The 72,089-nt window shown below is 49.1% G+C and overlaps 1 protein-coding gene across 1 annotated transcript; it reads left to right on the top strand.

The window, feature by feature from the left end:
• Positions 1-21,964: 21,964 nt before the first annotated feature.
• Positions 21,965-25,180, top strand: LOC123155845 (uncharacterized). The gene has a single exon (XM_044573990.1). The coding sequence runs from the start codon at positions 22,144-22,146 to the stop codon at positions 24,910-24,912; it is 2,769 nt and encodes a 922-aa protein (XP_044429925.1). The 5' UTR covers positions 21,965-22,143; the 3' UTR covers positions 24,913-25,180.
• The last annotated feature ends 46,909 nt before the right edge of the window (positions 25,181-72,089 follow it).

The raw sequence follows: 72,089 nt of genomic DNA, 5'->3' as shown, positions 1-72,089 counted from the left end.
TTAAACGCAATTCTAAAGATTGGGGTTCCGACGATGGTAAGGAGTCAGGTATGACACCTAAGTTTGATTGTGTTAAATCTTTTATGGATACCGATGCTTTCCGTGGATTTAGCTCTAAGTATGGACTTGACTCTGAGATAGTAGCTACTTTTTGTGAAACTTTTGCTACTCACGTTGATCTCCCTAAAGAGAAGTGGTTTAAATATAATCCTCTTGTTGAAGTTAAAGTATTTGCACCCATTACAGTTGAAGAAAAGACTATTACATATAGTGATCCCATTATTCCTACTGCTTATGTTGAAAAACCTCCTTTTCCTGTTAGGATAAAAGATCATGTTAAAGCTTCGACTGTTGTTCGTAGGAGTAATACTAGGACCTATACACCTCCTGAGAAAATTAATGTTAAACCCGGTATTGCTATGATTAAAGATCTTTTGGATGAGGACTTAGATGGGCATGTTATCTCTTTCTTAGGTGAAACTGCTAATATTGCTAGACCCGATACTAAGACACGTAGACCAGTTGTAGGCACGCCTGTTATTTCTGTTAAAATAGGAGATCATTGTTACCATGGTTTATGTGATATGGGTGCTAGTGCTAATGCGATACCTTATGATCTTTATAAAGAAATTATGCACGATATTGCACCTCTTGAATTAGAAGACATTGATGTTACTGTTAAGCTTACTAATAGGGACACCATTAAACCTATTGGGATTGTTAGAGATGTTGAAGTCTTGTGTGGGAAGATTAAATACCCTGCTGATTTTCTTGTTCTTGGTTCCCCACAAGATGATTTTTGTCCCATTATTTTTGGTAGACCCTTCTTGAATACTGCTAGTGCTAAGATTAATTGTGAAAGGAATATTGTCGGTATTGGCATAGATGGTATGTCTCATGAGTTTAATTTTGCTAAGTTTAGTAGACAACCTTGTGAAAGGGAACCACCTAGTAAGGATGAAATTATTGGTCTTGCTTCCATTGCTGTTCCTCCAACTGATCCGTTAGAACAATATTTGTTAGACCATGAAAACGATATGTTTATGAAGGAAAGGGAAGAAATAGATGAAGTGTTCCTTAAACAAGAACCTATGCTGAAACATAACCTTCCCGTTGAAATTCTTGGGGACCCCCCTCCACCCAAGGGTGATCCCGTGTTTGAACTCAAACCATTACCTGATAATCTTAAGTATGCTTATCTTGATGAAAAAGAAATATATCCTATTATTATTAGTGCTAACCTTTCAGAGAAAGAAGAAGAAAGATTATTGAAAAACTCTAAAGAAGCACCGAGCTGCTATTGGATATACTCTGGATGATCTTAAGGGCATTAGTCCCACATTATGTCAACACAAAATCTCAGTGGAGAAAGATGCCAAACCAGTTAGAGATCCTCAAAGACGATTAAATCCCAAAATGAAGGAAGTGGTAAGAAAGGAGATACTAAAGCTCCTTGAGGCAGGTATTATTTATCCCGTTGCTGATAGTGAATGGGTAAGTCCTGTCCATTGTGTCCCCAAAAAGGGAGGTATTACCGTTGTTCCTAATGATAAAGATGAATTGATCCCGCAAAGAATTATTACAGGCTATAGGATGGTAATTGATTTTTGTAAGTTGAATAAAGCTACTAAGAAAGATCATCACCCTTTACCTTTTATTGATCAAATGCTAGAGAGGCTATCCAAACACACACATTTTTGCTTTCTAGATGGTTATTCTGGCTTCTCTCAGATACCTGTATCAGCGGGGGATCAATCTAAAACTACTCTTACTTGCCATTTTGGTACTTTTGCTTATAGACGTATGCCTTTTGGTTTATGTAATGCACCTGCTACCTTTCAAAGATGCATGATGGCTATATTTTCTGATTTTTCTGAAAAGATTTATGACGTATTCATGGATGACTTCTCTATCTATGGATCCTCTTTTGATGATTGTTTGAGCAACCTTGATCGAGTTTTGCAGAGCTGCGAAGACACTAGTCTCGTCCTGAATTGGGAAAAGTGTCACTTTATGGCTAATGAAGGCATTGTCTTGGGGCACAAGATCACCGAGAGAGGTATTGAAGTTGATAAAGCCAAAGTTGATGCTATTAAAAATATGCCATGTCCCAAGGATGTAAAAGGTATAAGAAGTTTCCTTGGTCATTCCGGCTTTTATAGGAGGTTCATTAAGGACTTTTCTAAAATCTCTAGGCCTCTGACTAATTTATTGCAAAAAGATATTCCTTTTGTCTTTGATGATGATTGTGTAGAAGCATTTGAAACACTTAAGAAAGCTTTGATCACTGCACCTATTGTTCAGCCACCTGATTGGAATTTACCTTTTGAAATTATGTGTGATGCTAGTGATTATGTTGTAGGTGTTGTTTTAGGGCAAAGAGTCGATAAGAAATTGAATGTTATCCAGTATGCTAGTAAGACTCTTGATACTGCCCAGAGAAATTATGCTACCACTGAAAAAGAGTTCTAAGCAGTTGTGTTTGCATGCGATAAGTTTAGACCTTATATTGTTGATTCCAAAGTTACTATTCACACTGATCATGCTGCTATTAAATATCTTATGGAAAAGAAAGATGCTAAGCCTAGACTCATTAGATGGGTTCTCTTACTCCAAGAATTTGACTTGCATATTATTGATAGAAAAGTAGCTGAGAACCCCGTTGCAGACAACTTGTCTAGGTTAGAGAATGTTCTTGATGACCCACTGCCTATTAATGATAGTTTTCCTGATGAACAATTAGCGGTCGTCAATGCTTCTCGTACTGCTCCTTGGTATGCTGATTATGCTAATTACATTGTTGCTAAATATATACCGCATAGTTTCGCATACCAGCAAAAGAAAAAATTCTTTTATGATTTAAGACATTACTTCTGGGATCATCCACACCTGTATAAAGAAGGAGTAGATGGTATTATTAGACGTTGTGTGCCTGAGCATGAACAGGAACAAATCCTACGCAAGTGTCACTCTGAATCCTACGGAGGACACCACGTTGGAGGTAGAACTGCACACAAGGTACTACAATCTGGTTTTTATTGGCCTACTCTTTTCAAAGATGCTCGTAAGTTTGTCTTATCTTGTGATGAATGTCAAAGAATAGGTAACATAAGTAGACATCAAGAAATGCCTATGAATTATTCTCTTGTTATTGAACCGTTTGATGTTTGGGGCTTTGATTATATGGGACCTTTTCCTGCCTCCAATGGTTATACACATATTTCAGTTGTTGTTGATTACGTTACTAAGTGGGTAGAAGCTATTCCAACTAGTAGTGCTGATCATAATACTTCTATTAAAATGCTTAAAGAAGTTATTTTTCTGAGGTTTGGAGTCCCTAGATATCTTATGACTGATGGTGGTTCACACTTTATTCATGGTGCTTTCTGTAAGATGCTCGCTAAGTATGACGTCAATCATAGAATCGCATCTCCTTATCACCCGGAGTCTAGTGGTCAAGTAGAGTTGAGCAATAGAGAGCTCAAATTAATTTTGCAAAAGACTGTGAATAGATCTAGAAAGAATTGGTCCAAAAAACTTGATGATGCCTTATGGGCCTATAGAACTGCATACAAAAATCCTATGGGTATGTCTCCATATAAGATGATTTATGGAAAAGCGTGTCATTTACCTCTTGAACTTGAACATAAAGCATATTGGGCTATTAAAGAGCTCAATTATGACTTTAAACTTGCCGGTCAGAAGAGGTTGTTTGATATTAGCTCACTTGATGAATGGAGAACCCAAGCATATGAGAATGCCAAGCTTTTCAAAGAAAAAGTCAAACGCTGGCATGATAAGAGGATACAGAAGCGTGAGTTTAACGTAGGAGATTATGTGTTATTGTTCAACTCTCGTTTAAGATTTTTTGCAGGAAAACTTCTCTCAAAATGGGGAGGTCCCTATGTTATCGAGGAGGTCTATCGTTCTGGCGCTATAAAAATCAACAACTTCGAAGGCACAAATCCGAGGGTGGTAAACGGTCAAAGAATTAAACATTATATTTCAGGTAATCCTATCAATGTTGAAACTAATATTATTGAAACCATAACCCCTGAGGAATACATAAGAGACACTTTCCAGAATGTTCCAGACTCCAAAAAGGCATAGGTACGTGGTACGGTAAGTAAACCGACTCCAAAACAACTATAATGGCAATTTTTATCAGTTTTGGATTATTTAAAGATATTAGGAAGAAAGAAGTAGTCCGAAAGGGGCACGAGGCTCCCACGAGAGAGGAGGGCGCCCCCCCTATAGGGCGCGCCCCCTGTCTCGTGGGCACCTCGTGTGCCTCCCGGACTCCGTTTTCTTGTATGTTACGTATTTTGGTTGGTAAAAATTCAATATATATACTCCTGAAGGTTTTGACCACCGTATCACGCAAATATCCTCTGTTTTCGTTTCGAGCTGTTTCTGTTTCAGATCTAGAGCATCATGTCGTCTCCAAGCGCTCCCAAGGACAAGTTTTTCGAGAGGGTTATCAACCCCTATCTTGCGGAGGTGCTGCATCACCCTCAAACCATTAAGATGCGTAAGGGGGTGTTGCACATCCGCGATGTGGAGGGACCAAGGCATACCGGGAGCGTGGAGACAAAGCTCGAAGCCATGGAGAAAGAAGTTTTCAAGTGTCAAGGGATGGTGGAGTGTGGACTCAACGCCAACCAGATGATAATCACGGAGTTCGCCAACAACCACAAGCTGGATGCCAAAGTCATTGTGGAGACCATCTTCAAGCTTCAAGAGAAAATCGAGCACCTCCAAGCCCAGATTTATGACCTGCAAAACCAGAACTGTGAGTATGAATATAGATTCAAGCGAATGAGTTTGGCTGCAGATTTAAGGATCCCGGAGACTCGATCATCCTTTTATGATGGAGAGCCTCTGCCTTGGAAGATGTACGACAAGCCTACATCATCAACAACTCCTACTTCACAACCTCCAAAGAAATAATCACATGGGTATGGGCACTCCCTTTGGCAACTGCCAAGCTTGGGGGAGGTGCCCCGGTATCGTATCACCATCACACTCCTATTTTTACTGCTTTATTTAGTTCGATCCTTTTAGTAGTATCTTGATCTATTAGTTCGAAGTTTTGATATCAAGTAGTTTTGAGTTTTTCATTGTGATCTCTTTATGTAATCGAGTCTGTGTGCTATCTATAATAAAGATTAGTGTTGAGTCAAGGGCTTTGCTATGTTGCTATGATCTTGAGAAAGTAGAAAGAACAAAAGAGTTCATATTGATCTTATGGATAGTGATAACTTCACACATAGAAAGTATGAGGCATAAAAATTGTTGAGAGTTGATGAACATAGCCTTGGTCATCGTTGCAATTAATAGGAAGTGATAAGGAAAGAGGGGTTCACATATAAATATATTATCTTGGACATCTTTTATGATTATGAAGCACTCATTAAGTATGACATGCTAAAAGAGTTGACGTTGGACAAGGAAGACAACATAATGGTTTATGTTTTCCGACATCTCAGTTAAAGTATATTGTCATTGACCTTCCAAATATGTTGAGCTTGCCTTTCCCCCTCATGCTAGCCAAATTCCTTGCACCAAGTAGAGATACTACTTGTGCTTCCAAATATCCTTAAACCCAGTTTTGCCATGAGAGTCCACCATACCTACCTATGGATTGAGTAAGATCCTTCAAGTAAGTTGTCATCGGTGCAAGCAATAAAAATTGCTCTCTAAATATGTATGACTTATTAGTGCAGAGAAAATAAACTTTGTACGAACTTGTTTTGGAAGTAATAAAGGCGACGGATTGCATAATAAAGGTCCACATACAAGGGGCAATATAAAGTGACGTTTTTTTGCATTAAGATTTTGTGCATCAACCCTAAACGCACATAACAACCTATGCTTCCCTCTGCGAAGGGCCTACCTTTTACTTTATGTTTTACTTTATGCTTGAGTCAAGGTGATTCTCACCTTTCCCTTTTTTATTTTTATCCTTTGGCAAGCTCCTCGTGTTTGAAAGATCACGATTCATATATCCAATTGGATGTAAGTTGGCATAGGCTATTATTGTTGACATCACCTAAAGGTGAATATGTTGGGAGGCAACACAATAAGCCCATATCTTTCTCCGGCTAAAACTCTATAACCACAAGTATTGCATGAGTGTTAACAATTATAGGAGACTACGAGATAGTTGAGTATGTGAGCTCGCTGAAAAGCACTATTATTGACTCTTTCTGATGTTACGATAAATTGCAATTGCTTCAATGACTGGGATTATAGTTTGTTAGTTCCCAATGAAGTTTTTGAACCATACTTGACACTGTGAATTGTTTATTACTTGAACATAGGAAATCATATGACAAAATCCATATATGTTGCTGTTATTAGAATGATCATGATGCCCTCATGTATGTATTTTATTTTTATCGACACCTCTATCTCTAAACATGTGGACATATTTTTCGATTTCGGCTTCCGCTTGAGGACAAGCGAGGTCTAAGCTTGGGGGAGTTGATACGTCCATTTTGCATCATGCTTTTATATCAATATTTATTGCATTATGGGTTGTTATTACACATTATATCTCAATACTTATGGCTATTCCCTCTTATTTTACAAGGTTTACCATGAAGAGGGGGGATGCCGGCAGCTGGAATTCTGGCTGGAAAAGGAGCAAATGTTGGAAACCTATTCTGCACAACTCCAAAAGACCTGAGACTCCACGAAACAACTTTTTGGATTTAATAAGAATTTTTGGGAAAAAGAAATAGGCCAGGGGCCCACACCCTGTCCACGAGACAGGGGGCACGCCCCCTCCCCTAGGGCGCGCCCCCTATCTCCTGGGTCCCCTGGTGGGCCTCCGGCGTCCATCTTCTGCTGTATCATCACTTTTCCTCTGGAAAAAATCATGGGCAAGCTTACGGGACGAAACTCCGCCGCCACGAGGCGGAACCTTGGCGGAATCAATCTAGGGCTCTGGCGGAGTTGTTCTGCCGGGGGCACTTCCCTCCGGGAGGGGGAAATCATCACCAACGTCATCACCAACGATCCTCTCATCGAGAGGGGGTCAATCTCCATCAACATCTTCACAGCACCATCTCCTCTCAAAACCCTAGTTCATCTCTTGTATCCAATCTTGTATCAAAACCACAAATTGGTACCTATGGGTTGCTAGTAGTGTTGATTACTCCTTGTAGTTGATGCTATTTGGTTTACTTGGTGGAAGATCATATGTTCAGATCCTTTATGCATATTATTACCCCTCTGATTATGAACATGAATATGCTTTGTGAGTAGTTACGTTTTTTCCTGAGGACATGGGTGAAGTCTTGCTATTAGTAGTCATGTGAATTTGGTATTCGTTCGACATTTTGATGAGATGTATGTTGTCTTTCCTCTAGTGCTGTTATGTGAACGTCGACTACATGACACTTCACCATTATCTGGGCCTAGAGGAAGGCATAGGGAAGTAATAAGTAGATGATGGGTTGCTAGAGTGACAGAAGCTTAAACCCTAGTTTATGCGTTGCTTCGTTAGGGGTTGATATGGACCCATATGTTTAATGTTGTGGTTAGGCTTACCTTAATACTCCTTTTTGTAGTTGCGGATGCTTGCAATAGGGGTTAATCATAAGTGGGATGCTTGTCCATGTTAGGGCAGTACCCAAGTGCCGGTCCACCCACATATCAAATTATCAAAGTACTGAACGCGAATCTTACGAACATGATGAAAACTAGCTTGCCGATAATTCCCAATGTGTCCTCGGGAGCTCCTTCTTCATTATTAGATATTGTCCAGGCTTATCCTTTACTACATAAAGGATTGGGCCACCTTGCTGCACTTTATTTACTTTATTTACTTTTTGCTCGTTACTATTTATCTTATCACAAAACTATCTATCACCTACTATTTCAGTGCTTGCAGAGAAAACCTTACTGAAAACCGCTTATCATTTCCTTCTGCTCCTCGTTGGGTTCGACACTCTTACTTATCGAAAGGACTACGATAGATCCCCTATACTTGTGGGTCATCAGGCACCTTGCCGCTAACCACCCGGATCATCTTCTGCCTGCTCAAGCTCCACCATTGTCTGCTCCATTTGCTAGCCGTTTGCCTGACGGCCCGGTGCAAGAAAAGGTGTATGTCACCCCCATCTTTGGAGGTGGTCCAGGAGAGCACTCCCCCGTTTCATGGGAGACAAGACGACCAATAGAGGCCTGATGAGGAGCTCAGCGATGCTCAAAGCAGGGCCACAATGCCAAACCTGCCAGACCTGCAGTTTCAGCTCGACAACCCACAGTCACCCGTGTTACCCCCTCAGGATCTTGCTGCCCGTGCATTGATGCACTCCTCCTTCATTGAAGATGGCATGTTGGATGGCACCACGGAGGCCTCTTGTGATCTCTTGCCACTGTACGCGCCTCATAGTCTGCAGCGCCTGCTCCCATGGGACAGTGGGGTGCCCTGTCGTCTCGGCTGCTGAGTCAGCCAGCTTTCTGGATCAGAGCAGCAACTGCCACTACTGCTATGATCTGCCTCCGTTGCCGCCTGCTTTGTGCCACTGGGACCTGCCTATCTTGCAAGCGCCTCTGCCTCCTCTAGGATCAGTTCGGACGACTACTTTCTGGGATCCGGCCCCGGCACCGATGCCATCACCGCTGCCTTAGCTGGGAGCAACGCAGTTAGCAACTTTCTGGGATCTGGCCCCTTTGTTCGGGCCGTGTTGGCTTCCCAACTGGACGGAGGCCCATGCTGGTCTGCCAGATTTAGAGCCCACTTGGGCGTTTGGGCCTGAGGTTGTATTTGGGCCGGGTGCTGCTGGATCTGTTGGCCATCTCATGTCCAAGCCCTCTCCCAGGCCTGCTGCTTGTTGGGGCCAGATTAGGGCAGGTCAGGATGTTGTGGAGGACCAGCAGTCGATCGAAGAGAGACGGGCCAGGAGGGATCTCGTTGATGCCAACCTCTCTGGTCCGGGCTTGATTTCTGCAATCACTGAGAAGGTCACGGGGCTGCACATCGACGAACAACGGCAATTCATCAGCAAGATTGCTGCACTCCTATCCTCTTCCATCCTGGGTGCCCCTCCTGCTGCTGTTTCGCCATCACCCCGCAAGCTCAAGCAGCGTCTACTCTGGGCCGTCAAGGCATCCCGCCAGAGCTCTAGGCTGCAGTTTCTCGGCTCCAACCTGTCTTCCTCCAGGCGCTCGCAAGCGGTGATCAGCGCAAGGCTTGGCTTCATCAAGTGTCCGGAGGACTTCAATGACGACACCCTACTCGCATACCTGCAGTTCTTCCGCGCACCGATGCCTCCTGAGAATGTGGCCAAGCTGGTGGAGATCGCGGGCCTTTCCTCCCCTGCCCAGCTGTCGCTCCCTGATGCCGAGCTGCAAGCCATCTTGGATGAGCTTGCTGGGCGCTCCGCTTGAACTGCGCTGCCCTGTTCCAGTTCCCTCTGCAGTTTCTATGTTTCCAATGAATTGCACCTATTCGAACTTTCTGTTGTGTTATATTGTGCGTCATTTGGCTGCATGGAGAGCTCTGTTGCTCTTAATGTACCGAACCTGCCCGGGCTTGTCTTGCCTAGACCTATTTATGTGGTTCCCCTTGTTTAACCATGATTAGCGCCTTATCACTTGTTAGCTGGAATGTGCACGGGTTGTACAACCCAGCACGACAGGCCGCGATTCACGCCATGATCGAACGGCTCTCCTGCTCGATCATTTGTTTGCAGGAGTCCAAGCTTGTATTAGTTCTTGGTACTGATGTTCAAGAGATCGCAGGGAGTTCCTTTGATTGTCACTCGTTTCTTCCTGCCAATGGCATTTGCGGTGGAATTCTGCTCTGCTGGCGCTCGATCGCCTTCTCTGCCGCTGCGGTCGATGTGCGGGCCTTCTCTATCACGGTAAGGCTCTCACTGGTGGGACTTGACACAACTTGGTCACTCACCACGGTGTATGGTCCGCACGACTATGAGCGCAAGCAGTCCTTCCTGAATGAACTTGCGGACATTCACAACTCCATGATTGGGCCATGGATGGTGATTGGGTATTTCAACCTAATCACAGACCCTAGGGACAAAAACAATGACCGTATCTGTCGCCGCTGGATGAAAAAGTTTCATCGAACCTTGAACAATTCAAACGTGCATGAGTTACCTCTGATCGGTAGGAAATACACTTGGAGCAACGAGCAAGACTCGCCGACCCTGGTGCGGCTAGACCGTGCTTTTTGCAATGTAGACTGGGAGCTGATGTTTCCGGCGGCCAAGCTTCTTCCTCAAGCATCGTCAATCTCCGACCATTGTCCGCTGCTCCTTCGCAATGACACAATTCTGAAAACCAACAGACGGTTCATATTTGAATCTTATTGGCTGTTCATTGATGGATTTAAAGAGATAGTAGAGCAATCCTGGGCTGCGCCTACCGGCAGTAGATGCCCAATCGCCTATCTGAATTCGAGGTTATGGCAGTTAAGCAAGGCGCAGCGGGCGTGGAGCAAAGCCGCCGTTGGTGACATTAGGATGCAGATGCTGGTGGCAAATGAGATCACTTTGCAACTCAACGCAGCGCAAGATCATAGGCCTCTATCAGCGGCCGAGAGGAGTTTACGCACTGCGCTTAAATCAAGATCTCTTGGGATGGCTGTGCTCTTAAAGATCAAGCTCCGGCAGAGGAGTCGTGTGCTCTGGCTAAGGGCAGGTGATGCCAACATGCGCTTCTTCCAGCGGAAGGCGAACACCAGACATAATAGGAACACTATTCACATCCTTCATGGGCCGAACGGCGCCTTCTCCAACTGCTCTGCGATGGCGGATCTCGCCCATCAGCACTTCCTGAACCTTTTTGGCAATACACAGAGAATTACTTCTAGGCTCGACTAGGATGAATTGGACCTCAACCAAACTGATTTGTCGGACATTGAGGGTGAATTCACCTTAGAGGAGATCAAGGAGGCCATTGACGACATGCCGGCAGAAAAGGCGCCCGGCCCGGATGGGTTCTCGGGGGGCTTCTATAAGCACTGCTAGGAAATCATTAAGCTAGACGTGCTAGCGGCCCTCAACCAGCTGCACCGCATGGATAGCAGAGGGCTAGCCCAGGTCAACAAGGCTTTCATTATCCTAATCCCCAAAAGGCACGGTGTGGACAATCTCTCAGATTTCAGACCGATCTCGCTAGTCCACAGCCTCGTGAAAATCTTCACGAAATTGCTTGCTCGTCGCCTCGCTCCAAAGCTACCAGACCTGGTGGACATCTGCCAGAGTGCCTTCATTAAGAATCGAAGCATACAAGAGAACTTCCTCTATGTTCAAAACACTGTCAGATATCTACACAAGACTAAAAAGCCAGCCGTCCTTCTCAAGTTAGACATTGCTAAGGCTTTCGATTCCGTTTCTTGGGAGTACATTCTGGACACGCTTCAGGCCCAAGGCTTCGGGACGAGATGGCGAAGCTAGATTGCCATGCTGTTGCATACCTCTTCATCTCGTGTTCTCATCAATGGCCACCAATCTGAGGATGTGATCCACCGCAAGGGCCTAAGGCAAGGGGATCCCATATCCCCATTCCTGTTTATCCTAGCTATGGATCCGCTTCAACGAATGATGTGCATGGCGACAGAGGAAGGGATGCTCTCCAAACTGCCAGGCCGACGACGTCTCATGCGCTGCTCCTTCTATGCTGATGATGTGGCCCTTTTTATGAACCCAACTGTGCACGATGCTCACATGGTCAACTTGTTGCTTGATTGCTTTGCGTGCACTTCGGGCGTGCGCACCAACACCAGTAAGAGCCTGGCCTTGCCCATTCGGTGTGCTGCTCTGGACCTTCATGCAATTTTAGCACCGCTTGGGATCTCTATTAAGCACTTCCCAACCAACTATTTGGGGATGCCGCTATCCTTAAGATGCCTGACGAAAGTGGACCTTGAGCCTTTATATTGAAATTTGGCAACCGAATGTCTTTCTGGAAGGGTGGCATGATGGACAAGAGTGGCCGCCTTGTGCTTATAAAATCAAATCTGGTTGCCCTTGCAGTATACATGATGACTGTGCATAAAATCAAATCTGGTTGCCCTTGTAGTATTCAACTATGTCATGCATGGCTTTGGAACAGAGAAAGCACATGCAATGGTGGCCACTGCCGAGTGGCCTGGAGCTTGGTTTGCCGTCCCAAACACCTTGGGGGGCTAGGAGTCATGGATTTTGCAAGGTTTGGTCTAGCCTTGAGATTGAGGTGGATGTGGCTTGCTTGGCAAGACCCAGCGAGACCGTGGGCGCATGGGCCGCTACCCTGCAACTCAAAGGAGAAAGAGCTCTTCTCAATAGCGACGTGCATTACTCTGGGCAACGGTGCACGGGCTGACTTCTGGCACGACAGATGGCTGCATGGGCAGTGCCCAAGAGTCATCGCCCCAACACTGTACAATATATCTATTCGCAAGAGCAGAACGGTCCAGGAAGCGATGGCAATGAGAGGTGGCTGGCTGACCTTGCTTTGGGTCTCACGGAGCAGATGACCGACGAGCTTGCCATTTTGGCGGAGATGTTGCAGGAGGTTGAGCTTAGACAAGATGAGCCCGACAAAATCACTTGGAGGCTCACACATGATGGCAATTACTCGGCCCGCTCTGCCTACCTGATTCAGTTTGAGGGATCGATTCCCCTTGATGGTTACCAGCTAATCTGGTTGGCATGGGCACCCAGGAAGTGCCGCTTCTTCATCTGGACGACTATCTTGGGCAAGATACTAATGGCGGACGCCCTGCTGCGACGGGGCTGGGAAAACAACTACTTCTGCCCATTATGCGAGCGCAATTTGGAAACACGTTCCACCTCCTCGTGGACTACCCGTGGTCTGGGGACATCTGGAAGGCTATCGCCACCACTGGGAGCTTCCCGTCGCTCAGCCCTGCAACTTGGAACGGCGCCTCGGACATCAAGGATTGGATGAACCGATGCTATATTTTGGCTCCGGCGGACAGCAGGAAAAGCACCATCTCGCTTATTGTAACACCCACGATGCGGCTATATCTCCCACGTGTCGAAGCACGACTTAGAGGCATAACCGCATGGTGGTTTTGTCGCAAGAAGGGTCATCTTCACACAATCCCATGTAATGAACAAGAATGGGATAAAGAGAGTTGGCTTACAATCGCCACTTCACACAATACATAATTTAAGTTCATACATCATTCAAAGTACACTCATAGACCGACTACGGTCAAGTTCAAAAGAAAAGAAGACAACCCCAAATGCTAGATCCCCGATTGTCCTGACTGGGCACCTCTACTGATCATCTGGAAACGATACATAGTAACGACCAAGGGCCTCATCAAATTCCCACTTCAGCTCAGTTGCGCCATCTGCGCTGGTATCCTCGGCACCTACATCTGTTTTGGTAGAATCTGTGAGTCACGAGGACTCAGCAATCTCACACCCGCGAGATCAAGACTATTTAAGCTCATAGGTAGGCAAAGGGGTAATATGGTGGAGCTGCAGTGAGCACTAAGCATATATGGTGGCTAACATACGCAAGTGAGAGCGAGAAGAGAAGCAACGCGTCGGTCGAGAAGCTAAAAGTGATCAAGAAGTGATCCTGAAACTACTTACGTCAAGCATAACTCAAACCATGTTCACTTCCCGGACTCCGCCGAGAAGAGACCATCACGGCTACACACACGGTTGATGCATTTTAAAGAGGTCAAGTGTCAAGTTATCTACAACCGGACATTAACAAATTCCCATCTGCCTCATAACCGCGGGCACTACTTTCGAAAGATTATATATCCTGCAGGGGTGTCCCAACTCAGCCCATCACAAGCTCTCACGGTCAACGAAGGAATATACCTTCTCCTGGGAAGACCCGATCAGTCTCGGAATCCCGGTTCGCAAAACATTTCGACAATGGTAAAACAAGACCAGCAAAGCCGCCCGATGCGCCGACAAATCCCGATAGGAGCTGCACATATCTCGTTCTCAGGGCACACCGGATGAACACTACGTACAACTAGAACCAGCCCTGAAGTTTCCCCGAGGTGGCGCTGCAAGTGGCTCTAGTTCGGACCAACACTCAGAGGAGCACTGGCCCCGGGGGGGGGGGTAATAAAGATGACCCTTGGGCTCACGAAAACCCAAGGGAAAGGGCTTAGGTGGCAAATGGTAAAACCAAGGTTGGGCCTTGCTGGAGGAGTTTTATTCAAAGCGAACTGTTAAGGGGGTCCCATAAATCACCCAACCGTGTAAGGAACACAAAATCAAGGAACATAACACCGGTATGACGGAAACTAGGGCGGCAAGAGTGGCACAAGTCACCAGGCATAAGGCCGAGCCTTCCACCCTTTACCAAGTATATAAGATGCATTAATTTAAACAGGAGATATTGTGATATCCCAAAATATCCGTGTTCCGACCAGGAACAAACTTCATCTTCACCTGCAACTAACAACGCTATAAGAGGGGCTGAGCAAAAGCGGTGACATAGCCAAACAACGGTTGCTAGGACAGGTTGGTTAGAGGGTTGACATGGCAACAGGTAGGCATGGTAAACAAAGGCAGGTAGAGCTAACATAGCGATAGAGCGAGTACTAGCAAGCAAAGATAGAAGTGATATCGAAGGTATGGTCATCTTGCCTGCAAGGTTCTCAGGGTTGTCGAAGGCTGGATCCTCGTAAGCATACTCAACAGGTTCCTCGTGCACGTACTCGTCTCCCGGCTCTACCCAAAGCAAGAACACAAGCAAGGAACCACAATAAATCACGGTGCAATGCACAAACAACATGATGCAATACATGTCATGATATGCGAGATGTGATATGCAATGCATATGCGTGCTTCGGAAGAAAATATGATGAATAAGGCATCAACTTGGCAAACCAAGTATGCCGCTGGAAAGATGAGATGATTTCGGTTGAAATCGATATAAAGATCGCCGGATTCGGATGCACGGTTTGCAAATGGCAAGCAAGACAAGTATGGCACAAAGCTGCGATTAACAGCACGACGCTACTTAGCATGCAACAATAAACTATGCTACAGCACCCCAACATAAAAACAAAGCATATGGCAATGATCTACAGGAGATGCTTTACAAAATAGGAACACTGAGCTACGGCTAAATCACATCATAACAGGTTCAAACAAGCATGGAGAAAGTGCAAAAAAAATATCAGGTTGGACATGACATAAACAACATCATGAAGCAATGTTCAGAGCAGGTTATCATCATGCTACAGGAACTTATAATAGCAAAATAAGGCATGGCATGAATCTACTCAAGGCATAGATCAAATGTCCCTTACTGACCATAAGCCAAAAAGGACCAGAAAATATGATGGCACCCACGTAAACATAGCAAGTTTCGTTAACAGATTCAGCAAACAACGCATGGCATTGACATAATTACGAAGGCACCTTCGTGAGCTCGATGCACTCACTACAGAGCATCCCATGATAAACTAAGCATACATCCATCAAGAAGACATGTCATAAAAGCTATACATGGCAAGAAACAACATCATAGCATATCCGGACCAACTACAACAACCTTGGCCAAATTGAATAACATGTAAACAATCTGCCAGGAAACATTTTGAAGCAAAAGTAGAGCACGAAAATGACATGCTAGACTACTCCATAATTGCAACCAGGACCATGGATGGATAGAGCATAACCATGTTTACAAAACACCCTTACTGAAGTATCTCAAATTATGCATGTATCTCTCTGTAGCAACATGTTTACATGGCATCAAAATTACAGCAGAACAGGAACTAAAATCTGCATTATCACGAAGCCTAGTTTGCATGCTTATGCTAGTCACCACATTTATCACAAAAATACATGGTAAGCACCTCTGTAAAGAAGACATAGCCTAGTTCAAAACACATTTAGGGACCAAGTCCATAGGATGCACACATCAATCATGGCAAAAATGACAAAAGAGCTCGTGCTGATAAGATTCTGAAACTAACATTATGAAGCCCTCTTCCAACAGCATTTCGGGCATCAAGATGAGCTCAAATGTAAATGATGCAATGGAATGAAATGATTTACTCTTCGAGACGAACAATTTGACATATTACACGCACGAAACGGAGCTACGGATGCGAAGATGTGATGCGATGAAGATGCAGAAAAGGACTTGGTGAAAAAAATAGGGGGAGAGAAAGTCAACTGCGGGCTTTCAGATCGGATCTGGCCGGATCGAGGTCGAGGTCGATGCCGGAGCTTGCGGCGACGGCGGCCGGAGGAGGGAGATGGCCGGGGCGGCGACTGCCGGAGGCGGAGGGGGACGACGGCGCGGGAGCTCGCCGGCTCCGGGACGGCGGCGACGACGGACGTTGAGGCGGGCCGGGGGACCGGGCGGCGGAGGCCGGCGCGGCGACCGGGCGGTGGCCCGCGGTGGAGGCGGTCGCGCGGGGAGGCGGCGGAGTCCGGGCGGAGCGGACGGGCTTCGGGGGCCGGGGACGAGCCTGCGGGCCTGGCGCGGCCGGCGGCGATGTGGGCGCGGGCCCGCCACGTGGCGGAACCTGATTCGCCGGGGGCACGGCGGCGGACGCGTCCGGTCCGATCCGGACGTGTCCGGCGGCGCGGAGAGGGATTCGTCTAGGGTTTGCCCGTGAATTTCGGGGGAGTGCACATATTTATAGGTAGAGGGAGCTAGGAGACTCCAAATGAGGTGCGGTTTTCGCCCACACGATCGTGATCCGACGACGGAGAGCATGGAAGTGACTTAGATGGGTTATTGGGCTGTTTTGGAGGGGTGTTGGGCTGCAACTCAAAAGAGGCCTTTGCGGATATGCGGTTAACCGTTGGAGTACCAAACGAGCTCCAAGTGACCCGAAACTTGACAGGTGGTCTACCGGTGCTATACCAGGGCCACTTGTCAAGGCTCGGTCCATTCCGCACATGAAAGGAGACAAGAGGGGTGCGCCGGTGCATGTGGGAGTGTCGGATTGCGAAACGGACAACGTGGAAAATGCTCGGATGCATGAGACAAACACATATGCAAAATGAAATGCACATGATGACATGATATGATATGCATGACATGAATAAAATGAAAAACAAAAGACAAAACCCAACCACGAAGGGAATAACATATCACATGGTCAAAAATGGCAAGAGTTGGAGATACAAAGATGAAAAGTTACATCCGGGGTGTTACACTTATCCAACTAACCGCCTGGGAAATTTGGCGGGAGCGGAATAGACGCCTTTTTCAGAAGGAATTCTTGAGCAAGGCAGCGCTCATTCACCGAATTAGGGATGAAATTAGGATGTGGAACATGGCTGGTGCTGGCATTCCTTTTGATCCTGGCTGAGCTGTTGTAGCCTCTCTCTTTATTTCTTTCTTTTTCTGCTCTTTGCACCTCTTCTCAAGGTGCTTGCCCGCTTGGGCCTGTTCTTTGTACCCTTTCCTCTGAGCAATGAATTTGGCAGATCAACCATCAACATTCAAAAAAGAAAGAAAAAACACAGGTAAAAAATTGGGAGGTGGCAGTGGCCATCCCTAAGAAAAAGGTGGCAGTGGCTAGTGGGTCCCAGCATGCAGGCCAGGGGCCCATGAGGGTGCATGCGTCCAGCTGCTCGACCAAGTCAACACGGCCGACCACAGTACCTCCCGTGCCGGGCCTGTTCTGATCTCCTTCAACTTCACAAAACTCCACAAAACCAGCTTCCCTAGCCAACTTCTTGCTCCATCTGGCGATTCCCGAGCGTTCGGCGTTGTGTGTAGCTTCTTCGAGCCCTGCAGCCCAGCTGGAAGGTTGTGGGCCTATTTGGCGACAGTTTGGGCTGGTTGGAGGCAGCCCAGATTGGGTTAGACATGGAGGGAAGGCCCCCTGTAGCGATTCGATGGAGGGAGCGAGGCGTGATATGTTTCCTGCGAACGTACCGGTTCGATGGCTTGACTTGGCGGTGACACTTCAGCTGTAATATTGGCTAACTCCTACTTCTCCTATCGGTGGAGCTGGGCCGAGGCTCCTCCGCGATTTTGCACTGCCACCGCTCGTAGCTTCGAGAATCCAGCTTCTCGCAGCAAAACCGTTCGGCACAAATTCGTCTATGGAGTTGGCGAAGCGTGGAGTTGGAGGACTTCAGAACAGGCCCTTAGGCGAGTTCAGAGCTCGGCGACAGGGGAGGCAAAGTGGCAAGGGACACAGGTCCATCCAGGGGTGCAGGCGGAGCGTGCCGGGCGCCAAACATCAGGGAGGAAACTGGCATCTCAAAGCCTCGGTCCAAGCATGAGCCGCTGCAACTGGCACCACAGCAGGCGGCACAGCGGGCAGCCGCAGGAATCGGTGTAGCGATCACCGTGGCCGGGACCAGATGTTCAGCAGCACGGCCCTGGAGCGGGGTCGCTGGTGTAGCCGACAGCAACACGCCATCCATCAACGGCAGCCCGACGTCCATGCTAACGGAAGGAGGCGTGGGCTGCGCCCACTCAGCCGTTCCGTATTCGCCGGCAGTGACGCCGTTAGGTCTGACGGAGGGCCCCGATGGCTCCGAAAGCACCACCGTGCCGAGCGTCGGATCCACGTCCCGGAAGCGCCGGCTGCTGCGGCTGTCACAAGCGGCGCGGCGGTGCTCGAGCAGAGTGTCCGGATCGGCGTCGCGCTGGCGCCTCCAACCATCGTCGGCGAACGGCGATCCCACGCGTCCAGGGGCATGGGAGCTCCTCGTCAGGCCGTCCGTCAAGGTCGTCGTCGTCGTTGCCACCCGGCACCCGGTGGCCCAAGCCACCGTGCTTCCTCAGCCGGGCGAGGGGGGAAGTGTGTGACGGCGTCAACATGAACCAGCACCGGGTGGTGGAGCAGACGGGGGATGCGATCTGCACAGCCGCACCCCCAAGACGCCGACGTGCCCTCGGTGAAGCCCTGGGGAAGAGTGATGTGTGCCAGCGGGTTGGTGCCGCACCTCAGTAGGCACCTCGTCGGGGTCTTCCAACCACGCTTCGGTGACGAAGTAGGATAGGTCTTCCTTGTCAGCCCAAATCATGTTCTTAAGTTGCCTTGGCTCAGCGCTTATTTGCCTGATGCTGTATGCGTGCTTTGAATTTGGTAGCCCTATTACTTCGAACAACTATTTTGTTTACAGATGACATGAAACTTGGGGAATTTTTCTGCTTGTTGCCATGCTCATAAATGGCATGAATGGGTTCCCTGTGTTGAACTAATTTTGCAAATAGTTTGATCAGGGATACGTTAAAAGAAAGATACTAGGTAGAATGATACATTGAATTTTGAGCAAATTTTATAATGCAATGCCAGCTATACTACCAGATAGCATTGTTTCATGTCTGAATGTGATAACAGATTAGAATCGAATGTGAACCTGCCTGGTAAGCAACTAAGCAAGAGAAATGAGTAGCACACATATAGGGTAATGGTGTCTGAATGTGCGAACGCATACGTTTAAATAAATGAAGATTCTATTTGTATATGTAGTGGCATTATACTCCCTATGTAAAGTATTATAAGAGCGTTTGATCATGGGTAAGTCAGTTATTATTTTGAAGGTATAAAGTGGTACGTCTCCCTCCCGAGCCGCCCCCCGCGTGGGCGACCGGGAGGCCCCGGATCCCATCGCCGCCGAACCTCCCCCACTCCTCCTCCTCCCTCGCCGCCGCCCAAGGGCGCGGCCAGGCTAAGCCTAGCCGTCGCCGGCGGCGGCGGGGACTCGGGCCCTCTCGCTCGGGTGGGGCTGGCACGGGCCGGCGCCGCCGGGCCGGAGCGCGGCGGCGGGCCGGTCGCCACGGCGGGTGGTGGCGGCGCCTCGGCGACGTCGATTCCCCGCGGCAGGAGGCCTTGAGATCTGTGCGTTGCGGCCGCCAGGGACGGCGGCGGCGTGAACGGATCGGTTCGCGGCGGCGCGACCGGATTGATCGCTGGTCGGCCGTCGGCACGGTGGTGGGTGCGACTCGTCGGCAGCTGGGCAGATGAAAATCGCGCCGACTACGGTCATGGCGGACGATGGCGGCGTCTTAGATGTCGTTCCCTTGTTGAGGCATCGTCGTTGCAGTCTGCGTCATCAGGCTCGGGATGCTCCAGGGGAAACCCTAGATCTGGGTCTTCCGGATCGGACGATGATGGCGTTTTATCGCTTTCCCTCATGGGGCATCGTTTTGGAGTAAGTGCTGGCTGGGGGGATGGTGGAGCGGTGCTTCATCTCACACATCGATGGCGGAGGATATCGGCAGCATGGCGCTGTGGAGGCTCGGTGTCCGATGCACGCAGATGGACTCACGCAGGAGGAGGTTGTTGTCTGGCGTTATGGTGACGTCGATGGCAGAGTGGCCACACAAGGTAGAAGCCTCAATATGATCTGAAGACGGACATGGGGAAGATGGCGGCGACGACACACGAGTGCGTCTGACCGGATTGTGCCCCAGACCCGGTATGTGGCTCGGCTGGGGCTTCCGAATATGTTTCGGCTTCCGGCTTTTGATGTTAGGCTTAGGTGAGTGGTTTGGGTAGTGGCCCAGCTAGCACCCCTTCATCATTTTGGATAGGAGTAGCGGCATGTGTTGCCAAGATGATGGATTCAGGCACATTGTTGTAATACTTTGTAAGGTCCTCGAGAATAATCAATAAAGTGACTGTATGCATCTCCCAGATGCAGAGGCCGGAGGTCATCCTCCTTTTCTAAAAAAATTATAAGAGCGTTTAGATCACTAATTTAGTTATTTAAGCGCTCTTATAATACTTTACAGGGGGAGTACTGTTTTGCTGCTGTTGCATGAAACAAGTTGCTCAAAATAACAGTGCAGAAAACTGTGTAGTCACTAGTCAGGCTGAAGGTAAGTTCTGTGCTTGAATGAATATTTTGCTCTGTCGTAGGTGAAAACCCAGCAAAGAAGGAACTGCGGCGCACTGTGGCTTGGAGGCGAGCAGGGAGTGTCACAAGATGGAGAAATATATCGGTAGGAGTTGGCATGCTCAGTGATCATGGATGTTTGTTTTTGATTTGCTATTATTGTAGTCCCTGCAATACTGATTGCTGTATGTAATGTAACCTGAAACTGATTGTTTTTTGCTATGCTATTATCAGGAAACGAGGAAATTTAACACATTCACCCTCCATCTATGCAGGCATGATTCAAGCTACAATTCAGCTTTTATGTTGTGCACGCCTTAGAAGTTGAAAAGAAAACTCAAGACACTCATTAATTGGTGCTTTCACTTGTCGCTGCACTAGCTTACACAAATTTTGTGTCTGTTGCCAAAGAGGACAAGTCTTTCAATTATCAACGTTGCTTATCTCATAGAGATTTCTCTTGACAGTTTAAGCCAGGAGATGGGTGAATATGCTGTTCAGTTTAATTAGATGTACAGATAATGTCCTGACAAAGAAGGATGAATCTCTTCATTCTGTAACTGATTTTTTTGTCTTTGAATTATTCAATAGTTAGTTGATGTTACCTGAAATGTCTATGTGAAGTAATAACATTTACCTAAAAATAAATTGCATCCTGAAGATGTGCTTAAACTAGGACTCTCAAGATTTTACTGACAAGGGGCTAGTAGTGAAGCATCAAGGGGAAACTTTCTTACAAATCTTTAGACACTATGCCCAAAAAAACACATAAGATGAACGCACAACACCAACAGCAGATTAGCTAGGCATCCAACTAAATATGCATTATCACCACATCATGACAAGATACCAAGAACCCAAAATCAAAGTGTGCATGCTACATGCATCAAGCTAGCTAGAGCAATCGCAAGTCATCATGCCAAGATATCCTGATTACAGTTTTGCACTTTGACCGACTGCAAAATTTGCTGTTAGTTTGATCGTCTGAAGAATAAGGTGTGACAACCTCTTAAATATCATTAAACACACTTGCGCAAGCAGAAATCTAACACAGAACGGGCATGGTTAGAAGTACTCATCGTAGACAAACAAAAAAAGTCGATTGGCTGTAGACTTGTGTTCCTCTTCATATCCTTCTCCTTTCTTCATACCGGCTTGAGATAGCTGCGTGCACTACGCGTGAACGCTGAAGGTGTTGCGGACGTCACCAAAGGTGACACGTCCGAAGCCATCCTCGCAAAATCCTTCGCCACTGGAATCAAGGAACACGAGATAGAACTCGCCGTTCCTTATTCCGTACCCCACAAACAAGACCAAGAAATACTGGATCAGATGTGTGACCCTCAATAACATGTCCGCTCCCGACCCGCCCCAACACATCGCCCACTGGCCCATACCGGCGGCATCCCCTCCGGCGCCGCCGGCCACCGCCCAGTCCCAGACGCTATCCTACCTGGCCTGCCTTGCCCGTCCGTCCCAGCCGCTGCCTTGGGGTTTTTTTGGGCCGCAGCGCTCTCCGTTGCCGGCTGCGCGAGATTCCGATCCAGATCCAGCTTGGGGCTCTCCTCCGCCTCCACCTCCTGGTCGCCCTCCCGGCGTGGATTCGGAGGTGGACTGCGTCTTGGAGACGCCGCCTGAGCTCCTCGCCCGCGCGCTCCCAACCACCACCTTCAATTCTCCTGCTCCAGGCCGCTCCGCCAACCTGACGAGCATTGAAGGCGTTAATGGAGGGGACAGTTCGGGATGGCTTGCGTGCTTTCGGCCCGTCCCTGCGCAGGCCGCTGCTGAGCAATCACTCCCGCGCGGCGCGGCGGCTGCGGGGCTCGAGGAGGAAGCGACGGCGCCTTGGACCGAGGTCAGGCGTGGGCGGCCGCGCCCTCCGCCCGCTCCTGTTGCTGCCTTCACTCCTCGCGCCCCTCCTCCCGCATGGATAAAAGGTCTCTGCTTCCACTGTCTCAAGCCTCGACATCGCGTCGTGGACTGCCGCGACCCAGTCACCTGCAGACGGTGCTTCAGCTCCGGCCACATAGCGCGCGGCTGCACCCACGCTCCACGCCCGCACCTGCGCCCCGGCGCGCCCCCGCCCGCTCCGCGCAGAGCTCCTCCGCCCGCACCTCCCCGTGCCCGCCCGCCACCCACGTCCTCCCAGTTTGCCATGGCTCCCTCTGCTGCGTCTTCGGCATGGGCTGGTGACCACAGCGTCCGCCCGGAGGTGTTCGCCGTCATCCACAACACTCCGGCCATGCAAGCTGAGGCTGCGCTTCTGGAATCCAATGGGGTGGTGGCCTGGTTCGACCGTGATTGTCGCGCCTCCACCAACAAGGTTGCGGCGGCCATCGCAGACGGGATTGGCGCTCTGGTGCCGGACGTGATCGTCGTCTTCCACTTCCCCGAGCGGTTCCTGGTGCGCTTCATCCACAAGCACCACGCGGACATCGCATCATCCCGCCGCGAGCTCCCGTTCGGCGACACCAAGCTGCAGATGAGGGCATGGCGTTTGGAAGGCCATGGTGAGCACGTCGACCTCGGCCACCATGTGTGCCTCTGCCTCGAGGGGCTGCCGCTGTATGCTTGGGATGAAGAGGCGGTCGCCAAGGCCGTCGGCTCCGGCTGCTCGCTGGACTACATCGAGCCAGCTTCCAAGCTCAAGACGACGACCAAGGCTCTGGCCTTGTGGGCTTGGACGCCATGCCCAAGCAAGGTGCCAAGAGTGAGCTGGATCACCCTCCCTGCACGCAACGGTGGCGCTCCGGTGTATGGCCGCAAGGGGCTGGAGCATCGGGTCCTTGTCCACCTCGACATCCATGAAGATCCATCCTCGGGCAGAGTGGTGTCCAGGCCGCACCCCTGGATATCAAACGTCATCGACGGGGAGACCTTGGCTCGTGACAGGCGCGAGCGCATCTCTCGCCCTGTCCAGCGCGACCGCCATGACCGCCATGGCCGTGACGACGAGGAAGACCGTGGCCGCGGGCGCGACGGCCGGGGCTCGTCCAGAGGCGGGCAAGGCTGGGGCGACCGCATTCGCCGGAGCCTCTCCCGTGCGCCGCGCGACGGGCAGCGCGACAACGACAGGGAACGCCGTGATGGGCGTCACGATGGCCGTCGCCGGGAAATCCCTGACCTTCCCGTCGTCCTTGGCGCCGCTCCGGTGCTTCTTGGCTCTGGCTCCTTGAGCGCTACTACTGTGCGTGCCAGGGAGCTGGAGCCCCTCCACCCCACCACGCCTGCTACGGCTGCTGTTGGCGCGCGTGGCTGTAGTCCGGTCAGGCAGTCGCGCCCGGCCTCTGCAAGGCGCATATCCAGGGAAGCACGCACTCCACCGGCGTCGCCACCGCTGTCTCCGACAACGGTGCTCCGAACCCCGCCAGCGCCGAAACGTGACGAAGCACATGCAGCAGCAGTGGCATCCCAGGTCCTGAGCCCGGTGCTCATCGAGCTATGTTTGCCAGCCACGATGCAGCGCCCGCTCCTTGACATCTCCCCGCTGCGGCCTCCAGGCTTTGAAGCATCCCCAACCCCGCCACTCCAGTGCAACGGCAACCTGCAGCGAACCCCTACGCCACCCCGTGCTCGCCCCCATGATGCTGGGCACGACCTGCCGGCGGGCCTGGCTGAGCTCATTGTGCCCTGCCTCGAGCTTCCGGCTACGCTCTTCTGCCCAAGGCAGCCGGCGCTCCTGCCATCTGCAGCCACGCAACCTCCCCCTGAGGTGCCCTTGGCATCTCCAAGGCCAAGCCCTCCAGCGGCCCGTCGAAAGACTTTGGCGGGCATGAGAATCTCCAAGGAGGGCGGCATCTCTCTGCAACGGACCCGGCGACCTTCCAGCCGCACGCTGGCTGCTCCGGTGGCAAAGGTGGCCGAGCGCCTGGTTTGCCGCAGCCTGGGCATAACCAAAGATGGTCAAGATGTAACTGCTTCGATCCTGGAGGCGTTCACAGAGAGATTCAAGGAGCAGCTCCCTCCTGAAGTGATTGTGGCCATGAGGGACTTCTTCAAGCTTGATGACAGTTCTATTAGCGCTGCTGAGGATGCGCTGATAGACCATGGTGGTGCTGCGGCATTAGACTCTGTGGGGCTGGAGCAAGACGGCCAGGGATCGGAGCCGGCGATCGCTTGAGTGGATACTACCTGTAGTGCCTGTGTTAGAGCCTCAATGGTTGTCATGTTAGTAAACCAATCTGATGCTTACAAGGGTTCTGTTGCTGCTACTAGTTTGTATGCGTCTAGTTTGTACCTCTTCCCTACACTCCATGGGTTATGTAACTGGGGCTGTGTCCCCCACGGGTGTGTGTTTGTTTTTCAAATTTGGCCATGGGCCATGTACTGCGGTCTGGGATCCCACCTTGTTTGTGTTGATGTTTTATCCCATGGTAGTCCAAGGGCAACCCCTGTGCACCCATGACAGTACAACCTATCAATACCCTCAACTGGAACGTGAGAGGGCTTAATTGCCCGGACCGTAGAGCAACTGTCAAGGCTACCATCACTAGCACCTCTTGCCACTTGGTCTGTCTCCAGGAGACTAAATTGAGCAACGTTGACAGTTTCATTGCTGCTTCTCTTGGCGGAAATAGGCTTCAGGGTTTCGCGCAACGCCCGGCCTCCGGAACCAGAGGTGGAATTCTTCTGCTATGGGATGACAACCTTCTTGAGATTACCGACATCGCCACCTCAACCTTTTGCCTCTTTGCCATGGTGCGGATTCGTGCTTCTGACTCCTCCTTCAAAATCACGTCTGTCTATGGCCCCACTGACAACGCCTCCAAAGATGCCTTCTTTGCGGAGCTGCTTAGCCAGAAGCCACCCTTGGGCGTGGCTTGGCTCGCCACTGGCGACTTCAACCAAATTTACCGTGCCAGGGACAAAAACAAGCGCAATGTTAACCGCAGCAGAATCAACCGCTTTCGTGCCGCTTTGCAATCTTGCGAGCTCAAGGAGATCCATCTCCAGAATAGGCGCTTCACCTGGAGCAATGAGAGGACAAATCCCACCCTATGCAAGCTTGACTCATTCTTCTGCAATGCTGAGTGGGACACCACCTTCAACACCCACGTGTTGCACGCCTTGTCCTCATCCCTCTCCGACCATTGCCCCCTTTTGCTTGCTGACGACAAAGGGCCCAAAAGGCCGCGGTCTTTCAAGTTCGAGAATTTCTGGACCTCCCTTCCGGGCTTCCACGAAGTCGTTCAAAAGGCTTGGACTGAGGGCGTGCCACACACGGAGCCTTATCTCATTCTGCATCACAAGCTCAAGAAGACCGCGCTTCGTCTTACGGCATGGAGTAGAATCCTTTTCTCAGCAGCCAATATTCACTTCCATGCGGCCCTTCTCGTGATCCTGAGGCTAGACATTGCGCAGGAGGCGCGCCTCCTTTCGCCGGAGGAGCTCGACCTCCGTGCCAGGCTAAAACGTAGGGTGATCAGCTTGGCTGTGCTCCAGAGGGCCAGAAAGAGCCAATGCACTCGGATTGCCAACCTTAAAGAGGGTGATGCAAACACAAAGTTCTTCCATCGTCGTATAATTGGCCGGAGAAGGAAGAACCATATTCACCGAATCAAACTCGCGAACGGATGGGTTACTGACCATGGGGAAAAAGAAAAGATCATCCATGACCACTTCTCTGTGTTCATGGGGAAGGGAGACACGAGCCATCTTGACTTCAATTGGGAGGAGCTCAGCGTGCAGCCGGTCGATCTGCACACCCTAGATGACACTATTACCGAAGAGGAGGTTTGGGAGGCCATTAAGGTGATGCCAAGTGACAAGGCGCCCGGCCCGGACGGGTTCATGGGCATCTTTTTCAAGAAATGTTCGGTCGTCGTCAAAAACGATGTCATGAGAGTCATCCATCGTTTTGACTCCCTCCACACATCCAACCTTCAATGGTTGAACTCCGCCAACGTTGTGCTCTTGCCCAAAAAGGACGGTGCAGAGGGCATCTCTGACTATAGGCCCATAAGCCTCATTCATGCCATCGCCAAAATCATTGGTAAGGTGCTCTCTTTGCGTCTCGCCCCTCATATGGATGCCCTCATCTCCAACGCCCAAAGCGCCTTCATTAAAAAGAGAAGCATCCATGACAACTTCATGTATGTGCGGAACTTTGCTCGACGCCTTCACAAACGCAAGACCCCCGCCCTTCTTTTCAAGCTGGACATAAGGAAAGCCTTCGACTCTGTTAGATGGGAATTCATCCTCGACCTCTTGCAACGAAAGGGCTTCCCTTGCAAATTCCGGGGTTGGATTGCCGCTCTACTTTGCACCTCTTCCTCACGTTTCCTGCTCAATGGTCTGCCTGGACCTCCCATCAAACATGGTCGCGGTTTTCGGCAAGGGGACTCGATCTCACCATTGCTATTCGTCCTTGCAATTGATCCTCTTCACCAAATACTTGACTTGGCAACGAGGAAGGGCCTCCTTCATAAGATTCGGGGACGAGGTGCTATGATGAGAACTTCCTTATACGCGGATGACGCGGCCATTTTTATGGCCCCTATCAAGAGTGACATCGACAACCTCTCCACCATTCTGAAGGGCTTCGGCGATGTCACAGGTCTATGCACCAACTTTCACAAAAGCTCGGTTGTGCCCATCCGGTGCTCCAATGTTGACTTGGATCATGTCCTCAGTGGCGTACCAGTGTCCAGAGCCACCTTCCCGATGAAATACCTGGGACACCCACTCTCGGTCTGGCAGCTCAAGTATGTAGATTTCCAATACCTTGAGGACAAGGCGGCCGGCAAACTTGTCACCTGGGACGGGCAAAACATCACCACCATCGGGCGCACGACACTTGTCAAATTAGTCATTGCCTCCCAGGCAGTGTATGCCATCACGCCCCTCATCGTGCCACCACGCTCTCTTCACAATATCAACAAATTGGAGAGGGCCTTTCTCTGGTCTGGTTCAGATAAGACGACCGGTGCCAAATGTAAAGTGAATTGGAAGGTGGTATGTCGCCCCAAGGAGTATGGAGGCCTTGGGGTTCTAGACACTAACAAGTTTGCTCGGGCCTTACGTCTAAGATGGCCTTGGTATGAATGGAAGACACCGAACAAGCTTTGGGTGGGGCTTGGGAACCCCTGCACGGAGGACGACATGGACTTTTTCTATGCCTCAACGACCATCATTTTGGGCAATGGAGCCAAAACACCTTTTTGGGACTCCCCATGGCTTCTTGGGCGGAAACCGAAGGACATTGCTCCTTTAATATACGGTGCCTCCACGCGTAAGAATTGGAAAGTGCGTGAAGCCCTCGATGGAAATGCTTGGATTCTTAAGATCAACCATAACATCGTCGCTTCCATTGCCCACATCCGTCAGTTCTTCACGTTATGGATGTTGGTGCATGATCTACACCTGGACACACAAGCTGACGATGACATTATCTGGAAACATGCCAATAACGGGATCTACTCGGCGGCCACTGCATACAAGGCACAGTTCCTCGGCTTGACGCTATCGCCTATGGACTTCATGATCTGGAAGGCTTGGGCCCCTCCCAAGATCAAATTCTTTGCTTGGTTGGCTATCCAAGACCGGATTTGGACTGCCGACAGATTAGAGCGGCGCGGATGGGAAAACTGTGGATTTTGCCCACTCTGCAGGACTGAAGGCGAGACAGGCGCGCACCTCTTCTTCAAATGTCGCTACACTATTAGGCTATGGAACTCGGTCATCCTTGAATTCGGTCTTGCTCACATGGACACCTCTTCTTGGCACTTGGATGGATCCGTTTTGGAATGGTGGGACAAGCGAACCATCTTGCAAAACCCAGATCGACGAGCCTTGGCCTCCCTTACAATGTTGGTTTCCTGGACAATCTGGAACGAGCGTAACGCTCGGGTCTTCCGTCGCAAGAGTGCACCACCACCGGTCCTCCTCCGGACTATCATCGATGACGCCAAGCTTTGGGTTCTTGCGGGTGCTAAAAAACTGGGGTCCATTATTGTACGCGAGTAGTTGCCATGCCATGTGTGTGGTCACTTGTAACACCCTAAAACTCTTCTCTCTTATTTAATGAATGAGACAAATCTTTTGCCTCCGTTTCGAAAAAAAAAACAAGACCATGTGACCTTCAGGAGGGCCGCTGGTCAGGTTCCTCAGATCAAACCTGTAGATCTCACCGGGTTTAAGCTTGCGGTAGCGGTCGCAGATCGTGAACTCTCCAACGAATGGTTCTCCATTCAGAATCAGCACCATGGCCTGCTCGACCGTCAATTGGTCGCCATAGGAGGTAAACCCTTTAATCTTGAACTGCATCTCTGCATGGGCAGCGGATCCTTGTGTAGCCGGCACTCCATCCTCCATTAGGATCCAGATAGCCGTGGCCGCCCTATCCAATGTGTCATTTGTTAGAATTAATGGGCTAGGCCCATAGCAATTTCTGAAATCTCAAAGCCCATGTGTAAAATGGCAAGTGGTGGTGCTAAGTTTAGTCCCACCTTGGAAGTTGAAGAAGAGTTGGACCTCTTTATATAGTGGGTTCTCTCCACCACTCTAAGTGGTGTGTGAGAAGAGAAAGGGAAAACCACACGCGTGCGCTCGCAGCGCAGCTTCCTTTTGCCGTTTTATTTTTTATGTCTTAGCAGACAAGTTTTTGATTTCTTGTTCGGTAAGTATACGAATTAGAAACCGAGTCGGTTTGGGATTGTGGTCACGACACAATACCGCCTCTGGTCCTAATATATATACAGCTACCGGCTGCGGCCAGAGACACACCGAAAAACTCCTAGGGTTTTGCCTCATCTCACAACTTGCGCCACCATCGTAGTCTACTCCATCCCAAATGCCGGCGTGCATCGGCGCGTGGGAGAGCAGGTCTCCGGAACCGTTCGTCTTTGCGATCCTGCACCGGGAGAGGATGAATTAGGTTTTTGGGAAGCGCTGTGCGCGACTGCTCAAATTCGTCATCACGGGTCGTCTTCCGTCCAAGTCGGGCGGTGCTACTCATCGTCGTATTCATCGCCGTCAGCAGCAGATCGTCGCCAACATCGTCATCAACACTGTCGCACCCATAATAGCTAACGATCAGTACGTCCAACATCCTTTGTTCATGTCTGTTTCTACAGCTATTGTTACGTGCTTGCTGCTGTTATGCATGTCTTGCTGTTCTTCTAGTTTGCTAGATTATTGCATGCTAGTATCTCTTCTAGTCATGAATTATTTACTGGAATTAATCATTAACTTGCCTAATATTCCAACAATCCAAAAACCTAATTATAGGCAATTTCCTGAGTTAACTATGGCTGGATTCGCTGATGCACTGAGGCCGGATAAGTTTACCGGTGTGCACTTTAAGAGGTGGTAGGTGAAGACCACGCTCTAGCTTACTGCTCTGAAAGTTTTCCACGCTAGTGTTGGTGCTCCAGAGGGAATGACCGACGAATGTCGGAGAAAATTCCAGGAAGCCAATACTATGTTTGTGGGATGCATTCTGAGTGTTCTTGCTGACCGTCTGTGTGATGTGTACATGCACATAAACGGCGGAAAAATTATGTGGGATGCACTGAATGCAAAATTCGGTGCAACAGATGCAGGCAGTGAACTGTACATCATGGAGAGTTTTCATGACTACAAGATGGTGAATAACCGTTCTGTGGTTGAACAAGCTCATGAGATACAGTGCATTGTGAAGGAACTTGAACTCCTTAAATGTGTTCTACCCGACAAATTCGTGGCTGGGTGCATGATTGCAAAGTTGCCTCCTTCATGGAGGAATTTCGCCACAACTCTGAAGCATAAGAGACAGGAGATATCAGCTGAAAATCTGATTGCATCTCTTGATGTTGAAGAAAAAGCTCGGGCTAAAGATACCACTAAAAAAGGAGGTGAGGTTCAACCTACTGCTAACATGGTGCAGAGGTACCCACAGAACAAGAACAAAGGGAAGAACAAACCTGTTTCCAACAAGCCTACCAAGACTACTACCTTCAAGAAGAAGAAGTTCAACAAGGCTGAGCTAGAGTGCTACGCCTGTGGGAAGCCTGGACACTTTTCCAAGGAATGCCCTGAACGTGCAGACCGCAGAGGGAAAACAAGCTCCAAGACTGTCAACATGGTGACCGCTAGCAATACTGATGGGTATGGTAATTTACCTATTGTGCTTTCAGTATTTCAATCATCTTCGTGGTGGATTGATTCGGGTGCTAACGTTCATGTGTGTGCTGACATCTCCCTGTTTACTTCTTATCAGGTCGCAAGGGATTCTTCCGTCCTAATGGGGAATGGGTCACATGCTTCTGTTCGTGGCATTGGCACGGTGGATCTGAAGTTTACTTCGGGAAAGATCGTGCAACTAAGGAACGTGCAGCATGTCCCTACTATGAACAAGAATCTAGTTAGCGGCTCCCTTCTATGCCGAGATGGTTTTAAGGTAGTTTTAGAGTCCAATAAAGTAATCGTGTCAAGATTTGGACAATTTATAGGAAAAGGCTATGAATGCGGAGGCTTGTTCCGTTTTTCTCTTTCAGATTTTTGCAATAAGTCAATAAACCAAATTTGTGCTAGTGTTAATGATGATGCAAGTATTTGGCACTCTCGTTTATGTCATATTAATTTTGGTTTAATGTCTCGGCTATCCAGCATGAGTTTAATTCTGAACTTCACAGTTGCCAAAGGTTCTAAGTGCCATAGTTGTGTGCAATCTAAGCAACCTCGAAAGCCTCATAAGGCTGCCGAGGAGAGAAACTTGGCACCTCTAGAACTCATACATTCTGATCTTTGTGAGATGAATGGTGTGTTGACAAAAGGTGGAAAGAGATATTTCATGACTTTGATTGATGATGCGACTAGATTTTGCTATGTTTATTTGTTGCAAACTAAAGATGAAGCATTAGACTACTTTAAAATCTATAAAGCTGAAGTTGAAAATCAACTAGAGAGAAAGATCAAGCGTCTTAGGTCCGATCGTGGTGGAGAGTATTTTCCAAAAGTTTTGATGAATTTTGTGAGGAACATGGTATTATTCATGAGAGGATGCCTCCCTATTCACCTCAATCAAATGGAGTGGCCGAGAGGAAAAACCGCACATTGACTGACTTGGTGAATGCCATGTTAGACACTGCTGGTTTATCTAAGGCATGGTGGGGGGAGGCTCTATTGACTTCATGTCATGTCCTGAATAGAGTTCCCAACAATAATAAAGAGAAAACCCCTTATGAGGAGTGGGTTGGGAGAAAACCATCACTTTCTTATTTGCGCACTTGGGGATGTTTGGCAAAGGTCAATATTCCTATTCCTAAGAAACTCAAACTTGGACCAAAGACAGTGGATTGTGTCTTTCTAGGGTATGCTCAACGGAGCATTGCTTATAGGTTTTTAGTGGTAAAATCTGAAGTACCTGATATGCATGTTGATACTATAATGGAATCTCGTGATGCAACATTTTTTGAGAACATATTTCCTATGAAAGATATGCATAGCATTGCTAGATTTTCTTCTGAGATAATTCCTGAATCTAGTACAACTGATGAATATTTCGAACAATCACATGAGGAAGTCCTTGAGAAGGATAACAATGAAGTTCCTAGAAGGAACAAGAGACAAAGGATTGCAAAATCCTTTGGTGATGATTTCATTGTATACCTTGTGGACGACACACCCAAGACGATTGCAGAAGCATATGCATCTCCGGATGTAGATGATTGGAAAGAAGCTGTTCATAATGAGATGGACTCAATTCTTTCTAATGGAACTTGGGAACTAACTGATAGACCATATGGTTGTAAACCTGTGGGCTGTAAGTGGGTGTTCAAAAAGAAGCTAAAGCCTGATGGTACTATTGATAAGTACAAGGCGCGGCTAGTGGCCAAGGGCTACACTCAGAAAGAAGGCGGAGATTACTTTGACACCTATTCACCCGTTGCTAGAATGACCACCATTCGAGTGTTACTTTCCTTGGCTGCCTCTTATGGTCTTATCATTCATCAAATGGATGTAAAGACAGCTTTTCTCAATGGAGAGTTGGAAGAGGAGATCTATATGGATCAGCCTGACGGGTTTGTGGTAAAGGGTGAAGAGAGAAAGGTGTGCAAGTTGTTAAAATCTTTGTATGGTCTGAAACAGGCACCTAAGCAATGGCATGAGAAGTTTGAAAGAACTTTGACTTCTGCAGGATTTGTCATTAACGAGGCTGATAGGTGTCTTTACTATCGCCATGGTGGGGGCAATAGTGTCATATTATGTTTGTATGTGGACGACATACTGATCTTTGGTACAAACATTAATGCAATTAATGAGGTCAAGTCTTTTCTATCAAAAATTTTTGACATGAAAGATCTGGGAGAAGCCGATGTAATTCTAAACATCAAACTTATTAAGGATGAGAGTGGGATTACATTAACGCAATCTCACTATGTTGAGAAGGTCTTGAACCGATTCGGTTTTATGGATAGCAAGCCTTCTCCAACACCTTATGATCCCAGCGTGACACTCAGAAAGAACAAGAAAGAAACGAGAGATCAATTAAGATACTCTCAAATTATCGGTTCACTAATGTACTTAGCTAGCGCTACAAGACCAGATATCTCTTTTGCTGTGAGCAAACTGAGTAGGTTCATGTCCAACCCGGGTGATGATCATTGGTATGCACTAGAAAGGGTCTTGCGCTATCTGAGAGGTACTATGAGTTATGGAATTACTTATTCAGGGCATCCTGCTGTGCTAGAAGGATATAGTGATTCAAATTGGATCTCCGATGTTGATGTACTTTACGCAACAAGTGGGTATGTATTTACTCATGGTGGTGGCGCAGTGTCATGGAGGTCTTGTAAGCAAACCATATTGACGAGGTCAACTATGGAAGCAGAATTAACTGCTTTGGACATAGCTACTGTTGAAGCAGAATGGCTGCGTGAGCTCTTGATGGACTTGCCGGTTGTTGAAAAACCTGTACCAGGTATTCTTATGAATTGTGATAACCAAACGGTTATCGCTAAAGTGAACAATTCTAAAGATAATGCAAAATCATCAAGACACGTGAAAAGACGTTTGAGGTCTGTCAGGAAGTTGAGAAACTCCGGAGTAATAACTGTTACGTATATACAAACAGACAAAAACCTGGCAGATCCCTTTACAAAGGGACTATCACGAAATGTGATAGATATTGCATCGAGGGAGATGGGTATGAGACCCATAGATGTTACACCATAGTAGTAACCCAACCTTTGTGACCGGAGATCCCGTGAATTAGGATCTGGGAAGAACAAGCTATTGGTTAACTGAGGAGAGTAATAACTTATGATCGTCTCCAAGTGAAGATGCAAAACTCTCAGAGCTGTAAGGCTCAGATCTGTAAGGCAGGTCGGCAACATGCCTTAATGTGGTTCTATTGGCTATAATTAGCAAAGATGCTGTCCTACAGAGCAGTCTTGAAAAACACACCTATATGAGTTCTGACTATAAACGTCGCAGTCTATGAGATTTGGGTGATCTCTAGTAAACTCACGAAGAGACCAGGGAGTATGACGTATAAGCTCCAAACCGCGGGGTAGCCTACTGGCGGTCAGGTACTGGTTAAGACTTTGAGTGAAACCTGTTCACACAAAACTAGCAATTCAAGGCATAGTCCATTGTCAAGTTGTGAATGGATGTAGCTTAAAGTTCTAGGCAGAAGTTCAACTTAACAGTCTCTGCTGAAACACTGGTATATTAAACAAGTGGTGAGAGAAGACAAATCTCTAAATGGGTATTTGAGATCTGGTGGGGGATTGTTAGAATTAATGGGCTAGGCCCATAGCAATTTCTGAAATCTCAAAGCCCATGTGTAAAATGGCAAGTGGTGGTGCTAAGTTTAGTCCCACCTTGGAAGTTGAAGAAGAGTTGGACCTCTTTATATAGTGGGTTCTCTCCACCATTCTAAGTGGTGTGTGAGAAGAGAAAGGGAAAACCACACGCGCGCGCTCGCTCGCCTGGCCTAGCCTGGGCGGGGCGGGGCGGGGCGGTGCGGGGCGGTGCGGGGCGAGGTGACGCGGCACTTACATGCGACATGCGCATGAATGGTCCGCCGAAATCCGGTCCGTCTCCTTGCAGGAGCGCAGCTTCCTTTTGCCATTTTATTTTTTATGTCTTGGCAGACAAGTTTTTGATTTCTTGTCCAGTAAGTATACGAATTAGAAACCGAGTCGGTTTGGTATTGTGGTCGCGACACAATACCGCCTCTGGTCCTAATATATATACAGCTACCGGCTGCGGCCAGAGACACACCGAAAAACTCCTAGGGTTTTGCCTCATCTCACAACTTGCGCCGCCATTGTAGTCTACTCCATCCCAAACGCCGGCGTGCATCGGCACGTGGGAGAGCAGGTCTCCGGAACCGTTCGTCTTTGCGATCCTGTACCGGGAGAGGACGAATTAGGTTTTTGGGAAGCGCTGTGCGCGACTGCTCAAATTCGTCATCACAGGTCGTCTTCCGTCCAAGTCGGGCGGTGCTACTCATCGTCGTATTCATCGCCGTCAGCAGCAGATCGTCGCCAACATCGTCATCAACACTATCGCACCCATAATAGCTAACGATCAGTACGTCCAACATCCTTTGTTCATGTCTGTTTCTACAGCTATTGTTACGTGCTTGCTGCTGTTATGCATGTCTTGCTGTTCTTCTAGTTTGCTAGATTATTGCATGCTAGTATCTCTTCTAGTCATGAATTATTTACTGGAATTAATCATGAACTTGCTTAATATTCCAACATCATTTGGTATGTCACCTAGATGATTATTAGAGTTTGGTCAAGACGCATGTAAAAGATAGTATATCCCATCGATCAATGCACACAACACTGGTCCAAGAACATTACCAGCAATAAACTCGTACTGATCGACTAGACGATTATCGTTGATGCGAAGATTGCATGGCAGGCCTTTCAATGCAGCTTCTCTTTTGGTGTCCATTTCTGCACATGCGGGCACCGCATTGAACACACATGTGTCTGGCCGCACTGCACGACGAGCTGCTGGAACGATATGCCGCCTAACAAAGAGGCGGGTGTGCCACGAGACTTCACGGTCAGGGCCTAGTCCGGCTGCCATATCTGCATAAGCATAGGAAGGTAGAACTGAAACCTGAACATTTTTTTTTGCTGAACAAACGACTACTCTTGCAGCAAAACAGAAACCTTGAACACAAGACTCTTTTGTGAGCATTCAAGAAAGTGTGGTTGCTCAGAGACAACTAATGAACATGTGACTACTCTTACAGCAAAACTGGACATTTTCCTGCTGAAAATATGCCTACATTTGCAGCAAACTGAAACTTGAACACAAAAACTCGGTTGTGCACATTCAAAAAGTGTGCTTGCTCACAAACAACTAAGAAACAATGTTTTTGTACATAGTTATTAGTTGTAAGACAATAGGCTTTGGGGGGAACCGGCACAACCCTCTAGGGGTGGCCTATCATATATATATATAATGAGGTGGTATACAACGTTACAATATACACATGTAAATACAGTCTAACACCCTCCCTCAATCTTAGCCACTTTCTAATGAATCTAGAAGGGTAAGATTGCGCCTGCAAGTCTCAAACTGTGGCAAAGGCAATGGCTTGGTGAAGATGTCAGCAAGTTGATCCTTGGAAGAAATAAACTTGATCTGTAGTTGCTTCTGAGAGACACGTTCACGCACAAAGTGATAGTCAACTTCAATGTGTTTCGTTCGGGCATGGAATACCGGATTTGCAGAAAGGTATGTAGCACCGATGTTATCACACCAAAGAACAGGAGGCTGTGATTGGGGTATACTTAACTCCTGAAGCAAGGACTGTACCCAGATAATCTCTGATGTGGCATTGGCCACAGCCTTATATTCAGCCTCAGTACTGCTACGCGAGACAGTAGCCTGTTTCCGAGCACTCCAGGCAATCAGGTTAGAGCCAAAGAAGACAGCATAACCCCCTGTGGATCGCCTGTCATCCGGATTGCCAGCCCAGTCTGCATCAGAATATGCTGAAAGACAACCAGAGTCAGACGGCCGAATATGCAAACCATGAGCCACCGTGAAACGAATATAGCGCAAAATCCGCTTAACAGCAGACCAATGAGTGTCACGGGGTGACTGCAGATACTGGCAGACTCGGTTAACAGCATAGGAAATGTCTGGTCACGTGATCGTCAAGTACTGGAGCCCACCAACAATACTCCGGTACTCGGTCGCATCAGAAGAAGAAAGAAGCACACCATCAACAGCACTGAGCTTATCAGTGGTAGACATGGGTGTAGTCGTCGGTTTGCACTTAAGCATCCCAGCTCGCTGCAACAAATCCAGAGAGTACTTCTTCTGCGTCATAACAAGGCCAGCAGCACGAGAAGTAACCTCCACACCAAGAAAGTAATGAAGCTTCCCAAGATCCTTGACCGCAAAATCAGCACCAAGTGAGCGAACAAGCGCAGTAGCAGCCGACTGAGAGGAGCTGACCAAAATAATATCATCTACATAGACCAACAAGTACATAGTAACCTCAGGCCATTGAAGAAGAAACAATGAGGAGTCAGCAGTTGATGATGCAAAACCATGAGCACGAAGAGCCATTGCAAGACGAGCATGCCAAGCACGAGGAGCCTGCTTCAGACCATAAATTGCCTTGGACAGACGACAGAGATGATCAGGGCGATCCGGATCAGAGAAACCCAGAGGCTGGCGCATGTAAACCTCCTCCGCCAAGACACCATGAAGAAAAGCATTTTGAACATCAAGCTGACGAAGAAACCAACCTCGAGTAACAGCCAGAGAGAGAAGAAGTCTGATGGTAGTAGGCTTGACCACTGGACTGAAGGTGTCTTCATAGTCAAGTCCAAAACGCTGTCGAAAACCACGAGCAACCAGACGAGCCTTATAGCGCTCAATGGACCCATCAGAATGCTTCTTCACTTTGAAAACCCATTTGGAATCAATGACATTTACCCGTGATTGTGGAGGAACAAGAGTCCATGTCTGATTGCGAAGAAGCGCTTGATACTCCTGCTCCATGGCCTCTCTCCAATGAGGAATGCGCATAGCAGCTTGATACGTGCATGGCTCAGAGGATGGATCTGCGAGAGCAGCAGACATGCACGCCGCTAACCACGCAACTGTGCCATCGTGACGTTGCTTAGGCTGAAAAATGCCACTCCGACTGCGCGTATGTGGACGTAGAGCAGCAGCAGGAGCCGGCGGAGGCGAAGGTGACGGAGACGTGACGGTCGCCGGAGATGCAGGAATCACCTCAGGCGAGCTCGGGACAGACGACTCCGGGCTGCATGGCGAAGACTGGCCCGACGACAGGGGCTCAGAGGCCATGGGCGAACCGAGGGTGGGCGAGGCCAGCTCCGGTGACACCGGCCCAGACGGCCTTGGCGAGGCGAGAGCAGGCGAGGCCGGCCCTGGTGAGAAGGGCCCAGACACCCTGGGCGAGACAGGGGCGGGCGAGGCCAGGCCTGGTGATGACTGCCCCGACGCCCTGGGCGAGACGGGGACCGAGGAGGCCGGCCCAGTCGGCGGGGTTGCAGGGCGCGACGATGGCGAAGGCAGCCCAGAAGCCAGAGGCGACCGGGCCAGGACGTCGATCGGCCGTGCATGAGCACGGAAACCGAGGCCATGCAGTGGCGCCATGTGCTCCTCATGCACAACAGAAGGTGCCGAGGATGAAGGCGATGGCGACGAAGAGGAATATGGCGCTTCCAGAATCTCCAAACGAGCCCCACGACCAGTGCCTGCATCATGGTTAGGCAACAATAGAGGAGAATATGCAACATTATCAAATTGGTCAGAAGCAACAGAGGATAAATGCATGACAGGTGGCTCGGTAGTGGACACAGGGAGTTTGGCAAAGGGAAAAACATGCTCATCAAGCACAACATCCCGACAGATGTAGACACGATTAGTGGGAACATGAAGACATTTGTATCCTTTATGAAGAGAGCTATAACCAAGAAAAACACACTTCTTGGAACGAAACTCGAGCTTACGCTTGTTATATGGACGGAGATGGGGCCAGCAAGCACACCCAAACACCTTGAGAAAGGTGTAGTCCGGTTGTTCATTAAGGAGAACTTCAATGGGAGTCTTCATATTCAAAACACGAGTGGGAGTACGATTGATGAGAAAACATGCAGTGGTGAAAGCATCACTCCAAAAACGAAACGGAACAGATGCATGGGCCAAAAGAGTCAGACCAACTTCAACAATGTGACGATGCTTACGTTCTACTGAACCATTCTGCTGATGTGTATGTGGACATGCTAAACGGTGAGTGATCCCAAGCGACTGAAAGAAGGAGTTGAGGTTGCGATACTCGCCACCCCAGTCCGACTGAACATGAACAATTTTATGCTTGAGAAGGCGTTCAACATGTTTTTGGAACTGAACAAAAATATCAAACACATCAGATTTACGTTTGATAAGATAAAGCCAGGTAAAGCGGCTGTAAGCATCAACAAAACTGATATAATAATTATGACCACTAACAGAAGTCTGAGCAGGACCCCATACATCTGAAAACACAAGTTCTAAAGGATGTTTCACCTCACGACTGGACTCCGAAAAAGGAAGTTGATGACTCTTCCCCTGCTGACAAGCATCACACACTGCTACATCTTTATTACTAGACACACTAGGAAGCTCATGACGACGCAAAACATGCCGGACAATAGGTGTGGCCGGGTGACCAAGACGAGCATGCCACTGTGACGGAGATACCCGAACTCCACTAAAGACGCGAGCGACGCCAGGATGCTCCAGACGATAGAGACCTTGGCAGAGCCGCCCACTAAGAAGAATGTCCCTCGTGCCCCGATCCTTAATAAAAAGATCAAAAGGATGAAATTCACAAAGCACATTATTATCACGAGTGAGTTTAGGAACTTAAAGAAGATTACGTGTCACAGATGGAACTCGAAGAACATTGCGAAGTTGAAGACTCCTATTGGCATGTTTAGTGAGAAGTGATGCTTGACCAATATGAGAGATGTGCATACCTGCTCCATTGGCGGTGTGGATCTTGTCGGAGCCATGGTAGGGTTCACGAGTGTGAAGCTTCCCCATCTCACTGGTCAGGTGCTCTGTCGCCCCAGAGTCCATGTACCAGTGGGGATCAATGGAGTAGGACTGAGTGTGTCCCTGTGGCTTCTGCGGCGACGGACGATCAGCCATGGCGACCTGGCGAGCAAAGTTGCGTGTGTCCTTCCCGTCATTGCCAAGACCAAGAAAACCCCGCTGGAAGCGCTTGTGACACTTCGAGGCCCAGTGCCCATCGCGACCACAAAGCTGGCACACACGGGGACCGCCAGCCCCTGGTAGCGTCGCAGTAGGAGGAGGGGCCGAGGCGGGTGGTGGTGACTGCCCCGAAGGAGCCCTGGATGAAGCAGAGGAGCGACCACCCTTGGTGGCGGCGTTTGCCGAGAGGGCGCCGTTGCCCCTGGATCGGCGCGTCTCGACTCGTTGCTCGGTAAGCAGGAGACGTGAAAAGACCTCGTGTGCTGGCATGGGCGTGGAGTTGCCCCTCTCATTGATGATCTCGACTAGGGCGTCATACTCCTCATCAAGACCATTGACAATAAATGAGTTGAACTCGGAGTCGGTGAGGGGTTGTCCAATGGAGGCCAACGTGTCGGCGAGACTCTTGACTTTGTTGTAGAACTCAGTGGCGGTGGAGTCAAGCTTCTGACACTCCCCAAGTTGGCGACGGAGCCCAGATACACGAGCCTGCGACTGTGCCGCAAACGAGCGCTCAAGAATAGTCCATGCCTCGTGGGACGTCTTGGCGAAGACAACAAGCCCAGCAACGGCCGGAGAGAGCGACCCCTGGATGGAGGAGAGGTTCGCCTGATCCTGCCCTGTCCAGACACGGTGAGCCGGATTATAGACCGGACCATGCACGCTGTCAACCAGCGCAGGAGGGCAAGGGAGAGAGCCGTCGACATAGCCAAGCAGGTAGTGACTCCCAAGAAGCGGAAGAACCTGCGCGCGCCAGAAGATGTAATTGTCCGACGACAACTGGATGGTGATGAGATGGCAGAAGTGAAACGGCGGCGGCGGCTGCGATCCCATCGAGGAGACTGGCTGAGGTGAGAACGCCGTGGAGACAGTCGGAGGGGCAGCCGGCGCGGTGACAGAGGGCGCGATGGCCGCGGTTGACGCCGCGAAGCCTGCCAGCGCGACGTCCTCCGCCACCAGCGGTGCAGTGGCCGAGGGCGCGACAGCCGCGGTTGACGGGGCGGCGGTGGTGTGAGCCACAAGCACCTGCCCGGGCGAAGTAGCAGCCGGCGGGAGCGCGAAGAGGGAGCCGACACTCCGTGTCCCGATCGGCGCCTGAAGGGAGGCGGCATCCAGCGGCCTCGAGAGAAGTGCCGTGAGGGAGGCCGGCAGAAAACCGGTGGCGGTGGAGCCGGACGCAGCGGCGGACGTCATAGCAGTCGGGCGACGGCGGCGGCGGCGGCGGCGGTTTAGGGTTTTTAGGCGGAAGCGGACGTAACCTAGCGTGATACCATGTAAGACAATAGGCTTTGGGGGGAACCGGCACAACCCTCTAGGGGTGGCCTATCACATATATATATAATGAGGTGGTATACAACGTTACAATATACACATGTAAATACAGTCTAACATTAGTCAATTATATGACACTGGCATTGTCCAAACACAGATAATCTGCCGGTGGTAGAACTGAAACCCGAGCATCCTTTTGCTGAACATATGCCTACATTTGCACTTTTGCAGCAAAACTGGAACTTGAACACAAGACTCTTGTGCGCATTCAAGAAAGTGTGGTTTCTCACAAATAACTACTGAAATAGAGTTTCCGTATGTAGTTATTAGTGAATTACATACATGACGACTGGCAGGGTTTGTGCACATGCAGATGAAATGAGGGAAATTTAGTTGGCAAGTAATGCATCCCTCAAAATGAACAGAGAATGTCAAGCTGTACTTAGGAATGCATAGAACACTAGCACCATATATAGTTTTGAAATTTACTACGTAATAGATACACTCACGGATATCTTTCATAACTGTAACCGCTCTATACTCAGCAAGAGATACATGAACCATACAGTTTTTGACGAAAGGCATACATGAACCATATATAAGAGGAAGACAGTTTGCAAGCTCATAGCAGTTCATGGACCAAATACTGGCAGAAGGAAACAGTCAGATTCCAGATTCCATGGGTCGATTGGTCAGGGGCTGCAGAAGCTGGGAACCACTCGCCCAGCAGCACACATCAGTAGCCGTTTCTTACAACACATGAACAATATTATCAACAGCAAAAGGAGGTACCTTGATGAGGGCCGTACCAAAAATCGAACCAAGCTTCAAGCAGATGAAAGCGAGTGGTGATGAATCTAACCAGCCGGCGGAGATTTCCTGCTTTTGGAGGCGGATGGTTTGTTCCTGCTTCAACGAAAAGTAGTAGCAGGTAAGAACATCGCCCTTGATACGAAGAAAAAGCAAGCTTTTTTTGGATGGTTGACGAGAGGCAGAGGAGATGTGGAACCAGCGCGCACCAAGATGGGCAGCTCAGAGGCCTAAGAGCAGTCGCCGTCGGCGAAGGAGACGGCGACCATCCGGCCAACAGCGGGCATCCGGCCAGGGAGAGACGTCCGTCTCCTTTTTCTCGAAGGAAGCGAAGGGGGAGGAAGCGAGTGGGGAGGGAGCGAGGATGAAGAGGCTGTCAGCGGAGCAGTCGGCGTGGGTTTTAATTTGGGCCTGGGCTTTAGACGGCCAATGGGTCTTGGTCTTGAAGTTTATTTTCTCGAGCCATGCCCAAGGAAGATTTGTTTTTGAAATGTAGACATAATTCATAGATCTCCTATTTGGCCCCTAAGCGTCAGTTATAGGCAAATTCGCTAACTGGCGCACATCCCTGGATCTCCTAACTTTCAGGTATTTTCTCTTTAAAAGAATAATTAGCAAGTATAGTAGATATGTCAGCATCATGAATTTTTCTTTTATTAGTAACAATATTCTTCATATACTAGCATAAGGAAGCATCTTAATAGTAGCCGTCAAAGGAACTTGAAGAAACTAGACGATTTCCCACATGTTGTTGCGGGAATATTTTGCAACATATTTCAATGTGATTCGTTGTATGAAGCATGAATATTTGAAGTAATAATATAAGAAGCTAAAACTAAAAATACATATAATTTATTATGTTTGATTACTATATAGTTGTAAAATGTTTATTAAATATAATTAACATAACAGAATGGAATTTTTAATATATGTTTGCATGTTGAGATGGGTCTTTTTTCCATGCATCATGATGAAGTGGCATGCTTGCATGTTGAGAGATGTGTGGTAGTGGAGGTGAACCTTTTCTCATGCATGTTGTGTGATGATGTGGCACGATTGCATGTAAAGAGAAATAGTTAGCGGGGCTAGATATTTAGATATAAATGATAGATGTGTAAGCAATTCAACAAATTGATTAAATGACTATTCATCTCCAAATTTTAGTGTCTTACTAGGAAAAGCTCATGGTTCTCCGTCTACCATGTTTTCTAGCAACATAATATCTTCTATCATATCTTTTATTTCTAGGAAGCGGGTAGATCAACTTCAGGTTCTACTTCTACCTCCCTATTAGGTTCATTACCATCATTAGGTCAAGCATAATTATCAACATTATTATCATCATTACTAGCATTATCATGACTAGGTTCATTCCCTTCACCATCTCGAGTTTCAGCATAAAAAGTAGAAAAAATATTAGGATTCTCAACAGATTCTTTTTCTGGATCAGGTTCACTAACATCATGCAAAGTTTTAGTTTTACTCTTTGTTGGGGATATAATTATTCGGTATGACCCGTCAGGGGGAACCGAGTTATACTTATGAGTATTTTGAAGCCCAAGACCAAGGTCGAAGATGACGGTTCAGTAAGGGCCCAAAGCCCAGATGCGACTTAAGGCCCGTAGTGATAAACCGCCATATATGTGTGACTTGTGTTGTAAGGAAAGAAATATTAAGAGACCGAGCCGGACACTGTTTATAAGCCGGCCGGGACTCTGTAGAGCCGCGGGGCGTCGACCTCTGTATATAAAGGAACGACCCGGCGGCGGTTCAGGGCAAGTAACAACGACTCGAGAGCTAGGTCAAGTGATTTGCTCCCTGGTTATCGAGACATAAGCAATCCCACTCAAAACTGGACCGTAGGCTTTTACCTTCACCGCAAGGGGCCGAACCAGTATAAACCTCGTGTCTCTTGTCCCGATTAACCCCTTCAAGCTTCCTAGTTGCGATGGCTCCACGACTAAGTCCTTTCACTAGGACATCTGACGTGACAATTCCACGATAGTTGGTGCCCACCGTGGGGCCAGCGCACGGTGGATTTGAGTTCTTGAAGGGCAGCTTCGAAGGGCTCAAGGGAAACACCGTGGGCCGGATGACCAAGAGTCGTCGTGGCAAGCTCTACATCGACGATGCAGGCTGGGGCCCCGACACCGGCTCAATTGAGTACAGGTACCGGGTCCCCTTCGGCGGAATTCACGTCTTCATCGGCAAGATCGGTGAGCCGGGCCCTGAGCTGGACATCTGCACCGACCTCGTCGAGACGGCTCAGCGTGCGAGACCCGCCCGGGCTCCGCCGGCTGTGAAGCGTGCCTTCGTGGGATGCATCCACGGAGGGCTCTCTAAAGGATCTGCCTCTGGCGGTGAGACGGCCATCTACTCTAATGGTGAGTCGTCCATAGGTGAGACAAATTCGTTGTATCAACTGAAGGATGGCGGGCTTGGGGGCTATTCCGATGGCAGCAGTATTCCGGATTGCCTTGAGCCACCGAGCAGGGTTGGGATCTTCATGGCCGGCACACAACCTATCCAAGACTCCATAGCAGCAGCAGCCATAAACTCCGGGTCAGCAGCAGCCGGGGCAGGAGGCCCCGTGCGCTCGCCGGCTCAGGTGTTGATGGATCTCACGGACAAGCTGACCACCTTGTTAACCGCCGTAGTCAACCCAGCGGATCAAGCTAGTCATGATGAGGAGGTGGCACATTTAAAATTGGATATGGCGCATGCTAAAGAAGATCTAGCAGCGGAAGATGTCAGGATAACTGCAGAACGGGCAGCTCTGGATGTTCGGGCTCAGCAGATACAGGCACAGACCTTCCGGCTCACGCAAGATCAGAACACGTCTAATGAGGTCATGAGGAGAAGGCATCAGAAGACTCAATCTCGACTCCCCCGGTTTATGATGCTCGAAACCTTTTTCACACGCCAGGGGCAGGGCCTAGTAACCCGTCGTGGCTTTCCACGCGTAAAGGCAACCCGCCGTGGCTCTCCCCACGCGCAGGAGCGGATCATGTTGCAACACCCAAGGACGGCGTGCCGGTTCAACTGCAGGTGATGGGACCTCCCCGCGTAAACATGGCGCCACCTCAGTATGTACCCACACCCCCGGGTCACTATTCTAACCCGTTGGAGAACATGATAGCGGCAGTGGCACGATTGGTGGCTCTCCCAATTGATGGTGACTCTCCGCGGCGGTTGAAACCCGCCAGGTCAAAGAACTTCTTCAGACGGCCTTGGCACAGCAGGAGGCGTACTCATACAGCCAGGACAGGATCCATTCGACCCCTCGCCCAAGCCGAAGCCCGAGTTATAGCAGGCACATGGATTCAGTGGCCGTTTCAAGCAACGTCAGGCGCCGTGACCAGCTAGGTGGGCTTCCATGAGGCCGTTAACTTGGTAGATCAAGACAGACTACGTCAAGAGGCTGAGCGAGCGGTTCAACAGGCGGCTAAGCAGGCGGCTCAGTTGATGGCTTACCAGTTGTATCCGGTTTATCCGACTAACTCTATTGAGGCAGGCGTGACCACCAGGACCGGAGGAGTCCCCTGTCTGGTGCCGGCTCTACGTAACGAGCGTTTGCCCAAGGACTTTAAGGGACCTAGGAAGGTGTCGAATTACACGGCCGACTTACAGCCTGGGCATGGATTGTGAGTTACGAGATGGCTATGGAGCTGTTGGAGGTTAGTGATGCTGCAATGGCTAAGTACTTCACCATGATGTTGGATGGAACCGCCCGCACCTAGTTGAAAGGCCCGCCACCTAATTCAATTAGTTCATGGGCGGAGCTAAAGGCCCGGTTCATCCAGAATTTCAAGGACACGTGCAAGCAGCCCTTGTCGATCGTGGATCTGACAAATTGCAAGCAAGAGGAGGGCGATTCTACAACCCATTGGGTGTGCCAGGTTAAAGCCAGAATACATTCATCTGATAAGATGGATGCCGGCTCTACAGTCTTAATGTTGGAGAAAAATTGTCGTTTCTTGCCTTTGAAACAAAAGCTGGGGCGGCTCAAGCGCGAGTGTAATGATATGGGCATGCTGATGGCGGCTCTGGTCAAGTACGCTGACTCTGATAGTACCAAGGATCCTGAGTCTGATGATGACAAGGCAGGGAAGGGAAAGAAGAACGGCAACGACAAGGGCCCTCAGCACAACCCGGCAAATCATGGAGGTAATAAACGTAAGGCTGACGGTAGTTTGGATTTCGTGGCTAACACTAGTGCGCAGGGTAACAACCAGCAGCGCAAAGGGAGGCCACCTCCCCGATCTAGAGGGTCAGGCCCCACACTTGAGCAATTGTTGAATGAGCCCTGTTCGAGACACAACACTCAGCAGAAGCCGGCTACCCATTTATGGAAGGACTGTACGATCATGAAGGCCTTCAAAAATTCCAACATGTTTGATGGTAACAATGGGCAGGGCGGCGGCTCGGGTGGCGGCGGTTTTCATGGCCCGGGCGGTGGGTCAAATCCCAATTTCCAAAATTCCCAGGGCAGCCAAGGTGGATATAACCAACAATCTGGCCAGGGCGGCCAGCAATAGCAGCAAGGTGGATACCAGAGCAATCCAAAGCAGCTGAACGGTGGGCAATATCGTGTGTTTACCACCAGTTTATGTAAATGAGACCAGAAGCTTCATAAGAGGGCTGTGAATGCGGTTGAGCCGGCAATTTCTCGTTATCTGAGATGGTCTGAGCAGCCTATCATATGGAGTAGAGAGGATCACCCTCCCCGGGTTGACAATCCGGGTCACTTAGCCCTGGTGGTGGCCCCTCAAGTGGGTGGATACAAATTCACCAAAGTGCTCATGGATGGAGGCAGCAGCATCAATATCCTCTATTATGAGACCTTCCGTCGCATGGGGCTAACTGATAAGAGTCTTAAGCAGTCCAACACTGTTTTCCATGGAGTCGCACCCAGTAAGTCGGTGTATCCGGTCGGCAAGATCGAATTGGAGGTAGCTTTTGGGGATGAATATGACTCCAGAGCTGAGAAATTGACGTTTGAAGTAGTCAAGATCAAGAGCCCGTATCATGCTCTGTTTGGACGGCCGGCTTATGCCAAATTCATGGCACGGCCGTGTTATGTGTATTTGCAACTCAAGATGCCAGGTCATAAGGGAACCATTACGGTGCGCGGGAGCCGGAAGGTGGCCCTGGAATGTGAAGAAGGTGACGCGGGTTATGCTGAGTCGGTCTGTGCGACGAAAGAGTTAAAATTCTACAAGGACAATGTTGACCCGGCAGACATGACATCTTTAAAGAAGCCAACCACAGAACATGAGCCGGTCATGAAATTTAAGTCGGCTGATGATACTAAGCTTGTTGATTTTGTTCCAGGCGACTTATCCAAACAGTTCAGTATCAGTGCTAATTTGGATCCCAAATAGGAAAGCGCGCTCATTGAGTTCATCCGTGAGAATCGGGACATTTTTGCATAGAAACCTTCTGACATGCCAGGTGTACCGAGAGAACTCGCTGAGCACACTCTTAATATTGATCCAAAGTTTAAGCCGGTCAAGCAGTTTCTTTGGTGGTTTAATGAAGAAAGGCGGAAGGCCATTGGTGAAGAAGTAGCCCGGCTCTTAGCAGCAGGGTTTATCATCGAAGTCTTTCATCTAGAGTGGTTGGCTAACCCGGTGCTTGTGCTTAAGAAAAACGGCACTTAGCGTATGTGTGTGGATTACACGGACTTAAACAAAGCTTGTCGAGCTAATCCTTTTGCTCTCCCTCGTATTGATCAAATCATTGATGCTACGGCGGGTTGTGAGCGTTTGAGTTTTTTGGATGCTTACTCTGGTTATCATCAGATCAAGATGGCGGTTAAAGACTAGGAGAAGACAGCATTCATTACTCCGTTTGGAGCCTTCTGCTATGTCTCAATGCCTTTTGCGCTCAAGAGTGCCCAGGCGACTTACCAGCGATGTGTGCAGAATTGTCTTCATAATCAAATTGGGCGCAGTGTTCATGCTTATGTGGATGACATAGTGGTTAAATCCAGAGAGAAGGAGACCTTGATTGATGATCTCAAGGAAACCTTTGACAATCTTCAGGTTTACAAGATGATGCTTAACCCAGCCAAGTGTGTTTTTGGTTTGCTTGCAGGCAAGCTTTTGGGCTTTCTGGTTTCTAATAGGGGCATCGAGGCTAACCCGGAGAAGATTAAAGCCATCACCTCTCTGGCCAAACCAGCATGTATCAATGACGTTCAATGTTTGGCGGGTCGTATCGCTGCTCTAAGCCGGTTCATAAGCCGGTTAGGAGATAAGGCCCTGCCACTATATAAAATGATGAAGAAGACAGATAGCTTCATCTAGAGTGACGCTGCAAATGCTGCTTTTGAAGATCTAAAGAGACAGTTGGCTGAGCCGCCGGTTCTTGCTGCTCCCATTGACAAGGAGCCCTTATTACTGTATGTGGCTGCTAACACGCGTGCTGTCAGCGTGGCCATCGTAGTAGAGCGCAAGGAGGCTGGCAAGGAACACCCGGTTCAGCGGTCGGTTTACTACATCAGCGAGGTGCTGATAGAGTCCAAGCAGCGGTATCCGCATTGGCAGAAGCTCATTTATGGGGTGTTCATGGCAAGCCAGAAGCTTAAGAAATACTTCTTGGGCCACCCCATCACTGTAGTTAGTTCTGTCCCTTTGGGGGATATCATTCAGAACAAAGAAGCCATAGGACGGGTCGCCAAATGGGCCATTGAGCTTGGGCCTCATGGCTTAAAGTATGTGGCGCGCACAGCTATCAAGTCTCAAGCACTAGTGGATTTCATCAACGATTGGACAGAGTTGCAGATGCCTGAAGAAAAGCCGGACAACACGTACTGGACAATTCATTTTGGCGGTGGCCGCGGTCGAACGCAATGCGGCCGCAGAGCGCACCGAGCGAGAGAAACAGGAGGCGCGTGTGGCGGAGGTACAGCAAGAGCTCCAGGATCTCATGAAAAAACATGAGAGCCTGGAGCGTGACTCGAAGACTCGAGAGTCTGAGCTTGCAACGGCTCTTGAGAGTGCCAAAGCCGCTAAGGCCGAAGCCTACAAGGCCCTCCAGGAGATTGAGACAGTGAAGAAAATAGCAGCGGGTAAGGCATTTTTCATGCAAAGTAAGCATGTGAGTGTTAATTACCTGTTGCTTACCCGAATTCGGAGCATTCGCAGATCTTCCTTGCAGCGTGTCTGATGCTGCCGCATTCTAGCGGGCCGAGGAGGGGAGCTCGACGGAGAAGGTCTTCTGGTCTTAGTATGCTGAGGCCGGACATCCGGTGCCCCTTAGCGACCAGCTGAAGTAGCTGGTCGAGCTCCACAAGGCGGCCGAACAGGCCATGAAGGGCCTCATAGTTCGGCTGTGGCCTAAGGAGGCCATGCCTGGGAGCTACTTCGGCCTGGTGCGGCGGCTGGTGGACGCGTGCCCGTGGGTTGAAGTCATCAAGCACTCCGCCTGTATTGAGGGTGCCCGTCGGGCCCTTGCCCGTGCAAAGGTGCACTGGGGCAAGATGGATGCCCAGAAGCTTGTGACGGACCCTCCACCAGAGGGCAAGGAGCATCGCACGCCCGAGATGTATTATAAGAGTGTGTTGAAGGGCGCCCGCACTATTGCGGGGGAGTGCTCCAAAGATGTAATTTTTGAGTAGACTCGCATTTTGTTATCCTGTGCGCTGAAAACTTAGTTCATATGCGCTAAGCAACGCTTGTTAATTTAAAATATTACCTTCTGTGCGGTTGTTTATCAAATCTGAGAGATGGCAAGTCGTCGGCTTCAGCCCCCATGCCACGAGTGCTGGGGTGTTCGGGATAAACTTGAGCACTCTTGTTCCCATTTTTGGGTCCATCTAGGGAGGCGCTCAACACAGCGAACAAGGCAACCGAACTTATAATGCTTGAACACTCTCACTTAGCCATAGAATTCTATAATTTTAAATTTCGGCGAAGCCCCTAGTCTTCGGAAGGCCGAATTTGGGGCGCTATCCACACCTGGTTCGGACAAGATCCGTCTCCTCGCTCTAAGCGGCATAAGTCTTTAAGGACTCGTAAAAACCTCTCGAACAGCGACCGGCTCTCGCCTCATCATGACGGTCAGTTTTAGCTTTCTCCACTAAGGCGTTAACCCAGCTCAACTGGGGCGCAATCGCAGTGGTTCTCCCAGTGCTACCTTAGCCGATACAACGGAACGTAAGGTACCAAAACATGGGATCCGGGCAAACCCAACTATTGACCCAAGACATGATTCGGAGCCGATGCATATAATGCTATAAGTTCAGGGTGCCGCACTTGTGAAAGTGTTCGGACTTATCACACCATGATGTGGGAAACATAAGCCCCTGGTGTGTTTTAACCGTACCAAAGTGTACGGATGCGACATGTCGTAAATGAACATATGTATAAAAAGGAAATGCAATTATAAGCAAAAAGGTGCTGCATTGTTTTATTCAATAAGTGCTGCTATGAATGCAGAACGATACAAATAGTGTGATAAGCAAGGGATGGGACTATTAAACATGTCCCCCTCTAGGGGTAGGCTATGGATTGGTGTAGAAAAATGCTCGTAATGGAGACCACCTGTATATTCGTTGTAGCCTTTATCCTTCCCTGGCTGTTGCATCGTGAGTTCGGCAGGTCTGCTGCCGGACAGGGCCTCTGACGAACGGAGTCCTGTGGGTAAAAAATAAAAGGTAAAAAAAGAAAAAAAGAACGACACACTTGAGAGCCCCTGGTGTGGTTGAGCCGCAGTCTGGGCTTCTCGTGGTCGTGCCCCTCTCCCCATGCCCATGGTATCTTCAGAGCGTAATGGTGTACGCGAAGGACCTGCTTTGACGTTTTGCAGGGGTTGGGGTTGGGGCCGCACTGCTACGCGTGCTCGGAATGTGCCAGGTGGTCTTGTTGTAGGTTACTCCGGGCGCGCTTAGCTATGTCCAGCCGCTTAACGGCCGGACTCGAGAATTGCCTTAAGAGGCTGCATTGTACTTCTGCCGCGAGAGCCGCTGTGTGTTCCTCCGTTCGGAGAGAACGTTCAGTGTTTCTGTTGACCATGATGACTCCTCGAGGGCCTGGTATCTTGAGCTTGAGGTATGCGTAGTGCGGCACCGCGTTGAACTTTGCAAACGCGATACGTCTGAGCAAGGCATGATAGCCGCTACGGAATGGGACTATGTCGAAGATTAACTCCTCGCTTCGGAAGTTACGGATCCGAAGACCACTTCCAGTGTAATTGAGCCTGTACAATTGGCTTCTACACCTGGTATGACGCCTTTAAAGGTCGTTTTGGTAGGTTTAATCCTTGAGGGGTCTATGCCCATTTTGCGCACTGTATCCTGATAGAGCAGGTTCAGGCTGCTGCCGCCGTCCATCAGGACTCTGGTGAGGTGAAATCCATCGACGATTGGGTCTAAGACCAATGCGGCGAATCCGCCGTGGCGGATGCTGGTGGGGTGGTCCCTTCGGTCAAAAGTGATCGGACAGGAGGACCATGGATTGAACTTCGGGGCGACTGGCTCCATCGCGTATACATCCCTGAGTGCACGCTTCCGCTCCCTTTTAGGTATGTGCATTGCGTATATCATGTTCACTGTCCGCACCTATGGGGGGAAACCCTTCTGTCCTCTATTGTTCGGCGGTCGGGTCTCTTCCTCGTCGTCGCTATGCAGCCCCTTGTCATTGTTTTCGGCAATTAACTTGCCTGCCTGCTTGAATACCCAACAGTCCCTATTGGTGTGGTTAGCTGGCTTTTCGGGGGTGCCGTGTATCTGGCACAAGTGGTCGAGTATTCGGTCCAAATTGGACGGACCCGGAGCAGTTGTTTTGAATGGATTTTTCCGCTGACCGGGTTTAGAGCCTCTGAATCCGGCATTGACTGCCGTATCCTCACTATTGTCGCCGTTGATGCGGCGCTTGTTTTTGTTACGACGCAACCTGCCATTTTGGTCCTTGAAATCCGGACTGCCAGAATTTTTGCTGAGGTTGTTGATGCGTGCTAGCCAGCTATCCTCACCCGCGCAAAAGCGGGTCATGAGTGATGTGAGGGCTGCCATGGATTTCGGCTTTTCCTGTCCCACGTGCCGGGCAAGCCACTCGTCGCGGATGTTATGCTTGAAGGCCGCGAGGGCCTCCGCATCCGGACAGTCGACGATTTGGTTTTTCTTGGTTAAGAACCATGTCTAGAATTGTCTAGCCGATTCGTCTGGCTGCTGAATTATGTGGCTTAGGTCATCAGCGTCTGGTGGTCACACATACGTGCCTTGGAAGTTATCGAGGAATGCGTCTTCCAGGTCTTCCCAACTCCCAATTGACTCTGCTGGCAAGCTGTTAAGCCAATGCCGGGCTGGTCCTTTAAGCTTGAGGGGGAGATATTTGATGGCGTGAAGATCGTCACCGCGGGCCATGTGGATGTGAAGAAGATAGTCTTCGATCCAAACCGCGGGGTCTGTTGTGCCATCATAAGATTCGATATTCACGGGTTTAAACCCTTCGGGGATTTGATGATCCATTACTTCATCTGTGAAGCATAGTGGGTGTGCGGCGCCTCTGTACTGGGCGATATCACGACGGAGCTCAGAAGAACTTTGTCTGTTTTGTTCGACCCGGCCGGACTTACTGTGTCCGGCGCGACGGCTGTCGTCACGTACCGTGGAGCGCCCACACGATCCATAGATCGATCTTGATTGTCTTGCCTTATCCTCCAATATATCTCGCAAGTCCGGAGCGTTCCCCTGTGGCCTTGTGCTTTTCGAGCGATGCCGGGGTATGGGTCTAGTGAAGGGCCTAGAGGCCTCTCTGTCGCGACCACGGGGTGGTCGGTCAGCCGTATTGTCTCCTGGTGATGCGGGTTCATATGCTTCCTCCTCTAATCAGGGGAGCAGCTTGTGTTTAGGGTAGCTTTTGGAGGGGCGTTCGAGCTCATGCTCTTCGGCCGCGAGGACTTCAGTCCATCTGTCGGCTAGCAGATCTTGATCAGCTCTAAGCTGTTGCTGCTTTTTCTTGAGGCTGTTCGCCGTGGCCATAAGCCTGCGTTTAAAATGCTCTTGTTCGATGGGATCCTCAGGCACGACGAATTCATCGTCGTCGAGGCTTGCCTCGTCTCCGGACGGAGGCATGTAATCCTCTACCTCTTCTTCTGCTGCTCTCGCATGAGGGCTGGCGTCTCCGTCCTCCTGCGCTGCATCTTGCTGGAGTGGGTTATTTTGGGCACTGTCCGGTGTATTATTATCTCTAGTGCCGGAGTCTTCATTCTTGCTGTGGCGGGATTTAGAGTGGCGCCGCTGACGCCGGCGCTTGGGCTGCTTCTTGGAGGGGTCATCCTCCGCTGTTTCTTCGCCATTCCCGTCCTTTGGGATATCCACCATGTATATGTCATATGATGAGGTGGCTTTCCAGTGCCTAGTAGGCGCTGGTTCTTGGTCGTCTCCGGCATCTTCGTCCATACCGTCGATGTCTTCGGAGTCGTAGTCTAGCATGTCGGTTAGATCGTCGACAGCGGCTACCAAGTGGGTGGTGGGTGGGCTTTGAATTTCTTCGTCGTCCGCATCCCAACTGTCCTGACCGCAGTCCGGCCAGGGCTCTCGTGATAACGAGAGATACTTTAGCAAACTCAAGATGTCGCCAAAAGGTGAGTGTTGAAAGATGTCCGCTGTGGTGAACTCCATGATCGGCGCCCAATCGGATTCGATCGGAGGGGGCGCGGGAGGTTCGGAGTCCGGCAAGGAGTCCGGCACCTCGGAGTCACGAGCTTCGTGAGGGACAAGGTCATTGTTCGGCTCCATCGCCATAGGGGTTGCAGCTCCCGAGGCGGTGTCTAGCCATCCATCCTCGATCTGCGTAGCCGGCTCCGAATTGAAGATCAGAGCGGGTTCGAGTGCGGCCTCCAGGGTATTGTCCGGCTGCAGAGCTAAATCATGCTCGTCGTGATAGTGCGGCACGTTCGGCTGTGGCTCGAATCCATCGAGGATCAAGTCCTCGCGGATGTCAGACGTGAAGTTCAAACTTCCAAATCTGACCTGACGGCCAGGGCGTAGCTTTCGATCTGCTCCAGATGGCCAAGCGAATTGGCCCGCAGTGCAAAGCCGCCGAATACGAAGATCTGTCTAGGGAGAAAGGTCTCACCCTGGATTGCGTCATTGATGATGGTCGAAGAAGCCATCAAGCCTATCGGTGACGACCCAGAGGAACTCTCAATGAAAGCACCAATGTCGGTGTCAAAACCGGCGGATCTCGGGTAGGGGGTCCCGAACTGTGCGTCTAGGCGGATGGTAACAGGAGACAAGGGACACGATGTTTTACCCAGGTTCGGGCCCTCTTGATGGAGGTAAGACCCTACGTCCTGCTTGATTAATATTGATGATGTGTGTTACAAGAGTGGATCTACCACGAGATTAAGGAGGCTAAACCCTAGAAGGTAGCCTATGGTATGATTGTTGTTCGTCCTAAGGACTAAAGCCATCCGGTTTATATAGACACCGGAGAGGGCTAGGGTTACACAGAGTTGGTTACAATGGTAGGAAATCTACATATCCGTATCGCCAAGCTTGCCTTCCACGCCAAGGAAAGTCCCATCCGGACACGGCACGAAGTCTTCAATCTTGTATCTTCATAGTCTTGGAGTCCGGCCGATGATGATAGTTCGGCTATCCGGACGCCCCCTAGTCCGGAACTCCCTCAGTCACCTTTTCATGCCATGTATTGCTCTGTGGTGAGTTTTACAAGCTCACCAACATGCCTACTTATCGTTGTTCCTGCCAAGTCCTGTTATTTTCACCAAGTCGGAAACCTGTCATATTACTTGCCATGTTTGCATGGACGCTATCATGTTTTCTGTTGATCTTTGGAATAAGTTCAGTAAGGAAGTGTTGTTAGGTGCTTTTAGTACTAGCATTCCATGCTTAAGTTTGCCATGATAGCTTGCTGTAACTTTTAGTTTGCTAGCTCTAAACTTTGCAACCTGATGTTAATTCTGTAATGTCCAGTGAATTTCTGCTAAGTCTGTGAAACTGTTATTATTTTCAATCTTTCCATGTCCTTTTGAGCATGTTCTAATGGTTTCTGGAGATAGCTCAGTGTTCATGTTTTGTTAAGCTTCATTTGTACATAACGTCCATGCCTTTTGTTATCATGTTGGGGTGTTGTAGCATATTTCCATGATGCTTGCAAGATGCCTAGTTGCTATTTTGGACAGATTGTTGTTATATCTTGTTTGGAGTGTATGTGTTGCACCGTTGCTCCATTTGGAGTGTGCTTTATATGAAACTTGCTTAGTTTTACATGTAGCTTCATATTACCTTGTTGCATTCATGTTTTGAGTGTGTTTGCTTGATGTTTGAATGCATTTTGCATCAACGCCATGGTTAACTTGTTTTGCTCATATCTTCTAGGCCGTAGCTCCGAATTAAATGAACTTTATATGGAACTTGACTAGAATTTCGTATAGATCATCCTGGTGCATCTTAACTTGCTGTTTAACAACTTAAACATATGGTTTATTCAGATCTGGACCAATTTCGAAATTTGCATATGAGGACTTACCAGATTTGTTATATATTGTTTCCGGCCTCATTTAAACTTGCTTTCATGTGTTGCTCTTGTATGCATCATCTCTTGCCATGAGTAGCATCATATAGCCTTTGTCATGCATCATGCTTGGTTGTGCATCATGTCTTGTTTATGTGTTGTGTGTTTACCGTGTGTTTGCTTCTTTTCGGTTGTGCTCCTTCTCGTTAGTTCCTGTTTTGTTGCGATCGTGAGGATCCCTTCGTCTACGCTTGGTTTGTCTTCGTGGCTTCATCTTCTTCATGGACTCGTTCTTCTTCCTTGTGGGATTTCAGGCAAGATGACTGTTACTCTGGATCTCACTACTATCATTGCTATGCCAGTTGCTTCGTTCTATCGCTATGCTGCGCTACCTATCATCTGTTCATCAAGCCTCCCAAATTGCCATGTCAGCCTCTAACCTTTTCACCCCTCCTAGCAAACTGTTGTTTGGCTATGTTACCGCTTTTGCTCAGCCCCTCTTATAGCGTTGCTAGTTGCAGGTGAAGATGAAGATTGCTCCATGTTGGAACATGTTTATGTTGGGATATCACAATATCTCTTATTTAATTAATGCATCTATATACTTGGTAAAGGGTGGAAGGCTCAGCCTTATGTCTGGTGTTTTCTTCCACTCTTGCCGCCCTAGTTTCTGCCATACCGGTGTTATGTTCCTTGATTTTGTGTTCCTTATGCGGTTGGGTGTTATGGGAACCCCTTGACAGTTCGCCTTGAATAAAACTCCTCCAGCCAGGCCCAACCTTGGTTTTACATTTGCCTCACCTAAGCCTTTTTTCCCTTGGGAGTCGCGCTCCCGAGGGTCATCTTATTTTACCCCCCTCCCCGGGCCAGTGCTCGTCGTGAGTGTTGGTCCAACCTGTCAGCCACCGGTGGCCACCAGGGGCAACTCTGGGCTGGCCTACCGGAAGTTTGGACAATCCAGTGTGCCCTGAGAACGAGATATGTGCAGCTCCTATCAGGATTTGTCGGCACATTCGGGCATCTTTGATGGTCTTGTTTTACCATTGTCGAAATGTCTTGTAACCGGGATTCCGAGTCTGATCGGGTCTTCCTGGGAGAAGAAATATCCTTTGTTGACCGTGAGAGCTTGTGATGGGCTAAGTTGGGACACCCCTGCAGGGTATTATCTTTCAAAAGCCATGCCCGCGGTTATGTGGCAGATGTGAATTTGTTAATATCCGGTTGTAGAGAACTTGACACTTGACTTAATTAAAATGCATCAACCACGTGTGTAGCTGTGATGGTCTCTTTTTGGCGGAGTCCGGGAAGTGAACACGGTTTGGGTTATGTTTGAACGTAAGTAGTTTCAGGATCACTTCTTGATCATTGCTAGCTTCACGACCGTTCCGTTGCTTCTCTTCTCGCTCTTGTTTGCGTATGTTAGCCACCATATATGCTTAGACGCTGCTGCAACCTCACCACTTATCAATTCCTTACCCTTTAATCTTTGCTAGTCTTGATACCCATGGTAATGGGATTGCTGAGTCCTCGTGGCTCACAAATTACTACAACAACAGTTGCAGGTATAGGTTATGCGATGATCATGACGTGAGAGCGAGGTTTGTTTGTTTTGGAGTTCTCCTTCTGCTTCTTCTTCGATCAGGGGATAGGTTCCAAGTCGGCAGCCTGGGCTAGCAGGGTGGATGTTGTTTGAGCTTCTGTTTGTGTTCCGTCCGTAGTCGGATGTTGATCTTATGGATGATGTATTGATATATTCTTGCGGCATTTGAATGCCTTGTATGCATCTCCAACTATTATGTAATGGTACGATGTAATGATATCCACCTTACAAAACCGTCTCCAATATGCGCTTCTATCCTTGGAGGGACCTTCGAGTTCCTTTAGGATAGGGTCGCATATTGGGCGTGACATTCTTCCCCAAGTTTCTTGAAATTATATATATCCTACTCCCTCTCTACCACAATACTTATCACTTGGGAATTTCTCCGACCAGGTGAAAACGAGGAAACATTACCGTAGGATGCTGCAAACGCGGCACTACAATCAGAGACTCTTCGAAGAAACTGTGTGCGATGCATTAATCGCAAACGATGGTGTAAAAACCGTCAAAAATGAGATGAACTATTTGCGATTGCGTAGACATCAAACACGATTCAGATTAGAGATGCGTGTGCGATGTGTGGCATACGGTTAATCCATACGAATTATTTGCGATGATCCAAAACAACAGAAACAGTCAGCCACATGAGGGCGTGTGCGATATACGGCATACAACTCACTAGGATGAACTGTGTGTGATTAGGAAACACAATAGAAATGGTCAACCAGATCAAGATTTGTGCAATGGAGGGCATATAGTTCACTCGGATGGACTGTTTGCAATGAGCCAAGACAACAGAAACGGTTCAACTGAACAAGATGTGTGTGATGCGCGGCAAACAGGTCCATAATTAGAAATGTGTGCAAAGACCAATAATAACGCAGACGATTGCTACTAATAAGTCGTGTGATTTGCTCTGTCTACAGAAGAACAACTTATATATAACTAAAATAAACATCCAATTACATAAGTGACTATACAGATCATTCGTACACACCTTAGTAAACAATTGCATGCATCTAAACAAGGAGAAATGATCACCTAGTCATCTACTTCTTTTGACGCTCCCGTCACGGCTCTGTGGCTCGATCCCTGGTCTAGGGCAGGACAAAGACACTTTCTATGTCAACGATCCGCATGTACATCTTGTAGCTTGTGTACGCGTCCTTGGCCATGTACTTGACGTGTTCTGCATCTAGTCTCTGATGCCAGGCACTGTGCCAGGGCGTTCTTGTCCTTCTTGCTCTCATCCTTCATATTCATGTAGTAGGGGTCGATAATGGCCGAGGCGAGGTCAACCGGGGAGTTCTATTTGTTGTTTGTGCTGCCCCAGACCTTGTAGTGGTCACGCATGTTGACAAGATTCTGGCAGGTCAAGCTCGAAACCTTGAGTGCTTTTAGATCGTTAGTGGTGTCCACCGTAGCGAAACTGTAGTCGGAGTTGTTGATAAACCTGGAGAAACACTGGCAAGGCCTTGTGGCCAGGTGGTAGTGGTAGACGAGGATGTCATGCTGCACGCACAACTGGGCGACGACAACCTTCTGATCTTGCCCGACACGACCGCTGGTGAACTCGAGCTCGAAGCCGACCACTTGGTACTTGTCCTCAGCAAGCAACCGCTCCATAGTTTGGATGGAGCTCTCCACCGAGACTGGCTCGTTCGTGTACACCATCGAGAGGTCCTTCCCCCTCACGTGGGTGTCCACTATGTGATGCGTGGTGAACTGCCCCCCGTTGTCGTCGTCGGCCACTTGGAGCGCCATTGGAGCCATGAGGAGCGCCATTGGAACCGCTGGATGTACTCTCTGTATGGGTCATCGTGGGTGTGCTTATTGTGTCATGTGGCGCGAGAGATGAAGGTAAATGGCCACGGGACTAAATGGGGGCCGGGCGGCCTGGATTCTCAGCGCGTCCGCATGGCAGTTTTTGCAGCGGGTAACTGCATCGTGGCGCCACGCCCGGCGCAACCGCGTGCATAATGCCAGCATGAACGTATGTGATCGTGCGTCGGCCCCAAACACTGGCAGCACGCGTGGAGGGACGAGGGCAGAGCGCATAGAGGGATGCGAGAGTAGAGCGCGCGTGGCTGGACTTGAGAAGAGCGCACCGCGACCGCCTCAACCGCGAGCAACCACACACATAGAGTAGTTGAACACGCAGGAAATGGTCATCTACAAGCCGGCCGGCAGTTGCGACTGTGACGCCCCCGATTCAGTCGTACACTAATCATGCACGCAAACGTGTACGATCAAGATCATGGACTCACAGGAAGATATCACGACACAACTCTAAAAGTAAATAAGTAATACAAGCATCATAATACAAGCCAGGGGCCTCGAGGGCTCGAATACAAGTGCTCGATCATAGACGAGTCAGCGGAAGCAACAATATCTGAGTACAGACATAAAGTTAAACAAGGTGCCATAAGATGTTTACGTCCACGCCAAACATATTGAAGGAGTTGTTTACGTCCAATGCATCGATGGACTTGCCCCACATTCAGAACCTGCATGCAAGAGGCGTCAGTGCTAATTAAGCCGGAATTAAAACACTGCATGCGATGGGAGTTTCCTATTCCCACAAGTAGCCCGTGCGTAGGATCGCCGTGTTGTGGAGGCCTCCAGCAAGCAGGCGACCGGTTGGAGGAGCTCCATGCTGCCGGGCAGGTTCGTGTCTCTCTGCCGAGCGGAAAGGGAGGAGTCTCCGTCGCCGGTCGAGCCTATGCTTGCACGGTGCGGACGCCGCTATCAAGCTGGTGATCGGCTGGGGAAGCCCCGCGACATGGACGCCGCTGGCGGGTAGTTGACCGGGCGGAGGAGCTCCGCGCTGCTGTCCAGGTTCGTGCCTCTGCGGAGAGGAAAGGGAGGAGTCTCGTGTTGCCGGTCGAGCCTATGCTCGTACACCGCGGATGCCGCCGTCAAGCTGGTGATCGGCTGGGGAAGTCCCGCGACATGGAGGCCGCCGGCGGGTAGTCGACCAGGTAGAGGATCCTTGCCCTGCCGGCGAGGCGGGTGCCTACACGGCGTGGTAGCCGTCGTCGGGCAAGCGAACGGGCGGAGGAGCCTTGCGGCGCTGAATAAGGATGAATTGTCTCTCCTCCTTTTTTCGTTTAATGATTGATCATGCTTTGTTGATGTCTGATCCTACAGGAGAAAAAGATCAACCCATTGTTAGATAATTAATTCAAAGAAATACTATATCAAATAGATACTTCCCTGATCCTTGTGTTTGTACTAATGGCGCGATGGCCAGAATTCCAGCAAGCCAATCATTGAACTGTTTCCGAAAATAAATGGAAAAACCATTTGCACCATGGATCGATAGACGCCATGCCCCAAGGTGGGCGCCAACTGTCGTGGGAACAATTCCGACAATAATAAGTGAAAGGGTAAAGGAGCATGATCTATCGAGATGCATATGGGTGACACGGTGGTTTTAGCGAGTTCAGCCTCTCGCGGTGGAGATAATAGCCCTACGTCTCGTGCTCCGGAGAGGCTTTGTTTTTATCTTAGTATGTATCCGGAGATTACAATGAGAGGAGAACGGATCCTCGTAGTCATGAGACTAATTGTGAGAAAGAGAGAGAAGTAGAAGAAAAGAGCCCCCAAAGTCTAGTAGTGGGGGTGGCTTATATAGAGTGTGCCACCCCCTCACCTCCTATGTTACAAAGTGGGGCATGAATGCCATAATGCCAGCTTACTACCAAGCCTTCACTATGATAATGATGCTTTGACTGCTTTGCTGGCTTCTGGTCTTCGTATGCCCGAGTGAGTCGTACGGTCGAGTGGTGAACTGTTATCCGAGTGGATGGTATGCTGCTTGGTCGAGTGGATAGTATGCTGCTTGTCCGAGTGGATAGTATGCTTCTTATCCGAGTGATAGTATGTCTGTATGAAATTTATCTGGACCCACATGTTGTGTGGACCCCATGCTTTATGATATTTTGACCCTTTGTGGGCCTACCTATTATGTGTATCCCCAACAAACCCGACTTCACCCCTCAGCCAAAACAAGAAGAGCATGAACTAGAAGAGGTTAGTGCTGCAGATGACCTGTCAATGCTTGACAGATTACGTAGAGGTGGCCTTCCACATGATGATGCATTTATTAATGATGATGAGCACGTCATTACTGATAGTGATGATGATGATGCATTTATTGATCCCGAAGCATTTATTGAACCAGATTATTACTAGGTATTAAAAAAATTATGTTGTACTTGATTTATATAGTTACTTGTATGATTGTATGGTTTATATAGTTACTTGTATAATTTTCTTACTTTGTATGATTGTTTGTTATACATAGTGCCATGGTCTTGATATCCATCCCGGTCGGTCCTCGTCCGCTTTATGATTCAGATGTGGTAAATCCTCTTTTATAACTATTTGTTGCATTTCAGATTTATGACAATTATGGCCATCAAGTTGACATAGAGATATTTTAATCTAGGAGGTATGTGAACCGGAATTTGCAACCGACCCTCTTGTTGAGAAGTTAAATTTAGTTGAAAAAGAAAATGAGTATTTGAAAGAAAAAATTAAAACAATTGAAGAAGAGAAGATGAAATTGGAGTTGTATGTTGCTGATGTGGTTGATGATCACAAGATGAAGATGAATGCAATGCACTTGAAGATGGATGCAATGCGCTTGAAGATTAAGAAGATTAGAAAATATGCCATTGATAATGAGGCTTGGTATCATTATGCTGTTGAATCAATTGTTACCTTAGTTGCGATCTTCATCGTATTTGTTGTGATGAGGGTAAGTTTTCTCTAGTGTTTTTCTTAACAAATGCATACTTAGCTTACTTTCCTCCTAAATGGCGTAACTACCTAAGTTAGACAAAAGGTGAGCTATACTTAGCTTTCTTTCCTAAAAAATGTCATGATAATCTTTGTTACCTCCAAAATGATATAGACTTGCCTTACTTTCCTCGAAAATGACATAATAACCTTAGTAAGCTCCAAAATGACATATTTACCTAGCTTAGCTCTAAAATGACCTACACTTAGCATTTTCCCCCTAGCTTAGCAATAAAATGGCATTTTTACCTACCTTAGTTAGAAGAAGAAGAAGATAAAAAAGAGGAGAGGAGAAAAAGAAAGAGAAGAAAAAATCTTCTTTATTTTCTTCCTTTTCTTCCTCTTCTTCTTCTTCTTCTTCTTCTTCTTCTTCTTCTTCTTCTTCTTCTTCTTCTTCTTCTTCTTCTTCTTCTTCTTCCTTTTCTTCCTTTTCTTCCTCTTCTTCTTCTTCTTCTTTTTTTCTAGCTAGTCTTGTTTTTGTTCTTCTAACTTGCTTCTTTCCCAATTTGCAAATTTGCTTTAGATGAGGAAGCTTGCATTTATGGAGTCTACTCTTTGAGGGAGTCCTGGATAAGGGGGTATCCGGACAGCCGGACTATATACTTTGGCCGGACTGTTGGACTGTGAAGATACAAGACTCAAGACTTTGTCCCGTGTCCGGATGGGACTCTCCTTTGCGTGGAAGACAAGCTTGGCGATCCGAATGTTAGATCTCCTTCTTTGTAACCAACTCTGTATAACCCTAGCCCCCTCTGGTGTCTATATAAACCAGAGGGTTTAGTCCATAGGACAAGAACAATCATAATCATCATAGGCTAGCTTCTAGGGTTTAGCCTCTACGGTCTCGTGGTAGATCAACTCTTGTAATACTCATATCATCAAGATCAATCAAGCAGGAAGTAGGGTTTTACCTCCATCGAGAGGGCACGAACCTGGGTAAAACATCATGTCCCCTGCCTCCTGTTACCATTAGCCTTAGACGCACAGATCGGGACCCCCTACCCGAGATCCGCTGGTTTTGACACCGACATTGGTGCTTTCATTTAGAGTTCCTCTGTGTCGTCGCTGCAAGTCTCGATGGCTCGTCTCATTGTCAAGGACAACATCACCTTTGGGGGAGCACTGGCGGTAGGCCAAACTCTCTGACTAGGTGGCCTCGTCATGACCGCCCGATCGGCTGCCGTGCCGACGATTACCTCTCGGGTCATCAAAAACAGCCTCCATGTCAATTCGGAACTCGCCGAATAGATGGATCCAATGGAGCTCTCCTCCCTTAATGAGCTCTTGAATCGCATCGCCGCTCTAGGAGTCGCTACAGACTACGATCGGATTGGGTTTAAACCCGACCAAAGCGATATCAAATCTCCACCGGTCACCCATGAGATAGCGGTAGTGGAAGAGCCACACATGGATTATCCCTCTAACTTGAGGACGAACTATGTCCGGATTACCGAGCTCTTTGAGCGGGATACCCGCTCACGGGAGGACATGACCCAGACCCCAGACTTAGAATCGGGTAACAGGCCAGAAAAATTGGGCAACATCCCGGAGTCCGAGCTGCAGAGCCTGGAAGCTCCTCTTCCCCTGGATGCCAAATCAGGTCAGAATTCGGACTTAACTACGCCCGCCCACCCCAACTTATGCCGTCTTTCCCATATCAGACAAGAGCCCCAAGAGACGGTACATCGCTACTTGGCTAGATTCCTCCTTGTGCTAAACAGGGTCAAGGACTGTCGTGAGGAGGACGCAATCTCACTTTTCTCCAAAAATTGCACGAACAAAGGGATCCTTAATGCTATAAGTCGGCGTGACATAGTACACTTTGCTGACTTAGCAGCCATAGTACAGAAGTACTGTGCGATGGAAAGCGCCTGGAAAACCCAAATAGAATTTTGGGATAATCCAGCTCTCACTAAACCCTTTGTCCGAGCTAAAAGGGCAAACTCTCGCAAGTTATCCGATCCAATTCTCAAAAAACCAAAGCCCACTCCAGGGCGTGGAACTGTATTGGAAGAATGGCTCAATGGGCCATGCAAAATTCACAGCACACCGGATACCACGCCGACGCATAGCCTTAGAGCATGTTGGATACTCCGGCAGGTAGCAAAAAGCGGCGAGGATCTTCTTGTAAACCATAAGGCAGAGCAACATACCGCTGAAGAAAACAATGCGGTACTGACAGTCTTCTAGACTTTCGCCTCAAATAATAGGCACAAGCGAGCTCATCGAAATTTTGCTGAAATCTGCCACGTGGCAAAAATAAATCCATGGAGCGACACTGCTATAACCTTCAGTGCCAGTGACGAACCTCAATTCCAGACAGTCCGGGCACTAGCCGCTTTGGTCCTTAGCCCAATCGTGGACGGCTTTCGGCTCACTAAAGTACTCATGGACGGCGGAAGCGGATTAAACCTGATCTATGAAGAAATGCTCAACAAGATGGAAATTGGTAAAAGCCGCATTGAGCAAAGTGGGACGACCTTCAGGGGAATCATCCCTAGTCGGGAGGCACGGTGTGCGGGAAAAATCACACTCGATGTGGTATTCGGTCCGAAGAAATCACGTTCCAAGTGGCCCCGTTCAGCAGCAGATACCACGCCCTTTTAGGGCGGGACACATTCACGAGCTTTCAAGATAGACCCCATTACGGGTACTTGAAGCTTAAAACACCTGGACCCAATGGAATCATTACTCTAGCTAGTGATCCAGACGTCGCACTCCGCGCCGAAAATAAAACTGCCGCACTAGCCCTGGAAGCATTATCCGAAGCCCTAGTGGCCAAAGAACTAACAACGCTGCACACCACAGTGGACATAGACGACGTGATACTCGACAAACGACCCAAGTCCACCTCATTCAAGCCAGCGGACGAGATAGTCAAATTCCAAGTCCATCCAACGGACCTCACAAAGACAGCTTCCATTGGGACACAATTGAGCCCCACAATGGACGCCGCACTGCGAGACTTTCTACGCGAGAATTGGGAAATTTTCGCGTGGCATCCCTCAGACATGTCGGGCATCCCACACAGGCTAGCTAAACACAGCCTCAATATACTGAAAAGACATAAGCAAGTCAAATAGACTCTTAGGCGCCTCTCAGAGCCTAAACGGCAAGCCATGGGAGAAGAGCTAGCCAAGCTACTTGAGGTCGGATTCATCAGAGATATAAAGCATCCGGATTGGCTGGCAAATCTGGTAATGGTACCAAAGAAGGACAAATCCTGGCGCCTATGTGTCAATTTCAAAGACCTCAACAAGGCTTGCCCCAAGGATCCCTTCCCCCTCCCTCGCATCAACCAAATCATCGACGCCACCGCAGGACACGACTCACTATGTTTCCTCGACGCATACTCCGGATACCATCAAATAAAGATGGCAGAGTCCGACCAAGCTGCAACGGCCTTCATAACGCCATATGGTCCCTTCTGTTTCAACACTATGCCTTTTGGGCTCAAAAATGCCGGCGCAACCTTTCAACGTATGATTCAGACATGCCTAGAGAAGCAAATCGGCAAAACAGTGGAGGCATACGTGGACGATGTGGTCATAAAAACAAGACACGTCGAAACCTTAATAGGTGACTTGAGACTTATGTTCGACAACCTCCGAACATACGACATCAAGCTCAACCCGGAAAAATGTGTTTTCGGCGTACCCTCCGGGAAGTTGCTCGGCTTCATCGTTTCCAATAGAGGAATCGAAGCAAATCCGGCAAAAATTCGAGCTCTGTCGCAGTTGGCTATCCCAACAAACCTCAAGCATATCCAGAAACTAGCTGGATGTGTGGCTGCTTTAAGCCGCTTTATCTCCCGATTAGGAGAAAAGGCACTACCTCTTTACCGCCTTCTTTGACGCACCGAACACTTCGTGTGGACGGATGCAGCCACGGCCGGACTGGATGAAATAAAGACCCTATTGGCCAACAATCCAGTCCTGACCGTGCCAAATACTGGCGACCTATGCTATTATACATAGCTGCAACACATCAGGTTGTAAGCGCAGTGCTCGTCATCGAACGAGAAGCAGACGGATACAAGTTCCCGCTCCAAAAGACGGTATATTACGTGTCCACTGTCCTCACTCCATGCAAATCCCGATACCCACACTATCAAAATATAGCATACGCGGTCTTCATGGCATCCCGGAAGCTACAACACTACTTTCAAGAGTGTTCGATTACGGTGGCCTCCGAAGTACCACTCAACGACATAATAAACAACCACGACGCCATGGGACGGATTGCTAAATGGGATATCGAACTCCTTCCGTTCGACATAACATACAGACCACGACGAGCCATTAAGTCGCAAGTACTGGCTGACTTCGTCGCCGAATGGATAGAAGCCGAACTCCCCAAAGAGTATGACACGTACTCCAATTGGATCATGCACTTCGACGGCTCTAAAATGCTGGCCGGATTTGGAGCAGGTGTAGTCCTGACATCCCCCACCGGAGACATAGTCCAATACGTACTCCAAATATTATACACAGACTCCAACAACGTAGACGAATACGAGGCTCTGTTGCATGGTCTTCGGATGGCAGTCTCTATGGGCATTCAACACCTAGAAGTGCGCGGGGACTCAAACCTCGCAATATCACAAATAAACGGAGATTTTGATGCCAAGGATCCGAAAATGGCGGCCTACCATAATGACGTCCTCAAAATGTCAGCTCGGTTCGAGGGGCTCGAATTCCACCATGTGGCCCGAGAAAACAATCAAGCGGCGGATATCCTCGCCCGCATCGGCGCTAAACGCGACCCTGTCCCACCTAATATATTCTTGGAAAGGCTGTTCAAGCCATCTGTGGTATGGGAAGGGGAGTCCGGCGACACTAGTCCGGCTCCGAATACAACCCCAGATTCCGGCCCATCTGACGTAATCGGGGGCTCCACCACCGAAATAACACCTTCGGCCCACGAAATCATGGATGTAATCGCCCCGTGGATCAAGCCTTTCTTGGCCTACCTAAATAGGCAGGAGCTCCCCGAGGACCAAAATGAAGCAGGTTGTATTGTGCGATGTTCCAAGGCCTACAAAGTCCATGAGGGAGAACTCTATAAGAAAAGTGCCACCGGAGTGCTCCAGAGATGCATCTCCGAAGAGGAAGGGCGGCAGCTCTTGGCCGACATCCATGCCGGACTCAGCGGGCACCACGCTGCGGCTCGGGCACTTGTCAGCAAAGCCTTCCATACAGGTTTTTATTGGCCGACAGCCCGGGCAGATGCACAGGACCTTGTCCAACATTGCGTCGGTTGCCAGCTCTTCGCCAATAAGAGCCATATGCCCCCTACCGCTCTCCAAACAATCCCCATAACTTGGCCCTTCATGGTCTGGGGGCTGGATATGGTCGGACCTCTTAAAGGGGGAAGCCATAAGAAAAAATACTTATTGGTCATGGTGGACAAGTTCACCAAATGGATAGAAGCCAAACCAGTTAAAACGGCTGAATCCGGACCAGTGATAGACTTCATATCAGGGGTTGTACACCGTTACGGCGTCGCCCACAGCATCATCACTGACAATGGCTCAAACTTCACAGCCGATGAAGTGAAAACTTGGTGCGGCAACATGGGCCTTAAGCTTGATTACGCCTCTATCTATTGTCCACAAACAAACGGACAGGTCGAACGTGCAAATGGTCTCATCATGAGCGGCATCAAACCCGGACTAGTGCGATCCTTGACAGAATCGGACACGCACTGGGTCGAGGAGCTCGACTCCGTACTCTGGGGGCTGCGGACCACGCTGAATCGTACCACCGGATATACACCACTTTTTATGGTGTACGGCGCAGAAGCGGTACTACCCTGCGACATAATCCATTACTCACCTCGCGTGCGCATGTACGAAAATAAGGAAGCCGAGTTAGATCGGCAGGACAACTTAGATGCCCTGGAGGAGGAGCGCGACGTCGCAAAAGCCCGTTCCGCATTCTATCAGCAGCAGGCTCGAAGGTATCAAAGCAGAGAAGTACGGGCCAAAACTTATAACGTTGGCGAACTTGTTCTACGCCTACCGGAGAATAAGAAGGACAAGCTCAAACCTAAGTGGGAGGGTCCCTTCATCATTGACAAAGTTCTCACCAGAGGAGCGTACCACCTGCGCAATGCATCCGATAACAGACTCGAGCCGAACCCATGGAACACGGCCATACTCCAGAGATTCTACGCCTAGTGCCGAACTCAGTGTTCGTCTCCTTACCCCCGCTCTTTTAATTATGTTCCCCCTTTTTTTCCTTTCTCGCCCTTTTTCCCTTCTTCACACAAAGTATTTAATACAGTGTGGATGCTCGGATCACTCTGGCCGCACTATGTGTGTTCACCATACCTGGGGGTTTCCTATACGGAAGCTAAATATAATTACTTTTATGGCTTCCTGCCTATCACATATGCGTTCTTTTTTCATATGTGCCTTTTCTTCACCATTATATGCATCGATATGACTTAAGATGTGGCCATGCTGGGTTGCCTGGCACTTGTGTTTATGCCCTATGTTCCCATTAATTCGGCTAGGGCATAAGGGGAGCACCTCTGCGATTGTTACTGCCGGTTCAGCCGAATGTGTACCTCAGACTGGGTGAAGCCGAAAGCTAGCGTTCTTAAGGGAATATTCGGTCGGTGAACAAAAGATGTTTCTTTTGTTTATTACAATGTGAATCCCCGGATATTTTGTATCCTGCGTTTCTATTCGCAGTTCGGACATGCACATCGATGCATGCGTACCCAGGGAAAGGAACCCCTAACGGAACTATTCTCCCTGGAAGATGTTTCTTACTAGCCATGTAATATAACATAACTAGTTGGGTACTTGTCTGTCCAAGCACTTATGACCCCTACGCCTGGTTTCCACGCATACCCCGGTTTTGCATAACTGAGCGGGTATTTGGATACACCCCGGACTGTCGGATCCGGGGGCTGAAGCAAAAAGGTCCGCCATGACAAAAGATTTTTAATCCGGTGAGGGACTACATATGTCCATTGAATTACATACTCACTTGGACTGGCTATATTCTTCCTCTATACCATCCAACAGGCTATCTAGCTTGCAATCCTGTTGGGAATACTTTGCAGCTAACGCTACCTGGTCATACACCAGACTCACAGGAATCTCTTGCCCATCTGGCCCCGCCGGTCCGACTTCGGCCATATGGTTCGGGTCCAGCTTGGCGTATCGCGTCTTCACCATGGCCCAGGCTTCCCTGGCACCTTGTCGGCAGACTGATACCTTCCATAACCGGAAGCGCCGCCGTGCTCCTTGGATCATGTCCACGAGCGCCCCCATGTCTCCTGGCAGGGAAGTGGATGGCCACAAGGCCTGGGCAATACCCTGCATCACCTGCCGAGCTCGTCCGTGCAGTTGAGAGAGATCTTGCAGCAAATCGCCTGCGGACCCGGGCATCTCCGTTTCAGGACGGCCCATCAGCATACCTACAGATATAAACTCTTTTAATATGCTTCCTCACCGAACTGCACTGTAGTTCGTTTAGGCACTTACTATAAATGTCACGACGCAGCCTCCTGTTCTCCTTCACGGAGTCCGCAAGCTGAGCTCAAACATCTGCTAATTCGACGCCCAGACGAACGTTGGCATCTTGGAGATTGTTTTTCTTCTGCCTAACCTGCATAAGCACACACTCGCCAGCCTTTAGCTGTCTTTGGAGATGTGACTCACTATCTTTTACGATCTCCAGATTCTCCCCGGGATTGCCTGCAGAATTTTCTGTTAGGCTTATAAAGCAAGCAAACTACTAACTGGTATGTTTCCTTAAAATTTCTCTATTGAGACAAATGTTACCAGATGAGGCCTTCTGGGATTCCTCTAGTTTGGCAACCGCGGCCCTCGGCTGGGTCTTGCACTCCTCTAGCTCTTCAGGCAAATGGGTATTCTTCTCTACAAGAACCTGTGCATACAATGATCCTTAAATCATTTGTTCCAACTGTTTAGAGTCTCAGGGGCTACTGTTATACATGCTTATCAAATTTTCTTACCCATATATCTTTCGCATACTGGTCCGTCACTCGGGCGAGCCCGTCTTGGGTAGCTCGGATGTATGCGTCTCCCGAATTGAAGGCATTGAATGCCTCTTCGGAAAAGATATCATTGCAAAGTATGACTCGTCGGCGCCGGTGATTCATGGTGCTCTCTACTTTGGAATTTGTGGCAGAGAGCCTATCCGCATCCTCTGTCGAAGGGCAATACGGCATTGGCCCAGCATTGGCCTCCTCTCTCGAAGCCGGTTCTGGAATCCGGCTGGTAGAGGCGTGACCGGCAGGATCTCTGGATATAGTCCGGCGACTACTCTTTCTACCAGGACACGAAGAACGCTGTTACATTTCAAACACGATAATCACAGAGCAGGTTTTAACTATACCTCTGTGACGGTGTTTCAACCCTAACCGCCTTCCTCTTGAGCCTGCCTGTCCCGGACGCCCTTTTCTGACGAGCCCCCAGGGGCTCGGCGCCGTGTTCCGATGGTCGTCTCTACAAAAATATGATATTTTGTGCATAAGGCATGGTATAAGAAAGGAATCCTCTTCAGAGGATAAGGCTTCAGCTTTGCTTACACGCAACGCAGGGAGCAGTCCAGGATAGTCGACGATTATAGCCACCAAGGCACCATCGCAACTGGCCTGATAAAATGTCCCGTCGACAAGCTCCACAGATATATCCGGATCTTCTTCAAGTCTAGGATCGAAGGCCCGGCCGGGGTCCTCTGGCTGCGGAGAGGGGCTGTTGAACTCTTCCACGGCCCTCCTCAGTTCCTGCTCAGAAATATCAAGGTAAATGATTGTGATGAAGGGCGCCAGAATGGATAGAGTTGGGTAAAGAGTAACGGCTTACCCAGCTTGGGGGGTTGTACATGGAAAATCCATCCCACGGTTTGATACGAAGGAATTCTTCTTCTTCTCCTTTGTATAAATTGGACAGTATTCTCGCCAGAGCAGTGGCAGAGTCCGGACCTTTACGTCCACAGCGGGTGGCATCGTCTTCCCTGTTGAAGTGCCACATGGGCTTCCCCCAATATTGAAGTGGCCGCACCCCCCGCATTATGCATACTGATATAACCTCAACTATAGTCAGTCCTGATTGGGCCAGTGTCTTTATCCTGCTCATCAGGAAGTGGACTTCTCTGGTATCTTCCTCCTGGGGGCTCCGAGGGCGCCAACTTCAGCGTTTCTTCAGTGGAGCGTTATTAAACTCAGGGAGGCCCGTCCGGATTGGATCCTGAAGGGGAACGTCATCTACATAAAACCACTCCGAGGGCCAGCCTTCAGATGCCTTCTTTGGAGTGCCGGACAGGTATCCAGTCTGGACGACACGCCATATTTCGGCTCCGCCCACTTGATATATAGATTCCCCCTGATTGCGAGGGACGAGGCAGAATAGCTTCTTCCATAACTCGAAGTGAGCCTCGCAACCCAGGAATAATTCACAAAGGGCAATGTATCCTACGATGTGCAGCACGAAGGCGGGGGTGAAGCTGTGCAACTGGAGGCCATAGAACTCCAGGAGCCCACGAAGGAATGGGTGGATTGGAAACCCGACGCCTCTTAGCAAATATGGGATGAGGCATACTCGCTCCCCCTAAGATGGGTTAGGATATCTCTCCGCTTGCTCCCCGCCATTATAGGTGGCTAGTCCGGCTCGGACGGGGACCATGAACGCCGGTGGAAGAAACCCTTGGGTCTGCAACTCAACTAAACGGCTATGGGGGACAGAACATTCTTCCCAATCACCTGGCTTAGAGCTAAGGGAGCGAGAGGAGGAGCTGCGGCGGCTGGCCATGATGGGATGGTTTTTTCTGGATGCGCTCTATTGAGTGCTTGCTCAAGGGAAGAAGGTGAGATTTGGATCTGAGGATCCCCGTCTCTTCAAATAGACGGTTTGCCTGCAGGGTCAGGGTGGCAAATGTAAAAATGCTTCGGCTCCTCGTATTCGCTCGACATGTGGTGATGGACATTATTGAAGCACAGAAGCCAAGGAGTACAACATTGATGGGAAGCCTGACACTGTTCGCTACAACAGATACTCTGGATTCGGACATGAAACTCGCCTTACAATGCCGAAGACAATCTGTGTGCCGGACTCATTGCCATTGAAGCCTGGTTCAGGGGCTACTGAGG

This window comes from Triticum aestivum, chromosome 7B (assembly GCF_018294505.1).
Source record: "Triticum aestivum cultivar Chinese Spring chromosome 7B, IWGSC CS RefSeq v2.1, whole genome shotgun sequence".
NCBI lineage: Eukaryota > Viridiplantae > Streptophyta > Magnoliopsida > Poales > Poaceae > Triticum > Triticum aestivum.
The sequence above is the reverse complement of the archived record's forward strand: the minus strand, read 5'-3'. Positions and strand labels throughout refer to the sequence as shown.

Excerpts from the sequence above, each read along its gene's own strand:
- LOC123155845 (XM_044573990.1), top strand. The coding sequence starts at position 22,144 with ATGTCCGCTCCCGACCCGCCCCAACACATCGCCCACTGGCCCATACCG.